Genomic DNA, 72,089 nt, shown 5'->3' on the forward strand with positions numbered 1-72,089 from the left:
GTAATCTAATCTTCAGCATTTAAACTTCTCTGAATCTTCGGATCTGAGTCATTTCTTTTGCAATCATGTAGATGTAGTGATCTACATATAAGATCTACCATTTCTGCTCTTCCTAAAACAGAAAATGTTATAAATGAAAAGATAATAAACAACAAATGTAATTGAAGCAGATTAAGAGATCTGGTAAAGTATATGCAATCCAACTAAAACAATCTTACTGAACAAACAAAAAGAAGAAAAGAATAAAAATAAAAAAAAACAAAAAGATACAAGGAGAAATAAGGAAGACACTCTTCAAATAGAAAATGCAACTTGAAAGAGAAAAAAAAACCAATCAAAAAAAACCAATCAAAAAAAACCAATCAACGGGAAGAATAATTGATGAAATTGGTAAAAAGCCTGAAAATTTGAAGAGAAGAAGAATGAAGTTTTTAAAGAGAGCATAGAACTATTCCTTTATTTATTGAAAATTAATTAATTAAGTATAAATTTATCCTTAATTATAAATAAATAATTTTTTTTTTTACTTTTCAAGTTTAATCATAATATTCATAATGAAATTTATGTAAAATATATATACACCAACATTTCTAAATATTATTCTTTTAACACTTTGATACATAGTTTCAAAACCCAACTCTAATTGACATTTTAAATTAACTTTTAACATTGTCTAAAATAAAATATTCTTTTTTTTTTATCTAACAGCTTATGCATACTTAATCTAATATTTTAATAGAAATGATAAAAAAAAATATTTATTCAGTTTAACTAAAATTTATTTATTTATTTGTCTTGTATTTTTTTTGAATGAAAACGAAACTTTATTGGCTGATATCAGCTAAAAGAATGGGAAACAAAAATGAAGGAGTAGAATACCACTCACTACGGTGAGATACAGAACTGATAGCCCTAGCTAAAGTATGAGCCGCACAGTTCGCTAACCGTTTAACAAAAGAGATCGATGCATCATCTAGCTCTTTGAACAAATCAATACAATCAGAAATCAAATCAGAAAGGTAAGAGAGAGAATTAGAACAATCTTTAATTGCGTTAACTACAGATAAGCAATCAGACCGAAACTCAACTCCACTAATGCCCTTGTCTTTAATCCAAGACAACGCCTCTTTAACAGCCATAGCTTCCGCAACAATAGGTTCGAAACAACCAAATAAGCCACCGTCTGTGTATTTGTATTTGATAATATTATCAAACTTTCAACTATCCAAAATATTATATCTTGTTAAAAAATAATTGATATTAAACTTTTTGGAGCATGGGATATTAGGATCCTAAATTTTAGATAAACTAAATAAATAATTTATAGTAAACGAGAACTTAATATATGCAATAAGAAATGGTTGAAAAATTAATGTTAGATTTAAAGGTAGGTCGGACCTCAAGGCTAAGCAGAGAATGCAATCGCCTAAAATCGAAGTTTGAAAGTAAGAATTTTCTTTTTAATATGTTAATCTATTTTATGAATTATTTAATAGTATTTTAAAACGTGTGCTAAGATTATATGAATAACTGAATATATTCAAACCGGTCATGACATTTTATAGACCTTATACAAAATAAAACATAAAGGACCTTTAATAATAATAAAAATTATACTTAAAAGTTTAAAATAGAAATCTTAAACATTTTAAGCATAAAATTTTATATTATTTGGTATCTTTTTAGGTCTAACTGAATATTATTACATTTATAATTTCGAAACAACTATTTTTTTACTAATATCTATTACCTATCAGCAACGTTAAACATACCCTAAATAAACTGAAAACTACAGATACTCTGTTAATAAAAAGATCCACTTAATTAATTAATTAATTTGGTTTAGAATTGCACCGATGGATAAACATTAAATTTAAGATATTAGCTTCCATGTAAAGCTAAATCTACTCACCCGTATACCCAATAACTATAAAGCTAAATGTATACCCCGAACAAAAATGTCTAAATTTTAAGGTTTTAACACATTTTTTTTTTGCTAACATAAAAAATCATAAATCATAAGCATCATTTTATCCCAAAAAATTCCACAATTCTTAAAGCGTTTCCAAAACCATATGATATTTTTGAACTCTTCGCATTTCGGCATTTCGAAATATGACCGAAGAACATAAGACGGGAAAAGTTGGTAACATTTGCATTTAAATCCTAGAAGGGTCATCTTTGGGTATGTATGAGCATTTATACTTTCCTAGCTCCATCCATCTACATCATATAATTCTGATTAGGTATATTGAATGTTAAAGTCAGTCACAGGGTAGGAAAAAGATCAATAAAGTCGCCTGCAGATAGTAATGCCATCCCCGAGTGAAGCATGTGAAATCTGGACACGTGAATCAGCAGCAAGCATGTTGTTGAGTTCAATTGTAAGCTTTCTACCCATTCTCATCCACTCAGGCACTGTGGCTTCCGGCATAGCAACTGATCCCCCCCACAGAGTATTATCGTAAACAGCTATTCCACCCACCTTCAGCAACTTCATCAGCCTCTCATGGTAGTTCCAGTAATTGATTTTATCAGCATCAACAAATGCAAAGTCATAACTTCCTTCATTTCCCTGCGCAACCAGATATATATTAGAAAAAGTGATTACGATCGTATATGTTTGGTTAATGATTCAATAAGATCACAAAAGTTCATCATGGCTCAAACAAATAACAAATCTTTGATATTATATGTATAAAATTACATTAAACGTTTTCCAGTTGCACTCTCACCAGAATTGCTGACACAGACACTTACTTGAGTCATTCATTCTACGTGAACGCTCCATTTATTAAAAGAAAAAACCTAGAAAATTAGATGAAACTATTTGGATGACAGCATAATGATGGGTAAATCACACTTACGGTCACAAATGTTTGACCAATGTTTCAATAAGAACACAGAAGTTCATATTGTCTCAATAAAATAGTAAATCTTTGATTTTTACCAATAAAGTCACATTGAACCAAGGACTCACTGACATGGGTAAAGGTGCGGCTATGGAAAACAACGTTTTATAAAAATATGAGACATTGGTACGGCAGGGACATGCTAAAATTATTTTATTAGGGTTTTGTTTTATTTTTTTATATATCAACTTTTATTTTTTGTAGAATCATTTAAAAACAATCATATATTCTGCCTAATTAACACAGAAGTTGTGTCCCTGAAGTGTCCATGCGTATCCGCATATTAAAAAAAGACTTATTTTGGCGTGTCAGGTGCGCATCCCTAGTGTGTCCAAGTGCTCGACACTCGTACGTAACCTCGTAGAAGTGTTGAACGTTTTTTGCTACACTCACCATAATCGCTAACATGATCCTTACTCAAGTCATCCATTCTACGTGGACGCTCCATTTGACCCTAAAAGCTAAGTCCGAGTTTAATCTATTAAAGAGAGAAAGAGAGGGATGAAACAAATTGTATGCCACATTGTTTTAAGTGAATTTACATGATGCTTACATAGAATGAATGATTTGAGTAAGCATCCACACCAGTAATTCCGGTGGAGTGTGGCCGTAAAACATACAATATGTAAAATGAATTTTTATAACATTATTGAAACATTGTCTAAACATATGAACGTATGTGTAATTAATGTTGGAATATTGTTATACTTACATTTTTTAGCAGCATATCAAGAATTGGTAAAGCCTCAGATTCAACAAAATCAATTTTGTGTTCAACACCAGCGTTTCTTATAATTGGCAACCCTATCTCGTAATTATTACGATCAATATCTATGGCTGTAATCTGCAGTAATTCCCATTGTATCAGTTTTTTACAGTTTTCAGTAAATATGTAAATAAGTAAAAAATAAGGCAAGGGAAGAGTGTTTTTAACACAAATAATACCTTGCCATCAACAGGAATAGAAAGAGCAGTGAGAAGAAGGGAGTAACCAGTGAAAACTCCAACTTCTATTGTCCTTTTTGCATTTACTAGCTGCAACAGCATAGTTATTAATTGACCAGCATCTGGAGCAGTGGCCATCCCAGCCCTGCACAGTTTCAAAATTCATTGATTATCCTTCAGAAAGTGAGACATTACAAAATAAGCTTAATACACAAAGGTCATGTACTTGGCTAAACAATCCGATCGACCCTTGAACATTGAAGATGTCTCGTTAGCTCCATGAACTTGGTTAAAGTGATCTATTGACCCGACCTCTTGAAGTTGCTTAAACTGGTCTATTGGCCTCCTAATCTTGCTTAAAATGACCCTATTACCCCCTAAATTTGCTTTAATTGGCCTACTAATTTTTGAACTTGCTTAAAGTGATATGCGCGTCAACTTATCCGATAATTCATTTGTCACAAAATGAACTTTGGAATCATAACTTGACATTTGTGATAAACATTTTGGACTAATTTGATTAAAAGAAAAAAAGAAGCCAAGTTGAAAACCAAATCAATAGCCAAATATTGATTTCCCCTAGCAAAATTGAAAGGCTAAATTGACTCATCATAAGGGTGTCAAAATGGATTATTGAGTCGTGTTCGTGTTATGTGATCTATACATTCTACATGATTATATCAAGTAACTCAAATGGGCTGTGTCAGGCAAATTGTCTCTATAATCAAGTTATTGTGTCAGAAATTGACAGCCCTGCAATATATGATTATCCAGAAAAACAAGGATTACCTTGGATGGCTGGCAGTGACCATGCGTAGCTCCCTGAGAGGCTCTGCTTCACGTGGGTACACGCTAGTCTCCAGTATATACTATGACCAAACTGAACCATATTATACAATGAACAAGAGCAACAACAAAAAAGAAAGAAAAGGCCTACTGGAGGATACCTTATACAACCCTTCACTTTGCAATAATCCTTTTGATTCCATTGATGCTAGCTCAATATGTATACTCTCTCTGTAAACAAAGTTGTACCAAATAAATATTTTGAGATGAGATAATAAAATAATACCATTTTGATTGGATTTCATTGATCATCTCAACAAGGAGCAATTATTGAAAACCTCACTACTTTTTTCTTTTCTTAAACAAGTCTTTCAACCATAATTATTAATAGAAGGGACTTATAATTTCTTTTTGGCCCATAGCCATAAGTCAAGCCAAAACGATGCCGTTTTGACTTGGACTAGAGAAAAGAAATGCACAACCCTTCATATGTCGGGGTTCAATGGTGAGTACGGACGCGGAACCACCACCAACGGTAAAGGGTGCAACGATACCCATATCCAGGTATGAGTTTTCTTGTATGAGTTTTATCAGCAGAGCCCAAAATTATCCATGTGTCGTTATTATTGATCTAAAATTGCTCCAAATTGGAAATCTTAAGGACTCAATTTTACTATTTTGGATCTATCCCTAATTTCCCCAAAACCTAAAAATCTGAGGAGCAAATTTGAACTATATCCTTTAATAAAAACTAAGGAGTGTTAACTAACACGAATTCAGTAATTAAAACTGAAAATTTTGGATGCTTTTTTATTTTAAGCTTGTTTGTTACTAAATCGAAGTTAAAATTGTCTTAAACTCATAGATCGTAAATTAGATTTATCCAGATTTCTGCATAATTTCACCTTTATACTGTTAAAATATCTTGTATCTTCAATTGATATAAACTCTAATTAAAACCTTCATAGTTCACACCAAATGATTCTAGATATTCACGATCAAATCGTCTTACAGGGTTAAACCTGAAGTATTCCCCAACACCGACGATTCTTTACCATTAGATAAACGAGAAAAGCTAATCTCGAACATCATTCAATTCAATCCAACAAACTCCAAATTAGCATATAATATAGAGTCGATTAGCGATTCTAGAAATTCACGATCAAATCGTCTTACAGGTTTAAACCTGAATTATTCCCCAACACCGACGATTCTTTACCATTAGATAAACGAGAAAAGCTAATCTCGAACATCATTCAATTCAATCCAACAAACTCCAAATTAGCATATAATATAGAGTCGATTAGCGATTCTAGATATTCACGATCAAATCGTCTTACAGGTTTAAACCTGAATTATTCCCCAACACCGACGATTCTTTACCATTAGATAAACGAGAAAAGCGATTCTCGAACATCATTCAATTCAATCCAACAAACTCCAAATTAGCATATAATATAGAGTCGATTAGCGATTAAAAAAAGGTTTTGGAAGCGATATTTTCGCCATTGATAAGCATCTAAATTCGGAACGAACAATGAAAAAACAATATATAATATACATAAGAGAAAAGGAGAGAGGGAGAAAAAGGTACCTGGTCGGTCCCAGGCTGAGTATGACCCGAAAGAAACAGCACCGTTGAATTTAGAAGATGAATGAGGAGAGAGAGAGAGGGAGCTGATTCTTATATTCGAATCCTTTTAGATTCGGATTAGTCTCAGATGGGACAAGATAACAGGGTAAATTACACCTATGGCCACTGAACTTTATACATTTTAACACTTTATTACTGAACTCTACAATTTTTTTTAATGACGGTGGCCATTAAACTTTAACAAATTTCTCAAAATAACAAGTAACGATCTCAAAATGAAAATATTCAAGAATTAAAGTTATTCAGAAAGACATTTACCATAAACCACATTGTTTTTATTTTTCAAAACCACATGTTTTGGAGATTTCTCTCTATAAATTCATTTTCTCTCCTAACCAAACAATACCTAAATGACTTCAAAACAAAAAAAAATTCAATGATTAGAGTTCCTTATAATATTATTAGCTCTTCGATTTTTTTTTATTTTGAAACCGTCAACGGTTGCTTTTTGAGGCGTTGAGTGGCCACCGATGTTAAAAAATATAAAGTTTAGTGGTTATACCGTTAAGAATTAAAATTCAGTGGCTATAATATTAAAAATGCAAAGTTCAGTGGCCATGGGTGTAATTTACTCGATGTATGCTTATTAAATCTAAGCCTATATCTAACGGTGAATGACCAAATACTACATGGTCTTTTCCAAATTAGAGGTTTGAGTCACTTTCAAAATTTTGACTAATCAAATCTCTAATAGTGGTGTTTGGTAAAGTGGAGCTTAATGGGTTCAAAAAGTTAATTTTGAAAAAACTCATTTTAGAAGCTTATGCAATTAGCTTATTGCTGTATCTCTTTTGAATGATATTTTTACCCTTAATTATTATATTTTAACCCTAAATAAATGCTTTATCATGTCTTTATTTGTCATTTACCTAAACAACTATTAACAATCAGCTAAATTTTACCAAACAAGTTTACACAATCAACTAGTCAAATCAGCTAACTAAAAAGGTAATCATCTGATAACTAATGTAATCAATTATCAACTATTTGCCAAATAGAATCTATATATTCAACATCTAACTTTCAAATAATTAATATTTGTATAAATTCTTACCAATGGAACATTTACAATTTTGTGGTGAGTTTTTTTTTAATAAGGTTGATAACCTCCGCAATTATACATAATACAATTATCCACTACTAAACAAGCAAGTAGATAGAAGGCGAGAAGGGAGAAGAGCTTATAAGGCTCTTAAGTTTTGATACGATAAAACATATGACACGTCATATTAATAATACGCCAAAAACTACTACCTCCTGAGAAGAATCTGCCATGAGGAACAGATTCCCCTCGTATAAATTCATGCCACACGATTATTCTCATAACAGCTTAGTATAAGTACATATGTACTTAATTTTTAAATTAATAAAATTGAATCATTCTATGTAAGATTTCATTTTCTAGAGAGAGTTGCCTCTTCCGAGAAATTTTACAATATATCTGTTGCGAAATATAATAAAATATTCTATAAAAATAATGACGAGTGTAAATAATCAATAAAATAACATTGATCACTCTTAATTTTATGTTACGTCCATGATCAAATTCGAAATTAATTTTTTCACTATGAGATAGTAGGCGAACAAAAACGATGTTAAGTAGACAATTTTTTAAAATTACAACAAAATAGTAACAATTTTTTTTCTAAAAATAAAATAATTATTATACTATTGTATCATTTCCCAAATGGATTGACTACTTTCTCAAAACTCAAGTCTCCTAATACAATTCTCTGTTTTCTCTATTGTAGAATACATAGTTCAATTGCTTGCGTCAAATGCCATACCTTTAATGGCATTAAAAGAGTTAGTTGGATAGCAAAGAAATTTCCGAATTTGGTATTGTCTTAATTATTATACAATTTATTTGGTTCATGTGGATTTCATGCTTAACATTATCCACTGATGTCTTTAAAAAAAAAAAAAAAAAAACAATATCCACTGATGTCAAAATGAGTTATCACATTGTAACCCTCTTATATGATTTATATATTTATAGTAAATAACAAAAAGAATAATAGCTTAAACCGTTATTTTAACTTTAACTTATTCAAAATTTTGTTATTTGGACTTTAATCAATTATTTAGTTACTTTTGATTTGAATAGAGATTGAATAGAACCGGTATCTCAATTAACATGTAATAATATTTTGACTTATAGTTGATAGGTTTTAACTTAGGAATCTTTTATTTTATTTTTAATCTAATTAACCACATAAGAAAATTTACGTGTAAAAAAAACTTTAAAACCTCTATATATCAAGTTTGAATGTCAAAATATCACTATGTGTCATAAAATACTAGTTTTGTTAAACTTCCATTCAAATAGAGTGAAATTTCACCAATCGAGATAGGGTATGAATAAGACCGACCCTATTCATGTCCTATCTCAATTGGTGAAATTTCACTCTATTTGAATGGAGGTTTAACAAAACGAGTAAACCAAGAGTGTCTTGGCCTAGGGTCCAAGACTGTAGGGGATCCAAATATTTTATTACGTGTATATATATGGACTAAAAAACAATTTATACAAGATTTAATAAGTATTTGAGTGGTTAAGCACACAATTTCCATTAGAAGGTCCTATGTTCAATTCTTAGAATTTTTTTTATACAAATATTAAAATTAGGAAAATTTACTTAGAAATTCATTTTTAAGAACTTATTTACAATTATATCAAATGATACTTTAAATTATGTCAAACTAATAAAATCATTATTTTTATTATTTTTAATATATTTTAAGGAATGAGGTTTATAAATTAAGAGTGTATGATATATTTAATAAGATTTAGAATTTATGAATTAGTGCCTAATTTTTTTTAATTAGAGTATAAAATAATACTTTATTTTTTATACATGAAAAATAAATGACATATTGAAAAGTAATTTAATTGATATGATTTAATTGTATTTTTTGTAACCAATTGTGATATTCATGTAAAAAGCCCAAAAAATTATTTAGATTTTAAAAGGTCCAAATAATTAATATATGTTCGATTTATTTTTTGAATATATATTGAGTGTTAATTTAAGAATTAAACACATATTTAACTTATGTGGCATCCAAAATTTTGTCATATAATTTGGTAATATTTCTCCCTTTAAGTATTTCCATAAGTGATATTTATTACACAACACAATTTTTGATATGTGATATATACATGTGACTATTGATTTCATTTTTTTAATATGTAGATAAATAAGGAATTATTTTTTTTTCTTATTTATCCACGTATTAAGTCTATATAGAAAAACAAATAAAAAATTTATTGGCAAAAACTTTAACAAATTGGTTATTTTTTAATCCAAACTGAGTTAAATATCACTTATAGAAATACTTTAAGGGGTAAATGTTATCAAATAATACCATATTAGTCAAATGACAAAAAATTTGATACCACATGAGCCTGATTTAAAGAAATTGTGAAACATCCTTTTGATTTTGAACCTTTATTTACCGTATTTAGTGAATGTAATAATATGCACCGTATAATTATTAATGAAATACATTTTTGTTTATCATATATTATATTGAAATATATTTTAAATATTTTTATTATTCCATCTAGGGCCCATAAATTATCAGGACCAATCCTAATAGTACGAATCAAATGTAATTAAATATAATATAATAAAATTTTGGATAGCAAAATAATGTTCGATAAATTAATAACTTCGACTAAATAATAATTTTCTGCGGTCCCGACTTGGATCAATGAAAGAAAATAATAATCTTACTAAATGCATGATATAATAATTTAAAAAAATTCCTTAAACCCACTAAAAATATAAAATAATAATTCATTAATATTTATAAAAATTACATATATAATTCGTAAAATAAAACACTTCTTAAACAATTTTTATTTCAAATGTTATATTTTTTTAAAATATTTATCTATAGTTAATTGTTTTTTATTTTTATATAAATTTAATTCAATTTCACATTTAACTTTTTGGAAAACATAAACTACATTCGGCATATTTTTCTCATTTTTAAATAAATAATTCTTCAAAATCTTTACAATAAGAAAAGTTTTTTTAAACATGTGATATATTAAAATATTTGAAAAATACAAAACAAAAATTATTTTATAAATTAATAAATATTATTTTATCAATAAATTAATAAAATATTCATTTATTGATAAATTAATAATTCATATAAGATAATAATTTTCCAAGATCGCACTGTGATAGTTTAAGCCAATATAATAATAGTGTAAAAACGGGTTTTATCTAGGGATGATAATGGGTAGGGTACCTGCGGGTATTGCCAATCTCAAATCCTTACCCATTTATTTTTTAATTACTCGTACTTTTCCCATTACCCTGTTTTTCATCCCATACCCGTCTCATTTAATTCACGGGTACCCGCATGTACCCTTACCTGTTAAGAATCAATAAATAACATAAAAAAATATTACAAATTTAACAAAGTATAAGTTTAAAAAATTATCCATCTAAAATTTGAACAAATTAAACCTTAATCAATAAAATTAAAGTAGGCTAGTGTATCTCTTAATGGTCGAAGAACAAAAGTTTGGTGTTCAAATCTCACATATTACATCTAAAACACAATAATATTTTTTAATATATAAAAAAGTTATGACGGGTACCGGATATCCTGGGGGATCATTTAATTCACAATAATGATTTTGATCTCATATCCTTTTATATAGCTACCGGTAGTGCCATTAGAACCGGGTAATGTCGGGTACCTACAGATAGGGGTGCAACGGGGCGGGGCGAGGTCGGTTTTGCATCTTCCATTCCGCCCCTAATATTTTCGGGGACGGTTTCAGAGAATCCCAAAAAAATATTCGGGGATTTTTTGACACCCACACTCGCCCGCACGGTTCTACATGGGTTTCGGAAAATCCCCAATCCCCAAATAAAATTTAAAAAATTCTCCAAATTTAAAATTCAGCACGTGTTACTGGTATAAAATATGAGTTTAGGACAACAATAAAACAAAATTATAAAATATAACTTTAGAGCAGCAATAGAATAAAATTAAAGTACCGATATAATAAAAAAACTTAACATTCAGTATCAGTACTGATATAATAAAAAAACTCAACATTCACTACTGATATATCTAAATACATGTGATATACCAAGAGTAGCAATAATCCAAAATTAAAGTAGTGATATAATAAAAAAACTCAGCATTCAGTATGGATATTTAAATACATGTGATATACCAAGAGCAACAATAAAACTAAATTAAATTGTTGTAGGTAGATAATAGTATTAGTTAACTTATCACAATACTGATTATTTTTTTAATCACATTTAAATACTAATTATGTTAGATATATATAATATTTTATTTTATTGTGCGGAGATTTTGCAGGGATTTTACGGTCGGTTTTTCGGGGACGGTTTGCGGATCCCGCGGTTCGGGGATAGTAATACCCACTCCGCCTAATTTTAATGTTCGGGACTAAAATTTCTCCCGTACTCAAAATTTTCGGTTTTTTCCTAACCCTGTCGGTCCGGATCCCCCACTGTTTTCGGTTTTTCCCCACTACATTGCGCATCCCTACCTACAGATAGAGTACTATCTCTAGTTTTATCAACTGGATTACTCCTATAAATTGGATTACCTATTAAAAAATGGGGTAAATTACACAATAGTCAAGATTAACCAGTTATTTACAAGTGTCTCAAACTATTAAATAAATTTATTTAAATATCAAATTTGGTGGTTATTTTTAAATCTGTATTTTTTTTCTATAACTGATTAACTGAAAATTTGACAAAAACAAAAATAAAATTATGATATTCTGATATTTTAAAATTTAAAATCATATAATGATAAAATACATAAAAACGATTTTCATAATTGTAAATAAGAATTAAAAACTGATTTTATATGTAATTTCTTATAGCACTAGATTAGGTATATCTAGCCCAATGCACCCAAATAAATTAAATTAATAGAGGATTCCATAACAGTTGACAAATGATCTATATGTTGCTAATGACGGACGTGTATCGCCTCCATCATTAACTGCTATTAATTTGCAAATTAACAAAATATATTAATTTGCAATTGATGTGTGAAAGTCAAAACGGCATACCTCATGCCGTTTCAGCGGGGTGCGTAGGTGAATCAGCTCAAGATCCATGACATTTCATACTTATAATCATGGATTAAATATTCCTTTGTAAGGAGGGAACTCGGAAAAAATATATTATGCGTGTGTCATCTCATATGTAATCACTAACTAATTACGTTAATGATGTTATAAAAATTTCTTGATTATATTGTTTACATTTAATTGTGAAAAAGGATGAAATTTTATGCTAACCAAAAAATTCTTAATTAAATCCCTAATTGGTTCAACAATATCTAAAATTTTATTATTTGTATCTTATAGTATTATTTGATAACGGCAGAGATTAATATAAAAACTATTATTGAACTCTAACTATCAATCTAAATTTATTCAATTGGTTCCATAATAAGGTACTAGAGCTTCTTAGATTAAGTGGTCGAGAATTCGCTTCATGGCAACCTCAATAGTTGATTAAATTTAAACACATGGTGAGATGAAAATGTGTTGTACACGGTTCAAACTAGGGTCGATCCCGATAATTTATAGACCCAAGATAAAATACGAGTTAGAGGCCCTTTAATAAAATACAAAACTGTTTATAAAAAATTAAATTACATTCAATAAATAATAAATAAAAAGTTATTTCATTGTAATAATAATACGTTGATCAAATACCTTTGTTTATAAAAACAAAAGGATATTTTACAATTTCTTTAAATTAACTCTAAATTTATATTAAAAAAATCAAGACTTAATACATCAAAAGCTTTCTGAACTTGTTCAAAAAGATGGATTGACCTCATGAACTTACATGTTAGCCCCCTCAACTTGCTTAAAATAACATATTCGCCACCTAAATTTGTTTAAAGTTGCCTATTGGCCCACTGAACTTGCTTACAATGATAACATTGCAATTTGTCTAAATCTGTAAAAAAAATTAGAACTTAAAAATTAAGGCTTGATTTGTGATTTTAAGTCTTTAAAACAAATTAATTTTCTGTTTTGTACATTTTTATCGCGTTTTTATAGATATGGGGACCTAATCATGACAATTTTAAGCAAATTTGTGGGGCTAATGCGACATCATATAAGTTTAGAGGATCAATCAAGCTTTATGACAAGTTCATGAACAACTGATGTATTAAGCAAAAAAAATCAATTGGGCTTCTTTTAAATATATAATATCAATTATTTGGATCCGTTAAAACTTAAATAGTATTAATATATGTATAAATTTTTTTTACTCCATATATGAATATACCTAATAAAAAAAATGAAATTTACAAATAAATTCACTTTTAAAAAACTATCTATAATTATGTCAAGTAATGATTTTGAATTACGGCAAACTAGTAAAATCAGTACTTTTAAGGATTAGAATTTATAAATTAGAAGTCTATAATATATTTTTTAAGGTTTATGATTTATGAATTGGGGTCTACAATTATTAAATTATGATGTAAAATCAATACTTAGTTGTAATTTTGTACATTTTTTAATGAAAGAATGCTTTATTGGCTGATATCAGCAAAAAGTATAGATGACAAAAAATGGAGGGGTACAATACCACTCGCTACGAACAGACAAAGAACTAACCGATCTAGTTAAGCTATGAGCCGCACAGTTCACTAAACGTTTAACAAAGGAGATAGAAATATTATCCAACTCACTAATCAAATCAATGCAATCTCTAATAATATCTGAAAAATAAGAATTAATCTGAGTTTTTTGATTAATTGTGTGCGCCACCGTCAAGCAATCCGTTCGGAGGTTGTCGTTTTTTTAATTGCTTCCCTTCAACCATGACAATGCCTTCTTGACCGCCATTGCTTCCGCCATTGCTGGATCATAGAAGCCATTTAATGCACAATGTCTTGCAAATAAACAAGTACCAAGATGATCACGCAGCACAAATCCGAATGAACAGTATCCTTCATCGTTGAAAATCCCTGCATCAGTGTTACACGCAAAGCTACCATCTGATGGGCAACTCCATAATCAGTCATGACGCATATTTGAGGGTTCCGCTGTCATACAATCTGTCCGAGCCTCCCACCATTCTGCATGTTTTGTAATTTTGTATTTAATTATGATATTCATGTATTTGATCCTAAAAAAAATCAGTCCTTCCAATCCTGGGCCATAGGCCAGTATACCAGGATGGACTTTTGTTCAAATGCATAGAGCATGCAAAATGCATAAATGTATTAGAGATAAATATAAAAATTATTATTAACTACCAATTTAATAACGGTTTCTCGGTCCGTTTTGTTAGGAGATTAGCTAACGGTTTAATCGATATTTTTGCTTGGTTATCTCGTTTACATGCTATTCCTTTTACTTACGATGTTATTTCGGATGTAATCTTTCCTAGTTTGTTGACTTTTTGCCTGGTTGAGGTTCATTAATCCAATTTGATTTCAAAAAAAAAAAAACAATTGGTTAGCCACTAAACCACTCATATATTCACATAGGTGTTATTAATCAATTTTTAATACAAAATTAAAAAGATTTGTTAATTTTTATCACATACCATAATTTTTAATACAATAACCGTTTTAATATTTTATATAACTCTACATTAGTTTATATGTAAATAAACTTTTATTCGTTAAATATGACATGGGAAAGGAAACATTGCCAAATGACACCGATTGATATAAACTACAAATTTCTACAAATTTTTTTGGATAGCACATACCTTTTATCGAAAAGTGATATAATAATATCTAAAAAAAGTGATATAATAATTGGATATATGAGCTGTACGGTAGGGGGTGCAAATTTCATATTCCGTCCCTAAAGACTGAGCAGGTTTTTTTACTGAGTAGGGAGTTGGGATAAAATATTAATGGGTTAAGGTGCAAAAATACCCCTAACGTTTTGGGTCAGGAGCAATTTTACCCTTAACGTTTAAAATAGTGCAATTTTACCCCAACGTTGGAAGCCAAGAGCAATTTTACCCCTAACGTTGATAAATTAAATCAATTTCAGACACTATTATAAAACACATATATTTTTGTTCATTATTCTGCACCAATTGCATAATAATTCGTTCTAAAAAAAGGATTTCATGTTTTTTATAATTTAATAATAGAATTTGAGATTAATATTTATAAATTCGTTGGATTTTTTGAACTTTTTTTTATCTTATCCGTACAAAAAGACAGTATATTTTTTATTTTTTTTCACATCGCAACGAATGTTTGTGATTTGTTACTGATAAAATGATACACATATTAAGTGTAGATAACAAGATTCATGACCGAGAAGACAGTTTGATGAATTATTTCTCAAATTGACCCAATTTATTAACGTTAGGGGTAAAATTGATCTTGGCTTCCAACGTTAGGGATAAAATTGCACCTTAGGGGTAAAATTGCTCCTGACCCAAAACATTAGGGGTATTTTTGCACCTTAACCCAATATTAATTAATATCAAAAAAATCCAATTTTAAATTTTAAATTTATAACCTAATTGATCAATTGTTCAATAAATCAAAATTATCTGAATTTAAGTAAAATAAATTATAATACTAAATTTAGAAAAATCAAATCTCCATTGAAAAAATAAAAAATTTCAATTTCAACCCTAATTCGTCAAATTTTGAATAAAATAAACAATAACAAAACATCAAATCAATCCCTCAAATATCTATTTCTTTAAAATTTAAATCCTAACAAATAATAATATAATTAGTAGATTTTTTTTATATATGGGCCAGTACAGAAAATAGAAAAACGGCATGTATAAAACAATGAAGAAAAAGGTTCGAGTAAGTCTATATATATGTTTACCAAAAAAAGCATTTCATAATATTTTCTTTCATAGCTTTGAATCAATCAGTTTAGATTATTTAGAGAAAAATGGGAAGCACAGAGCCAATAAAACCTCATGCAAGGTTGCTGCAGAGTACAGAATTATACAACGTAATTTTACTCTTTCTAAAAATTATTATTATCTTCTTCTTCAAATATATATTTTGTTAGAATTTAATTGAAAAATAGAGTTTATGTTAATTATTATATATATATATATATGCAGTATATACTCGAGAGCAGTGTTCTTCCAAGAGAATCTAGTCTTCTTAAGGAACTCAAGGCAGCAACCGCCTCCCAACCTGAGTACTATCTTTTTCTTTCTTCTTTTCAATTATTTTATTATCTCTAACATAAATATTTCACCAACAAATTTAAAAATAATAGTCCAGATAAAATTCATTGTCGGTTTTCAATCGGTAGAATTTTTGAATGAAATGATGACTTGATCATATCTTCAAAAATAACAAAATACAAGTGATTGGACTAAAAAGCCCTTCAATTTGAATATTGTTACCAATTTTTTATTTTTTGTGCTGACATAAAAAACCACGGCTACCATAAAAAAAAAGGGTTAATACACATATATTGTTATTGTATTTGTCTGTGTTGTCATGTATACTATATCAAATAAACCGTCAAATACATCCTCATATTTTTCAAATGAGACCAAAAATATCTCCACATCCCCCGCCAACGCACATATATTAAATAAACAGTCAAATATGTCATTGTAATTATTAACGACATACAAATATACTACAAGGAAAACTTATTTGACATATTTCTGTTAGTCCGGTCATCGCACTATTAAGAGTATATTTGTCTGTTGTTAACAATTACGATGATATATTTTTGTTGTTTATCTGATATACGAACATATGTGACAAAATAGACAAATATAATGGCATATTGGTATACAAGAAATTATATATAATGTAATAATGCAATTGGCAGGTATTTTTATACTACTGCACCAGATGCTGGACAGTTAATAGCATTGCTATTGAAGATGGTGAATGCAAAGAAGACAATTGAACTTGGAGTTTTCACTGGTTATTCTCTCCTTTTAACTGCCCTCACCATCCCTCCTGATGGCCAGGTTCACTATTCTTTTTTATTTCTCTGTTTACAAATCGATGAAACCACATTTTTTTTTTACTTTTCGCATAATATTTTTAATACTTATTTTATTTATTATATATATACTCGTGCACAGATCACAGCCATAGATGTGAATCGGGAAACATATGAGATCGGATTGCCAATAATAAAAAAGGCAGGGGTAGAACACAAAATCAACTTCATTGAGTCTCCTGCTCTACCAGTTCTTGACAAACTGTTGGAACATGTAAGCATTTTGGTGCATATACATCAAGTAATATCAAATTATCTTCGAAATTTCCGTCGGTAATTTAATCTAATTTAGAACGGACAGAATGCAGACGGAATAATCTAGTCGCAACCGTCGGTAATTGAATGATTTTTTTTTTTTTTTTTGGTGCAGAAGGAAAATGAAGGGAGTTATGATTTTGCATTCGTGGATGCTGACAAAGGAAACTACAAGAATTATCATGAAAAGCTAATGAAATTGATAAAAGTGGGTGGAATTATTGCTTATGATAATACTTTATGGGGAGGAACAGTTGCTAGCCCTGAAGAAGATGTTCCAGAGGACAAAAGAGAAGGGAGAATATTTGCTTTAGATTTTAATAGAAAGATAGCAGCTGATCCTCGTCTTGATCATATTTGTCTTGCTCCTTTGGGTGACGGTATCACCCTTTGCCGACGAGCTTTTTAATCATTTCCAATCCCTAACTTCGGTCTCATAAAACCGATAATAATTAAATAATAAATAATGGAGATGATTGGTGTTGAGAAATAAAATGTGTACGAGTGAGGCTTTTAAGAGAATTTCTATTGCTATCTACCGGGAACGAGACAAGAACGGTTTTGGAGTTGGACTATTGTAGAATTTTCTGTAATTCGGTTTACATAATAAATACTGGGAATGTGTTTTCAGATTCAAGCCCTCCTTTTTCTGCATGTAATAAATTGAATATGTGTATGTACTTGTACTTTCAATATTATGACTATATAATTGAAATCGTAACTGTTACAAACTTAATAAATAAAACCTTAAATAACTTTGAGTAGCTAATTAATAGAGTAACTCTAAATAACTTAACTCTCATAACTAAACTCGTAACTCATGTAACTCTAATAGTTATAAGTTAATTTAATATGCCAAGGATAACTGAAATGAATTTTATAAATGAATAGAAGTACTGTATTTACTTTTTATTTCTGAATAATCTCTTTATAAATTTAGAAAAAGTGAATATTAGCATAAATTTAAAAGATTTGTCAATGAAAGCTTATTTTCTTTATAATTAGATTGAGATATAAATATAGGAACTTGGATGTCTCTCTCTAAGGTAATTGTTGAAATTGACTGTAAAGAAGTGGTCCAGTGCAGGCTATTCGTGAAAGAGCTCTTTCTGCTTTGCTTAAGAACCTAACCAAAGGTATTCAAAGGGTTAGTCAAGCTTTATGCATAGAAAAATTACAACAAAAACCAATCTGTTTCATCGATTTGCAAGTAGAAGAATGCGTTTTTATATGTGTTTTACACAGTTAGCACAAAAAAATTGGACTAACACTATTTAACATGTCATCTACTCAACAAGTGCATCATCAAAGCATTCTATTGTATCACCTTAACAAAAGCAACAAATCAATGTGACGCGTGATCCAAGTCAACATGACATGTCATCGAAGTCTAACATTACTAATCAGATACCATTTTATTTTTATTTTTTTGGCTAACGGTGTAAATCACAATGCTCTTGTTTATGAAAAATAAAACTACTATTTACAAATCAATAAAACCACAGTAATTATATTTGTATTTTGCCTTATATATCAGGCAGCTGATATTTTGGCCAAATTGCGCATCAGCAACCTTTAAGAGTTTCTTTTTTAACTGCTTGCAGGAAAATAGCCTTGGAGTTGGAGTGTCTTTCTCTAGGCTGGTAAGTAGCTTTATAGTTTTGTTTGTTTGTTTACCATAAAATGATTTAATATTTCCTTTTTGTCGCTGAAAATCATTTGTATTAATAAAAGAATGCAGCACAACACACACAATAATACTGGTCTTTCTTCAACACCAGATTCCCCAATTATACTCACCTCCAAAGACCCAGGATTGACACGGATCAATAAAGTTTTTCGGCAATCAGTAGATGCTCAAACATCCTCTCGACCCCTAAAACCGCCCATGCCCACCCCTATTATTATCTCTTCCTTTATACACATTAAATAGCATTTAACACTAAAAACAATAAGACCAACAATTCTATGTTGTTTTTCTTGTTTCATCCTTTCTAATGGTGAAAAGAAAACTTCGACTAATTAATTAAAAAACAGATACGGATCTACATACAATGAAGTAAGATCCTTTGAACCAGGAGCGAAAAGAAGAGGGCCAGTAGGTGCTGGAGACCCCTCTCACCCGACAGTGGAGGCACCCCTCCGCCTGTCCCTGATCATAGTTTTCAAACTAAAAACCCGAAACTTCCTTCAAAAGGTTCCCTTTGAATCACATAACATCGCTTGTTGGAACCAAAACAAAAGCTCTGAATTATGTTCAAACCAGAGAAATTAGTTATGTCATATACAAAGCCTGCTAAGTAGACTACTTTCTTCTCAAATCTCAAATAGAATCATTTATTATTGTCTGATTCAGCAATCTTATATACATAACATCGGTATAAGTAAAGAATATACCACAAATATACAGCCAACTAGCACATTGTATACCCATAAATAGTTATCAAACCGATACGCTGAAAGGAAAATGTATAATCCTGAAATTATTATATTCATGTCACTCTTAAATGAATCAATCTATATGAGGATGCACTATGTAAAAGAATAATGAACCAGAATTCGAATAAAAGAATACCAATCTTCTGAAGTAGCAGTACTTATTGGCGATTCTGTCGGAGAGAAAGCAAGTGTGCAGTTAAAGTATCATAATCAGGAAGCTTCGGATGCACATGACTGGCTTTATCAATAGAATTCTCTCTGGATGGAGCTTCAGCATGTGAATTTGACATCTTTCTACTCTCTGCTGCTGTGCTAGGAGCTGGATTGGATGTCTGCTCTCTCGCTGATGCTTTTGGATTTTCCTCACGTGAGGGTCTCTTGGATTCTAAAACTGGCTTAGAAGATTCTGCAGATTTATGCTGCTCAAAACTTTTGGAGTGAGAAGACCGATTCTGCTGAGAATCGGTAGTGTGGGAACTCCTTGAGGGTCTCTTGGATTGTGAACTTGGCCTAGAATTAGTTTGTTCTGTGTGTGAACTTTGTTCGGACCTTCCCCTATAGTCTGAGCTATTACTTTCAGAAGGGGTTCTCACTGGAGTTTCAGCAGCATAAGAGCTAACTGATGAGGATGACTTTTTTTCTGCAACAGCATCTGTAGCTATTGGAGACTCGGGCAGAACACTGGACTTCATATTAGAATTTCTTCTGGAATTTGAAGAAGGGGCTTTTGTCCGTCTAGAAAATACAGGACTTGAATGAGTCTTGCTGGTTCCAGTCTGTTTAGGGATATCCTCCTCAGAATCACTATAACCTGAGTCAAAATAGCTGTTTATGCCGCCTGATTTTTCATTCATCTTACTGCTGGGTTTTTGGATGTATGATTCCTGACTACTGTAAAACGTCTGTTGTGGCTGTTCCTCATCTGAATCGTTTCTAGTATCGGAATATGGGACCCCGAAGCTTGGTTTTTCATTTAGGTTTCTATGTGCCATCTGTTGACGTTCTTCACCTTCAAAACCACTATCAACCTTAACAGCAGAAGAGGACAGATCAATCCTGGTAGATATATCCTCAGCTGGTCTGGATACAGATTGTACTTGTAATGCATTCCTACGATATGGTGGATGCTTATATCCCCTATTTCGAAGGCCACCAGTCAAATTTCCAAATCTAAACTCTGAACCACTTTCCAAACTTGGTTCTTCAACAGGCATATCATCATCTGAGGCATCCAAAGATCGGATTCCTTGCATATCATTTTTGGCGGAAGAAAACCCTGAAGTACGGACCCTTTCAGTGTCACTGGATTTTGAATGGGATTCTGGAGGTTTATGAGAAGCCTGATTGTTATAAGACATATCTACCTTTTCTGCAAGAGAAGATCGAGAAGTCTCAGCTGTCTCGGAATGACTGTCGTAAGACATATCTTTATGAGGAAAAGTGCCAGTCTGTTGTCTACCAAGAACTTCAGACTTGTTCAGCTCCTCTTCACTGTCTGAGCCTGGACCATCCGAATCATCAAAAGTCAAAGGTAACAAGTCATCTTCTTTTGCAGGAATTGTATCACTTGCTAAACCATCGGAAAATATACTTCTGGACTCCTCGGAAAATGGTGTTTTTGAACTGGAATTTCCATGCGACTCTTCATTGGTTACCCCGGGGCTCTTAGTACTTGTACTTGCTAAAAGATGAGATGATGATTTTCTACTCCCTGACAAGAAATATGAACTAGAATCTTGATCATTATCTTCATGCTTCACATCGAACTTATACATATCATCTTCTGAACCAGAATCGTCAAAAACTAAACCAGCATTATCATATGCATTTGTTTCTTCAGTACTCATTCCAACATTTTCTTTGTCAAAAATAGAATGCTCATTGAAGACTTCCTCACTGAATTTTGGTGGGCTGAAATTGGAAAAAACATTGAGATCATCACTGGGAATTTGTGAATTGGTATGAGAGGAAACATTGGAAGACTGTTTTCTGATGCTGGCTTGTTCAAAATAACCAACATTCTCAGATCTCATTCCATTGTAAGCTTCACCTGCAAAATCCTCCACAGATTCGCTACTCTCCCTTTTCATGCTTGCTTCACGTAACAGGTCACTCTTCTCCACTGTCGATGGGGTATTTCTAGAATGCCCATCTGGTATTCGGAAATCACTCACCTGTGGTGGATAATCACCTGCAGAACTACTGCTGGATTTTGAGGATGCAGTCCGAGTAGGTTTACTAGTACCCTTGAGATTGTTAAACCTTTCAGTCAATTTCGACAGGTCGTCTTGTTCATCTTCGTAAGTTTGCTCATAATGCATCCCAGCATTACTTCTAAAAGTGGTGTTATGCACTGGATCTTTGGCAATATGTTCACCTTGTGACCTTGAGCTGACATAGTTTTGAACCTCTTCATCCTTTGATCTAAAAACAGAAGCCTTATTTAGCTCTGCAGAATGCTGCCTAGAAAGTTCCGCAGCAGCCCGGGCAGCCATGCTTGCCCGTTCAGCGGATTCAGCAGCTGCCTGTGCAGCGGATGTTGCATCTTTGAATTCCATAGTCCAACTTTGTCTACCTGCTGAGGAACTATCATGTCCAGCAGCGTAGAAATGCCTAGGTTCCATTGCTTTAGATGTATTTCCTGTAGCAACAATATATCAAAAAAATTATGGATGTAGACCAGAGCAAAGAGCCTTCTTACATTTTTGTCTGAGAAAAAAATCCATAACAAGCATACCTGAAAGTCTTGGGTCAGGATGAGAAGTGCCAGGTGGCATTGCCTTGCTAGCATCAACAGCAGAAGGCTCATTTTGCGAATATGATGATCTTGAATTGGAGCCATACGAATTATCAGGTGTGTCATGCCTTTCGTAAGGTTTGGAAGAAGCTCCAAGAGGAACCCTATCATTTCTATTGGATGGTTCTTGGAAATTAGAAGGCTCCACGTGCATTTTACTGGCCTGACCAAATGTATTTGGCCCATTCTGTTCAAACAAATTTAAATTTAATGAAGAATACTGGGTAAGGTCCTCTTAAAATTTGTATAGCTATTCCATGGAAGTTACATGAAAACCAAAGCTGCACGGGAAGATCAGTATTTACAAATTTGAACTTACCAGCAAGTCCTCATGAGGCTTCATTTCTTTCTCTTCAATTGATTCAGGATCCCATTTAACATTATGTTCCTCAGCAATTGCAGTCAGAATTTTTATTTTGGTGGGACCATCAGGTGCCTTGGCTGATAATTTTTCTACCAGCTAGGAGATAGCAACAAAAATGACCATTAATCACAGTAAATTGTAGGGTTCGACCAAATTAGCTTGTGCTGCACAAACTTACCAGGCGACTAACACCACAATCTGGACGTATTTCAACAGCTGCTGCAACAAATTCTTTTCCATATTTCGACGTGAAAAGTTTACGAACATCCATCAGCTCTGGTAGATCCGCGCATCTTGGAGATGCAAAAATTACACTTGCGATTGCTTCCTTCAAGTCAATGGGACATTTCCTGAAATTATCCAAAAGAGATCAGTATGCACCAGAAATTTTCGTAAATTGACAAGACCAAAAGGATGAAACAAATAAAACTGATCAAATTATTCAAGGCTGAAAGAAGTTATGCCGATCTTTATAGGCAAGAGAAATGTTGATTACATCAGATCTTTCTATTCCTACAACCCCACAACTACGGCCACAGGGTCAGTGCTCTGAACAGCTTCCTCACAAACCTAATAAGTCCAAGAACATCTATAATCATTTCAACCAACAATATGGCTGTAAAAGACATATTTCATGCCTCTGTCAGTAAGGGATATAAAAATAATATTGGTTTTGACAGCCTAGAATGTTGAACCACAAGATCAAAAAGGATCTTTCATTGACCTTTGGATCACATAAATACAACATTAAACTACACTCAATCCCTTGGTTTATAAAATATGCATGTACAATTGTACGTTAAAACGAATTTATGACTTCTGCCTACCATTTGAAACCCCTCTAACTGGAAACAGAGAATGCGTGAATTGTTTAGAATCAAATAAAGCTTACATACTTTTGGGACTCGATGATTGGCAAACGAGCAACAATAAGTTCACAGTATATCTCAATAAGATCATAAGCTGCCATAGTCTTCTCTTCCCTAACCACATGCTCAACCTGGGAAGCAAAACAGAAACACATATTAAGCTTACAAGATATTTGTTCATATCCCTGATAACCACAGCTGAAACTCAAAAAGAGCTACATTACATACGAATTATCTCAAAGAAAAAGCATTCCATAGAATTCAGTACTAATATACATTGGACCACCAAGATTGCAAGAACAAATATCAACAGGAAGATTCATTCATAAACCAGTAAATCAACAGCAGCATTTTGTAACTTCCACATTACCACCAGAATAAAATTTGACTTTTACCTGATAAGACCTGCATAATATCATATCCTAGCTAAAAACTGCTACACCAAATAGCATGAGAGTTTTAGATTATACTATGGAATAGTTAATCAAAAAGTGAATCAGAAAGTGAATCAGAAATACTATGGAATAGTTAATCAAAAAGTGAATCAGAAATATGAGCAAGTCTAGATACAGGAAATTGAAACTTAGGGAAAAAACAATCAATTCCACTAGTAAGGATCTTTCTGCTTACCCTAATTCTGGCAGTCCGTTCCTGCCCAGACTCCAGCAATTGAGCCAATTCTCTCTTCTGCTGCTTCACCTGCGCATCTTTCTTATTCTTCAATAGCTTTATACGAGAGACCGCTAGCTTCAAAGCCGTTTTGCTGCATCAAAAGGAACATTTCAAATACATCAAATTACTATGAACAAATCTGACCAGTAGTATAGTGATTCAAGCAGTCAAATAGCATTTACTTGCTCTCTCTACATATAATAAAAGAAGATAACCAATCGTTGCTGGCCAGAATTAAATCTAATCAAATTCCGATCATACAGATTCATATGCCTCATTTCTTTCTCTAGTGATTTCCAGGAACCAAACAGACTAACTTCTCTAAATAAGATTAACATAAAATAAAAAGACAATTTACCATTTTGCTGGCTTGAAGCTCTTATGCAGCATAGCTATTCAATTGGCGCTCTATCTACCTCTGATTCTCTGTCTTCTTTTTCTGGTGAATTTGAATTGAAGATAAGAAGAACAAAAAGAAAAGACGAAGATGATTTGATATAGATTCAAAGATGTGATTTAGACGTGTGAAATAATATTATGAAATATCTTTTAGCAGAAGAAACAGAGAAATAGAAAGGGAAAATCATTGAAATTTCGCGGAATCTTGTGAATTGCTTGCCCCCATGTCCATTTTTCGTTAATTTGTTCAACCGATGCAGTCAAAATCTGGTGCCGGAAGGTTCACGGAATTTATCATAGGACATAACTACTTTATATGGACCATAATACCCTTTCCATTTCCAGTTTCCGTTTCTAATTGTGGGCAGTGGGCTCCATTCTAGAAGAGAGCAGCAGCCTATTGTTATAAATAATTACGTCAACTCTCGGCCAATCGTGCGGACTTGATTTTTCCATAGAAGGATCCTACGGCTGAAAATATCGTGTACAGTTAGAGTTTTGTGAAGTGGATGTACCTGAGTTTTCCCCCACCAGAATAGACCTCGACTTTTCGTTTGTGAAAACTTCAAAGCAGATATTTCAGACGAGGTAACTACGAGTCGACGATTAAATATTACTTTACTGAGTTAAAAAAAAACATTACTTTTACTACTATGTTATATATGTAAATAAATAAAGATTAATACAGTATATTTTTTAAATAATTAATACAATTTAATTAGAATTTAGATAAATAGAAAATATAAGAGTATATAATATGAGTACAAAGGAAAATATAAACCTATTTTTTTAATTGATAATTATAAACCTATTTATAGTACTATTTATAATGGAATGATTATACAAATAGATGGTTATAACTTATAATCACGAGGAATCCAGCATAGGGGTACAGGTTTTTTGGTCTTTACTTTTGTGCCAGTTGCCCCTACTAATATTTGTATTTTTTTTTTAAATTCAGATATTAATTTTGAAGTTTCAGAGCTTTACCTCCCTTCATTAATGGAAGTTTAGGGTTTACTGGTTCTATAGTTGAGGATAAAGAATTGTTTTAAATTTAATTTTTTATTTTTATTTTTTTAATTCTGTTTTAAAGCAAAACAACTTCGTTTTATTTAATTAGAACTATGTCGTTTTATTTACAATAAAAATAAAAAAAATAAAAAGTAAATATTTAAATGTAAAACTAAATAGGTCCTAAAACAAACCACCGGTCTCTCTTACTCTCTTTAATCTCTTTAGTTGTTCTTCATCGATTCCTCTTTCTTTTTAAGCCTAAATTGAAATCCCTAATCCTAAGTAAGATTAAGTCAAAATCGACAGCCAATCCCTCCGTAATTGGATCGTTGGTCCAGCACTCCATCTCCGATCTTTGCCTCTCTGCTTTGGTATTTTTTTGCTCCTACTTGAATTTTGATTTGATATTTCTGCTACTATTTTACTTGAACTTGAGCTTTGATCTCTGATTTTTTATAATTATTATTTTTTTGGATAAAAATTAATTTAATTGTATTGTTTACTTCCATAGAAGAGAAATCCTGGATTCGCCGCTGCTTATAACTATATTTATCTTAATCATCATATATAAATACTGATATAATAAATATGAGTATGATTATGGATAGAAGTGCATTTAATATGGTGAATATATATAAATACTGATATAATAAATATGAGTATGATTATGGATAGAAGTGCATTTAATATGGTGAATATTTATTAAATAATTATTTAAATAATTATATTTTATAACAAATAATTTATTATTTATTTATTTTATATATTATAAATTTGTGTAAGGTTTGCATTAAATGGAAAAAAGATCAACCTGACTCGAAATCAACTCGCAGCTTTCCAAGGCATAAGTACACAAATCATTTTTTTTTTTTTTTGAAATTTAGGCTCAGCGTTCAAAATAGCATTAATATAGGTTTAACGTTTATAACATAATATCAAGTTAGACTTAACGTTTACAATATAGTATCAATTTAGGCTTCACGTACAAAATAGCACAAATAAAAGTTTAACGTTTACAAAATAATACGAATTTAAGCTAAACGTTTACAAAATATATCCAATTTAAGCTAAACGTCACAATTAAATTAACCATATTATATTCTTTTTCTATTAACTTTATATGTTATCTTTTTTATTTAGTTCTATATTTTTATTTATTATAATACAATTAATTAGTATTAATTTTGCCCATTAAAATTTTATATTTGTTTTCATCAACCATTCCATAACTCCTAAATTCTATGATTCATCTAATATATGCAAACTAAAAGTAATTGAATATACATAGTATTTTAAACACTAACAAGTGTTATGTTTTATTAATAAAAAAAAATAGCCAAAATTCAGTAACTTTTTTGAATGACCAAAATTGAGTAACTTAATTATACTAAAATGTTATGTTTTATTAAAAAAAAGAATTAGGTGGAGGAGGTTGACATTTATCCGATCAAGCACACAACATACGAAATTAATAGAATCAAATAGTCTACTGCTATGCCATCGTTATTTATCAAAAACAAATTACAGTAAAACCTCTATAAATTAATATTCGATAAATTAATAAACTCTTTAAAATAATAATTTATTCTGGTCCCGACTTGGACTAGTTCAAAAAATGATTAATTTTAATAAATTAATAAGATAATAATTTTCTGGAACAACCCTTTATAAATATATTGTATTATTACCTCTATAAATTAATAATTTCTCAAATATATATGCGAAATATACAGAGATATACATACTTAGGATAATTTAGCAAAAATATGAATCTATAGTATTTTGTGTTTTCTTGAAATTTAAATCTAGTTGAATTTCATCTCTAACTATTCTCAGTGCATTCAAAAGTTCCGGTGTATTCTTGTCAAATTGTAACAAAAAATTGTAAAGTGCTGATGATGCTATAATTGCTTCATTTCTCGTGACTGGTTTTAAAGGTACCGAATCATCCACAGCTTCATCCTCAATTGAATTTTGCTTAACGCTCGACACAATTTCTTCTAAACTTGAGCATTCATTGTTTTCACTTGGATAATCCAATATTTGATTAACATCCATTGGATTGCAGCAACCAAGCTGACCAATCATTCCCTCAAGTTCATGAATATCTTCAGTGGTTGCTTTCTCTAAATTCGTTGTGACATATTCATGAGAAATCTATTTTTGGTATGATTTTAAACAATATTCTATATAAATTTATATAGTAATTCATTAACTATGATGCATTGAATATTTTTAACATAAATACAATGAACTTTCAAGTTCAATTAACTTATATAATGCACATTTAATCTTATTTGTTCATTGATTTTAGACAAAAACTTTATTTAAATTAGTAATTTAAACTTTATTTTTAAAAAAATTTAAAATCACTCTATAAATTAATAATTATTAATTTATCGATTAATTAATAACTCTCTAAATTAATAAAATTCCATGGTCCCAACATTATTAATTTACAGAGGTTTTACTGTATAGACATCATTGATTCAATATATTGATAATTTTTTATAAAAAAGAATATATTATTTTTTTAATTTGCGTTTGAAATTTCTTAATAGTTTTTTTTTTTTTTTTTTTTTTTTTAAACAAAAACTTATTTGTCATTGATCGAATAGTTTACCTATTTATACCTAAAGATATTTATGATCAATAATTGAGAAACACTAAACGCTCCTAGCCCCACTGCGCCGACGCCGGTTATACATATTGCATTGGAAAGGGCATTAATGGCACCAATTTTTGTCATTTGTATATAGTGTTAATTTCAAAAATAGTCCATGTATTTTTACGATTTTATTTATAAATTTTTGTAGTTTTATTCTTTGCAAAATAGGGTTGAGGTCCGAGCCGTTAGTAAAATCGCGAAAATAGCATTGACATTGGAAGTTTGCTAAATGGCAATGGAGACATTAAATTGTTAGAGTGCAGTAATTGAAGAGAATGTAATTATCGAACAAAAGTATTTGGAATGAGTTGCGCAAACAGCCTAGAAGTTGGTTGCCTCCAAGAGGAAATATTCCATATAGGAATTCGATTCTGAATTATGGAATACAAAATCGTTCTAAATACATTCAATAAGAAATTACTGTTCAATTTCGCATTTTGAAGAGAAAAACTTTTGAAGCAGAAGAAGATGAATGATAGCCTTAGAAAAAACTGTTGTTCTGTATCTAGTTTTGAAGAAAAATATCATTTAGTTTTTTTTCGAAAATCAAACGTGATGAACTGGTTAGTGGAGAAAAAGTAGGGAGCAAAATCAGGAAAGACTACAACGTTTTTATAAAACGTGGTGATTATGATAAGAGACCAATTCAAATTGATAAAACACTTAATTAAATAATTAAAATGTTAAATAAATAATTATTTAATTAAATGAAATTTATCTCTAAAAAAAATTTAGTGTCCACACCATACCAACTCAGTCTGACCCGGTTCGGTTCGATAACGGTGGTGTCACGTGCGTGCATGTAGTGGTCAAGCATCATGTAGGTCCTCAAATTTCCACAAAAGTGGTATGTGATACACCTCAATATAAACACTTGCAATAAGTTATAAGTTTCTATTGTGGGACTGTTGACACTTTTTATATCCCCACGGACTTAGAGAAGACTTTTTTTGTTTGTCTCAATATGAAAATTCACCTCACTTGAATTTTTAAAACGTTTTGTTGAACAACAATCTAAAAACATAAGATCGAGCATAAACAAAGGTATCGTTCGACTTAAACATTTGCATAGTGATTACGATCTAGATTATATTAGAGTGATTTGTAGTCTTGAACTCTCTTTCTAGTATTTTATCACGTTAAACCTTTTCAGAGTGTAGTTTAAAAGAAGCATGTGCTTTTATGGCTATCGACATCTATCTCGATATAGCGAACACTCTGAAATTTTGTCTGAAACCCATAGAAAATGGTCCCACTTAGTTATTGATTAACGAATTAGGAAGTTATAAATTGAAATTATAAAATGCTAATAATGATAAAATAAAAGCAATTCAAATAATGATAAACTGACAATTCATGCAAAATCTTATTTTAATCGATAATGAGCATAAAATAATATATATGTTGTGAGTCAAGAAAAATCTAGAACAAGTATAGAAATTCAATATTTGAATTAAATGTGTAATTTATGGAAAAGTATGCATACCTAATTCAAATCCACCCAACTCCATACTTGTTAGCAAAAACCATTATGTGTGTTTCAATTTGAATTGCTAAGAGACCTTTAGTGGGTTTTTTAGGTACTATTTTGAAACTTTTACTTTTGAAAAAACAGTCTTTAACTATTCGAGGGGTTAATTTGCACATTATCCAAATACGAAGACTTTTCGTAGATATAGAGAGCCTTGTTCTGCGAAAGCAATAATTAATTCAAGAATAGAATTGGGAGCGTATCTACGGATGTAAAGAGTTTTTCTTTGCAGAAGGAGCGCACAAACATGGTGTTTGGTTTTTTCGTGGGAAATTCTCGAACTATAAGATAAAATTGCGTTTAACTAACTTCTAATTATCAAACGGTTGTATGGAATAAAGAGACCGTAAAATTCTAAAAATTTGATTATCAAAACGATACCGACCTTACAGAAATGATTGAACAACAAATAAAATTAAAAATGTACTGGGAAATGAATGAACTTTGGATCTGAAAATTAAATCTAAGGGAACAATTGAGAATTGTAAAAGATGCTGAAGCCTAACGATAATTTGCTAGAGTTTTGGCTTGTGTGTGTTGAGTTGTTGAGTTGGCTGTTGTCATCGTGATTTCTTCCTTTTATAGACGTTGGAGGTAACTTCATGCTTCTTTCCACTAATCCACGTTTTCCATCACATTGACAAAACCGTTCCATTTTGACTTCCACGATGGATTGATTTTCACGCTTTCTATTTTTCCTGCTTTTCAATTGGCTCATAAAAAACACGTTAAAATATTGACTGGCTTTTGGTTCCCCTAAGTTTACTTCAAGTCTCCCTTGATGTCCACTTTAGAAAACTATATCTAGACATAGCCAATTAATATATTAAAAATAATTAAAAGCTAAAAAATTAATTATGGTACAAACAATAGCCCTCACAAGCATGAATTTGAGAGACAAAAGTTTATGTTTAGTCCCTAACAAAATCTTTTAGTCTTCGTAAACTTTCAAATTCATAAAATAACAGTAAATAAATAAAACAAAATGAAAAAAAATTTAATTGAAATAAAAGACGAAAAGGCTTGTATTTGAATTACAAGCCTCTTAGGGAAAATTACACAGAAATCCATTTTTTAAAAATTATTTATAACTATGTTAAATCATAATTTTGGATTATATCAAACTAATAAAATCGGTACTTTTAATATATTTTAAGGATTATAATTTATAAATTAGAAAGTTTAGAATATATTTTTTAGGGTTTATGATTTATGATTTGGAGTCTAGATTTTTTAAATCATGGTGTAAAATCATAAGGGGAAAGTACAAAAAAAAAAAAAACTTGTGGTTTGCCCATTTTGCAAACAGAGACATATGGTTTAAAAGTTTACAAATAAAAGTCTGTGATATATTTTATTTACAAAATAAAGTATTACAATTACACAATTAACCTCTGATTACAATGAAAGACATTTTTATCTTAAAAAAAAATATTCGTACATATCAGCATAACACAACTCTCGAAAAAACAACTTTCTAAATCGAAAAAATCAATAATATGTTGAAATTTTACGTTTTTTACTAATCTGACAGTTTATTAACTAATTGATATTTAAGTTCATTTTACAGTTGCAATTTGATATTGATATCTGTATTTTGTCAATATATATAAATATAACTGAAAAAAATTAAAAAAATGCTCTTATTATCATCTATTACTTAAGAGTTTAATTTTAAATACTTTGTTTTGTAAAAGAAAACATACCACATACCTTTATTTGCAAACTTTTAAACAACGGACCTCTATTCACAAACAAGTCTAACCACGAGCATTTTTTTCGTACTTTGCCCAAATCATAATATATAAAAAAATAACGATATATTAAAAATTAAGTTTAGTGATATAACTAGTTAATTATGATATTGATGTATTTGACCTAAAAGAAAAGCTAATCCTACCTAACCTAAACTCTTAAGAAATTCACTTTGATTAAAAAGACTACGGTTTCAGTCTTTGATTTCAACTAAATCTCTTAAAAACTAACACAAAAGTTAAAGCAAAAGTAAAAATTAAAAATAATACATCAATCCTGGCTACAAATAAACCAACAACTAGTTAATCATTAACCAAAAACAAAAGAATAAAAATAGGGAAAATTACAAAACTAAGTCAAATGGGAAGCCCATTTACATATTTAACCCATTTACTCAACCTATTACATATCTAAACTGTTTTGTATGACTTTTCCATACTACTCCCAATCTTTCATCTTCCTCTTCCTCTTCCTTACGGTTTCCTCTTCACCCAAAATGGCTCATCCTCCTTCCACAAGGATCTAACCTGCAAAATCCGTTGTTGTTGACGACGTTCTTCAAAACTCCTACTCCGGTGAGAGAAAAGGGAAGCGAACGACGGTAGAGGAAAAACGAGAGGACGATTTTAGGGCGAACGACGGTGAGAGAAGGTGGGTGATTTTAGGGCGAACGACGGTGAGAGAATGTGAACGGCGGTAGAAGAAGGTGAATAGTGAGAGCAAAGAAGAGGAAGAATGCGAACATACGGTAGAAAAATATGAACAGTGAAAGAAAAGACGAGGAAGAAGGCGAACTACAGAGAAAAGGGAAGAAAGATGGCGATTTTAGAGCGAACAGCAACCTCGTTCCGCGAGGCGGAAGATTGCGAAACACAGAGAAAATGCCTAATTCATTTATGTTATGCTTTTTTTTTTTGTTAAATAATGTTAGAATCCGTTGTTGTTTGCCATTTTTTGTTATATACCACTTATCGAATTTTGTTAAAACACATCCAGACTTCGCATATGCTAACTAAAATCATCAACTAAACCAACCATTAGCTTCGCAAGCTTCGCTTATGCTAATTAAAATCATCAACTAAACCAAACATTAGCTTCGCAGACTTCGCATATGCTAACTAAAATCATCAACTAAACCAAACATTAGCTTCGCAGACTTCGCATATGCTAACTAAAATCATCAACTAAACCAAACATTAGCTTCACAGACTTCGCAGGGTTCGCATTATGCTAACCTGGGTTCGCATTATGCTAACCTCTGCGAAGTCAGACGGGAGGAAGACATACACGCGTAAATATTGAGGGTATTATGGGAAAGTCACACAAAATCAGTCTAGATATGTAGTAGATTGAGTAAATGGGTTAAATATGTAAATGAGCCTCCCATTTGACCCATTTTTATAATTAACCCATAAAAATAATATCCTGGCTACAAATAAAAACTAGGGGAAAGTTCAAATAAAACCCCTGTGGTTTCACTGATTTTCAGATAAAGGACTGTGGTTTACTTTTTGTCAAAACGAGGACTGAGGTTTCACACTTTTAATAATGATATTAAAACTATCTTTAACGATTTGAAAATGAAAATTTTCAAGAATTAAAGTTGTTCAATGTCATATTTTCTATGGAACTACATTTTCGATTTAGAAAATCATTTTTTTTAGAACTTTCTCTCTCTAAACATTAACTTTCTCTCTCTTTACCAAATATCATCTAAATAATCTCGAAATAAAAAAGTTGAAGAATTAAAGTTGCTTAGAATATTAGTAGTTCTTAAAATATGTCATTTTTGAAGTTGTTAAGGGTGATTTTAATAGTATCAATCGAAAAAGTCCTTATTCTGCTAAAGTTGAAAACCTCAATCCTTATTTTGATAAAAAGTAAACCACAATCTTTTATCTGAAAATTAGTGAAACCAAGGAGGTTTTATTTCAACTTTACCCTAAAAACTAACATTATAAAAGATTCTAATCTGTTTACATGGAGAGATGCCGGAATTTCTCAATTTTTTTGAAAATTTTAATTGGATCAAACAATCTCTTCTTCCCCAATTATCCATCAATCATCTCAAAATCCCTAATCCTTCTTTCCTCAAAACCATTAACCCTCTCCTCAAATCCACCTGCATCACTCTCACTGCTGCAATTGCTGCGTCGATTGCTACCTGTTTACTGATACTAAAGCTTGTAGAAGCAACCGAAGTTGTAGATCGTTTGATCGAGCTGGAGTCAAATGTTGATGAATGACCATTGCTTCTTCGTGTTGGATGTTTATCATGGGCTAGTGCCGGCGTGTCTGGATCTGGGAATTCGTTGAATGATGTGGTGAAAAAGAAAGAGGTGGCAGAGAAAAAGTTTGAGTAGTTCATTCAAGATGGTCCTGAAGAATCATCTGAGAGTTTATATTTGATAAAACATAGTTCTTCTTGGAGAAGATCATCTAGCCTCATTCTAACTTTAGTGACCGGTGCATAAAATTTCAACCATCAATTTTAATTTTTTTTTTACTGCCATCCCTATTGTCCTTGAGAATAATAATTTCTTTTCCTTTGTTGAATTGCAGGTTGTTTCCTCTAAGTAGTAGCAGACTGCTGATTTTTTTTTTTGATAAAGTCGTCGATGGGACTGCTGTGTATATTATTACATGAACTGTCCTATTGTGATGGGAAAGCTTGTTAGTATCCAAGATTAGAGGACAGATCAATTGATCGGGTTCCCTTAATCACAGTGTTACTAAGTTGTACGTGCATCACCAACTCTTGTTGACAAAGTTTCCATCATTCGGCTTGCTTGTACGTTGGCCTCTGAACATAAGTGCATAACAAGTCCCCCTTCTGACAAAAGGTTTCCCGGTGAGAAGGATTAGAGGCCCGATCAATCATTGATCGGTTTCCTTTAATCAAGGTTCTAACAAGTTATCGTGATTACATCACCAACTCAAGGAATGCGCTACCAATCCCTACCAATGAGTAGAGAACTTATCAATGAAGCTGTTGCCAATCCCTATTCCGACGATGGGCTTTCCGGTGCCAAGGAGTAGAGAACTTATTAAGGAGTATGAACAAATCTGACATTGTGGACATCGGTGCACTACCAATCCCTACCTAGACAGACGTTGGAGGTAACTTCCTGCTTCTTTCCATCACATTGAGTAACAATTCCATTTTGACTTCCACGATGGGTTGATTATTAACTGCTTTTGGCTCCCCTAAGTTTACTTCAAGTCTCCCTTGATGTCCACTTTAGAAGCCAATTAATATATTAAAAATAATTAAAAGCCAAAAAATTAATTATGGTGCAAACACATGGTAAAAAATTATTAGAGAGTTAAATTCAATGTTACTTATTGGTGTGTGGAAGGTTTGATTCGTTCTCCTTTTTCTGATATCTGGTCACTAACAATCTGCATACAATACAAATGGTAAGAATATCGAATATAAGTGAGATTTATTTTTATGATAAAAAATATTTTTAATTAAAAATATTTTTTTATTTGGTGATGTGGTGGTTGGAGGATTTTTTTTTTTTTGATAAACATGGTTGGAGGATTATTAAAGATGTTCTTATAGATAAATGTTTCATTTGATCGTCCATCAACAGTACCATTTTAATAGTTGGAAATAATTTTCTTACAATTTCCCTACAAATATATAACAGATCTATTAAAAAAGCAGTTAAAAAGAATAAGATTTTTATGTTTAAATTAAAGCTAGTTTTATAGTCATTGGAAGTTTAATATAAAAAATAAAGAACTTAATATATTAAAATGAAAGATTAAGGATTCAATTTATCAAAATAAGTGCTGATTTAGTTACTACGTGTCAGTACTATTCTAAGCCGTATAGGCCCCTATGCTATGGGCGTTACCTAAGGCATTTATGAGTTTACATGTAACTAATTTAGCATCTAAGAGAGATTGTCAGTAAGCTCATCTTTACATTATTTCTTCTTTACTACTGGTTTTGTACTATATACTGTTTCTGTTTTACTATTGGTTTTGGTTGTGCTGCCTTACCAAATAGAAATGAATAGGAACCTTCTTATCCTTGGACATTTCGTTAATAGGGGGACTTCTTTCGCCTGTACTCTCTTTCTTTCATATTCTTTACTTAGTCCGAAGTATGCTTGATATCTTTACGGAGAACATTATAATTCTTATTTTAGCTGTAACAGGTTCCGGAGCTATAGTCTAAGCAGAGAAGTTAGTACCGAATAGGAGCAGAATAGGTAACCGAATAGGGTACTTCTTTTCCTTAGGCATTTAGGTTACGTACCGAATAGGAGCAGAATAGGCAAAATCGGAATGATTAGGAACTCAAAACATTTGCAATAAAGTTATGGTTACTCAACAGAAACCCAAAGTATTGCCTTTGTTGTTGCAATACCAACTACAAGGAAATGAATGAAAAAAGAAAGTTCAAAAGTCATCCTCTTGGAAAAAGTACAACAAACTATCTTCAAATTTAAAATTTTATATATCTAATTAATTCATACTATATTACTGGACAACCGTTCTAGTAAGACGAAATACAAGTACTAATGATCTCCGTTCTGTTGTATTACTATAAAAAAGGATTATTATGTCATTATCAAACGGATCATATCAGACGGATTATCTGGAACTTTATTGTCCTATAATTGTCTAGTGCAAGAGCAAAACAAAATGGCCTCATGCAAGAAAAAATTCAGTTCTATGATTTCAAGGAACACATTGAAATGGCTATGAACAAACAAATAATCATTCTGACTATTGCTATGAACAAAATGCCCCTGTCAACTTCATTCTAGTACCCTGTAATGTAACTATTTATACAAGCACAAAAGAACTTCCCTATTTACTTAAGAGGTTATGAACTCAATAATGGCATGGTGAGAACATCTTGGCAAGCTTAATAGTTCTTTAGAAACTTTCAACGGAAAAGCTGTTCCGCGACCTTTCAATTCGACCATCATCTTTTCCAACAATCTTGCATTCTTTAGTAGAAATTGAACCAAGTTTAGCAAAAGCTTACGTATATCATCTTTCTTCGGAAACCCAATGATCTTAATAGTCTTCAGATGATATACCAAACAATTGAAAACAATCGCATTCAAATTCCAATAGCTTTCCTCAAAAGTGTTCGCCTTTGGAAAATAATCATAGCGCTGGAGATAAAAAAAAAAACTGTTAGGCCAAGTAACATAACAAGTTGGAGGATTTTCTACTATCCATATCCACTGTAACATTAGCAAAGATTCCAGAAATTACCTGATCATTGAGAGGCACTTCAATAACTAATTTCTCAAGCAACGGTGAACTACGAAGTACACATGCAATTCCAGGCATGTGTTTAACCAAATTAGGAGATCTTAGAGTCAAGCATTTGATGTTTAACACTGGATAAAACAAATCTCCCGCCTCTAAAACTGTCAGACTCTACAAACAAAATATGGAAATGGAAATTCAGACAAAAATAATTATAATAATTCAATCTTCTTAAGAACAAGGATGAAGTGCTTTTGTTTTCTTTAAGAGTTACCTTAGTAAAATACCACCCTACTTTTAGCTCATTGACATGCTGAAGCTGATGCAGAATGTCTTTAGTCAAACTCTTAATTGAAGAGTCATCATCCACATAAGAATAAAAATCAAATGTAGCACAAAGTGAAGTTGGCAAATTCAGAAACTCTGCAGTACCAATATTTACAATACCCAAAAGCTTCAATTTCTCAAGCTTTAGACAGGAAATTTCAATACCAGTAATGGAGTAAAGTTCGCCTAGAACCAATGATTTCAAAGATTTGGATCTAATAACCAGCTGATCAAACACAGAACAGTTGATTAATTCGAATGACTCAAGCAACGAACAGTTAGATAGAACATTTTCAATCCCTTGAAAAAACAACTTCGGAGTCTTCCTTTTTACATTCTTCAGAGATAATTCCTCAAGATTTGAACACGAAATTTCAATACTGGAATAGTTAAGGTCAATATCTCTTAAAACCAATCTTTTCAAAGATTGGGAAGCAATAACAAACCTAAGATTACCAAACTCATAACTGTTGGTTAATTCTAAAGATTTCAGTAACGAACTGCCAGATAGAATATGCTCCATTGTTTGCTCAGCCAACTGACAACCTACTATATTCAATTCGGTCAGACATCCCCAATTAACCTTTCCATTAAGCATAAAAGTACAGTTTTCGATACTTAATTTAACCAGTGAAGAACAGTTGAAAAGGAAACTGGGCAAAACGTATTCTGGATAGATTGAAATCAAATTGAAGTCCTCCACATACTTTCTTGTTGCAAAAAGAATTCTGTCAGTTAATCGAGGATCCTTCTTCTTATCAGAATGTTTGTATTGAAGGTGGAATTTCTTGATCTTGGAACAGTCATGGAGAAATAGGGTCTTGTCAATGAATTTAAAGAAGTTTCCAGAATTCATACCAGTGGAATCGAAGATGAGAACAGGCACATGAGTCCATTGATACTTCCAGTGTTTGGATAGAATGCCAGTCTGGATAACTTGTTTGGTTGATGGCAACAAGGACAGGATGTATTGAATGATGCAATCTGGCAAATCACTGATTCGGTCTTCTTTCTTCGCCATTTTTCTTGCCATTTTCTGTAACTAAGTTGCTGTGGAAGAAGACGGACTACTGTAAATACTAAAATCTCGAGAAGGAAATGAGAGAGTAAAAGAATGGTGAAAAACCCTAACGAAGGCAGAAAGACGATAATTTGGGTAAGTACGCCAGATAGAAACTACGTCGTTTTTATATAAGGGGCTGTGGACTGTAAAACATGAGGATATAATTGGTAACAAAAGGTTTGGCGATTAAAATCTGTGGAATTGCAATCTGTTTTATTTCATTCGAGGTTTATGCCAAATTGCCTAGGTAGGTGGATAAAAAAACCGGACAAATCGGTAACCGAATTGAAAATCGATAATCCGAATCGGGAAAAGCAATTAATCAAATCGGTGGTTTTCTTAATAGTTAAAAAAATAAACAGATACCGATTTCGGTTTTGATTTTGGGTTAAGGTGTTAAAAACTGTGGTTACCGTCGAACCGTTTAAAAAATATATATTTAAAAAAATATATTATATAAGTTATATTTTTTTTGGCAGAAACAGGAAAGGAATTATATAAGTTATACGTGTACTCATAGATTAAATAAGTACATTACATATAAGTTATATTAGTAGTGATATGCTGTAAAAAAAAATAAAAAAAAATACACTAGTTTTGTTCAAAATCAACACTAATTGTTTTGTTCAAATACAATAAATTAATATAATATTTAGTTTTATTCAAAATAAAAATACCTCTATTCTTCTCATTTGTTCAATCTAGCTAATCTTTTTTGTTATATCTGAAGCTTAGATCTAATTTTTCATTTGGAACTAATTTATTTGTTTGTAAGATTGTTAATTAATATGTTGCTTATTTTTCTGATTCATGGCTACACGTTTTATCTGCTGTTTCGGTGTTCTATCTTATGGTTTTGTTTTTTGGTTAACTAGTGAGAATTGGTTAAAAACCGTTAACCGAAAAACCTAATCGAAATTAATGGTTAACCGATTGTAAGGTTGTCTTCACAAGTAAAATTAAAAAACTAACTCACACATTATCTCTAATTGCATATTTACGTGGTTGAATAATGTAAGTCTACATATCAACTTGAGACTCCAAAAGAAGCAAGGTCAAAAGGGGATGTTTGCACGACGAAATCGCTCTGATGTTTAAGCCAATTCGTAGAAAAGATTGAAGGATGATCATCATCAGTAATTTGAAGCTATATTGTAAAATGTGTTATGAATCTGTTTACACTGAGCTGAACTTATTTTATTTATACTGAGGTTGAGCTGTAGAAGTTGGTTATGGACCGCAGAGCAGGATAAGCCATATGTCTCATATTGATAGGAGAGTGTGAGCTCATGTATCGGGGCCTGATATCCTCCAAGGCCATTTGACCCGTGATTTCCGAGATCATGAGTGGTTATGACAACAATTGGATTCTTGATTGAGTCTTGCAAGGCTACCCGGGTCAAGCTTTTAATGCGCAGGCTTAGGCATTCAAGGTTTACGAGAATTGTTTATGATAAAAACTTCCATACAATAAGGAAACGAATAGGGAGAAAAAGAGGAGAACATTTATTGGTAAAAAGGAATTGGTAAGCGCTTTGAAGAAGATTTGAGAATTTGGAGAAGATAAGTGTGCAAAAAAAAAAAAAAGATGAAGATGAAATTCCTCCTTTTTTTTTATAAACTTACGAATTTCAGAAGTCGAATCGATGGATTTAATGACACGTGGCTAACCAGTGTAGTGGCGATTTTCTTTTATTAAAAAGGGCACTAGTAAAATATCACATGCTTTGTAACTGTCATCATATCGCAACACATTTAGGGGAGTATAGGCTCGATCAATTTGATCTTTAGATTTCCTATGCTCTTCCTTGCCCTTGTCGCTTCTTGGCTCCTTTGGATGATGGACTGGTGCTAACCTATCCTTCAATAAAGGATTCAGGCGGTGACTGTCCCACTTAACAAAATCACGTGCCCTTCTCATCAAATTTGAAAATGTCTTCGGTGTGCGTATATTTAACTCATTCAACAAATCCGTAGTTCAACAATTACTTGCCATGGCTTCCACTGCTCCATCAACATTTAGATGTTTAATCTGGATGGCTATTCACTGAAATCTTTCTACCCATTCTTTTAGAGACAAACTTGGCTCTTGCACCGGTTAATTCAAATCTTGCATCGTCTTGCTTTCAGAAATGGAGGTAATAAAATATTCAGCAAACTCGTTCGACATCTCTGTGAACAATCTGATGGAACCCATAAGCAATTGATCATACCAGTAGGCTACATAATACTTCAACATTGTGGAAAAAAGTCTGCATATAAAGGCATCGGTAACTGTTGTAGTATGCAATACCCTGCACATTTTTTTATATGTAAAGTAGGGTTAATGGTACCATTATAGTCTTTGAGTAGTGGATATTTGAATCCACGTGACATGGGTTGATTCATAATCTCTGCATTGAGTGGAGTATCCACGTCTGTGGTTTTTGGTAGCTTTGACTCTAAGCCTTCATCCTTTGATGAGATTATATATGTCTTCTTTTAAGGAAGTTGCCTCATCCACCTTAGGCTTTGGATATGACCGAGTATTTCTTCACTTTTAGAGATCTCCATCCGTCTGGCTTGTGATGACGAGCTTCATAGCGACATATCAAGGACTCAGTAGAATCATAATGATCGTCTCGATGTCGCTTTGGGGACCTATAACCTTCTGCTTGATGTGGTTGTTTAGGAGGTGATGGTGAATGATAACGCCTTCGGTATATTAGACTGTCAGTTTTTTCCCTCGATCGACCTCTAATTATCTGAGGGTGAGATTCCTTTGAGGCTCATCTCTTCCTTGGACAAGTTTGGACGATGTGATATCTTGTAGAACAAGCTGTGGAGCAATGTCTATCAGCATGTTTATTCACATCCATTGCTTCCTTGAGCTCTACTCTCATAACCTCCATCTGTATTTCATACGATTCCCTTAAGACATTCATCGACTCTTGAACAAAGTCCATATTATATATGAGCTGCTTTGTGATTCCATCCATGAATCGACACTGCTCATTATCAAAAAAACCCTAAGCAGGCTTTGATCTTCTGATCTAAAGTTGGCGTGATGAGTAGAGGCTCCAATATGTTGTTAATAGCATCTGCGAGGCCATGATTACGTTCAGGCAAAGTACTTGGAATATTTTGGCTGAAGAAATGGCTGAACCACAAAAGTATTTAAGCGAAGTATGATCCACGCTCACGGCACCAAATAATGTATATCAATATACATGATGTAATGATCAGGTTGAACTTGAAGCACCTGAATCGAATGAACAAACAGTTAGAGATAGATCAGAGTCATGCGTCCCTTCTCCGAAACTTAAGTCTGTGTGTTATTTAGAGAAAGGAAATAGACTTGAAAGTAGAGTTTAGTGATAAGTGGTTACGTACCTTGTGGTATCTCAGGAGTGACTATTTATAAACAACCGAAATGTATATATCATTGGGTAGCCTTTCACATGCAGATGGATGATTGACTTATACTCCGTGTACCTTTTCCTTTTCTGCTTTTTATGGTGTGACATCTGGATTAGGAGTGTATCTTTGCAATCCGACTTTGTTATTGGTCTCTTTGTATAGGTATGCTTTATGCCTGAAGCTCCCTATTGATACACGTGTCCAAACCTTAATTATATATGATATCACCTACTATGCTTCATATTCTTTTTCAAAAACTTTACTACCTTAACTTAAACATCATAGTGAGATTGCTGATTGCAGATCCCATGCCATATTTCCCCATTGATCATTAATCTGTCTTATTTTCTCAAATCACTCTCAAAAGTTGCTCCTCATATTCTCCCATCACTAACAATTCATGGAAAATCTTATATCAATTGATAATGAGGATAAAAGAACATTGCGAGTCCTGGAAAATCTAGAACAAGGATGGGAATTCAATATTTGAATTAGCAAAATCCATTATATGTGTGCTTGAATGTGAATTGCTTACAGGTAAAGGTTTCGTTTGATTGCTCATCAAAAATTCAACAGATGTGAGTAATTACTTATTAATATTTACAATAAAGCTGATTTTGGTTTTAGTAGATTGAGCCAATCATATTTTTATTTCAATATATTAGATTAATGATTATTTATTTTAGTCGCATTAAATCTTGGCTTGCTAAATTTATAATTAGTTGTGATCCTTTAATTTAGTTAACAGGAGCATTTTGCAGTTCGAAATAATTTTTTTACGGTTTCTATAGACACATCACACATTAAAAGAATGACTACCTATTTTATTATACAATATTTCAAGATAAAATGTGAAAGTCAAATAGAAGAAAAAGTCGAAGACGAATATCACAACCTGCCGAGTGTCACGGGGCCAGTTCGAAGGCCTAGCCAATACCCTGTGTGGCGCTGAGGTTTTCTCGAGGTTCTCCGAAAGGGTCTATCCCTTTTAACCGAAGGCATCCCGGACTGGCCCGTGACACCGAGCACAAGCCCCGGAGGGAAAGACTGAGGGCTCGAGGAAGTCCAATCCCTGGTGTATGTACATAAATAAAAGGCTGGTTATGGCTCCTTCTTGACCGAGAAAAAGGGCAGGCCCTTGCAGAAGCCCTTCAGTTGCTGCTTCTGATCTATTTTATTTCGAAGAAAGCTTGAGGGCACTGTTTGTAGCTGCTAGGATGACTGGGATTTACGGAACCAATTTATTGACACCTCGAGGGAAGAGTTTCGAACGGTTAAAATTGTTAATTTCAAATATAGATAAAATCAACAACATTTTGTTAACCAAATTTTATGCTAAAAACCAATTTTTCTAGAAGGGTCCTCTAAAATGCCTTCTGCTTTACCATAAAATGTGTTTGGATTTGAACTCCAATTTTTGATCCTCAAACAACAGAAACCTAAACTATTCAAACTAGTGCTTCAGTTATTGTTTCCAATACCAGCAAATTATTGTCAAATTAAAATTTTTATATTCTACTGTGGTCGAAGACCACACTGGTCCAGACTGTTAAGATTGTAACTTTCAAATTTAAGTCATAATATCACTAGACAACCAACCGTCCTACTAAAACAAGTATTAATATTTAGAGCTATCCTAGTGAGACTAAATACAAGTATTAATTATCCCATTTTGATGTATGAGTAGTATTATAACGTGATCTACATGATTATATATATAAATGTAACAAAAAGAATATGATACTCCTGTAGTGCTAGACAAATTGTCTCTATGAATCGTGTTATTGCGCCATAATTTGACAACCCCATTCAGATGAACCTTGGCAGATATCATTACTGGGTAGTTGCTGGTGATGATACCATAAAAAATGTAAAATTAGAAGTAGTTTGGAAGAGACAGACCAGAATTGCCTCAAACAAATTTTTTTTCAGTTGAGTGATTTTCAGGAACCCATTGAAAAGGCTAATATCTACACTACATTAATTACTAGTAAACTAACAAAATCAAAGAATGCTTCAAGGCTCAGAATTCCTACAAGACTTCATCTTGCGAGCAAAGAATGAGTTAAATGGGACAAGTATTGCAGTCTAAGAATCATTAAATCAGAGTTCATCTTTTGGTAGACCAAACTGGCTAAACATAATTGCCATATCCATACCCTGAATAATTGTAGGCATAGCTATCTCATAAGGGCATATTTCAGAAAATCCCACCTTCCCAGTTTTCTTCACTTTTCTTATGCAGTTTTTGAACTTCTCATGACATTTTATATTCATTAAACCTGAAAAAACAGAATTACCACTCACATAAACTGTATAATTGACAGAACATATACAATATATAAAAGAACATGTGAGAATTATTTCTATCCTTACAAGTATTGAACTGCATAATTCAAATAAGCACATATTATCTTAGTATTGAACTTCTTTGTTAGGTTGATCACAATCCCACTCTTGAAACATGATCCATAGAACACAATTTTTTACTGTCTCAAAATTAACACTCTTCTCTCTGAACTGTGATAAACAATGTAAATGCAACATTTTAGACATTCTATCTTACTAACATTTATGTCTGGTATTTATCCAAGTGAGAGACCAGATATAAATAAAGCAAGGACCTAAGTCATCCAGCGGCACAAAAGGTATCCGGATCCTATAACGGAAAGGATTTTGGCCTCTACTCTAATTATGAAGCTTATATATACTCATTCCTAAATAAGGAAATCATATCATATTCCAAATGGGATTCTTTCCTATTGGATGAATAGATATATTGATGTTATTATAATTATGCTATTGAAACCCTATATAAAAGCCTTGAGCCTCCAAGATATGGTTTGCATTATTCCGACCGTTGCTCTTTACTTATTTTTTTTCTTGATCTCTTACTAACTTCAGCGCCGGAGTGTCTTCTCTCCCCTTTGCAGGTCTCGACCACCCGTCATCCTCAAAACATCCGGCCTCCACCTAGTCTTCAACATATAAATTATTTTCTAATTTTTCAATTAGCATTTTGTTCATATATCCTTGCCTTATTTTATACATTTCCCCTTTTGAATCAATTATAGTAGCAAAAGAGAACACTGAAATTGTCATGTATTAAGCAAATTTTTTTTTTTTTTTTTATCTCATGTACTAACAGTGAAAACTTTAAAATAGAAGGGATTTAAGCATTTTAATGTCAAAGTTTGGCTGTGTTCTAGTTAATCCTTTCTCACTAAGTACCAAAAAAATCTCCATGTAAGATATCCTATATGAGGGGTCAGATTATTCTTGCTATTCATTTGTGCAATCCACAAAGATCTTTCCTCTTCTTTCCTGAGGAATTGCTAACCCTTAAATTATCAAGGTGGTCATCAGAAATTTCAAATGCCACTTCTCTTTTCTCTGTCTTTGTTTCACTAGTCCTAAAAGACATGCCTATTATGTAAATTAAGAATAGAAATGTGAGTAGATGTATAAGTGTTAGTTTGTCACATTAACCTCATGCTTGCTTAATATTGAATACGTGATTCAGTTAAAAGACCGCTGCGCATCATCTGTATCCGAAATCGTATGTTTTTCAGTTTGAAATAAAGGTTTTGCAGTATTTGTATAGCCAAGACTAAAAATACAAATTTAGAACGGAAATGAAATGAATAAGTCTCTATTTTATATATTCAAAGATTGACTTTTCTCCGGACTCAATTCACCACAAAATCAGAATAAACGCATCTAACTTTACAATGGCATACAATAGAATGGGAACTGAACTCATTTCATACCTTTTTTTTCAACGCACTCATCGTGAATCTTACAACAGGCATCCAAATCATCACATGGTTTCTCCCCAGGACATCCGCTCCACCCAACTCCACAATACTTCCCGTATTTAATCCCAATAGCTATGTTTCCATCATCATTGACAAACAAAGAAAAACAAAATCACATCAAGAAATGCATTAAAGGACGAATTTGAAGAAAATATTGTAGGAAGGAAGGAACAGGAATTTATTCGACTTACTATTACAATTCTCTGCAATACAGGTTTTACTGCATCTCACCTGAAAAAAAAATACAGATTCAGATTCTAATAGCTGTCTAAAAGCAAGATTAATAGGAAATCCGAGATGTAAAAACCACTGGATTTGATGAATTGTTAGAAGAGTGGACCTGAGATTCGTTGTTGGCGGAGTCAGAAACGGCGACGAGGAAAACGAAAACGGAGGTGAAAGCTACGGTGGCTGTGAGAGTTGTTGCAGGACGAATCGTACGATCCAGCATTCTCTCTGCTGATCGGTATTTCGTTTTTTTCAGCTTTAGTTGAGGACTTCTCTGTTTCTTGTGTTTAAGTGTAAGTTCCTCCATTGTTGCAGAACTGCCGAAGGTGACGTGGTTTCGACAAATCAGAAGACGCTTATCTGCCAACATGTTAAAGTTGAACTTTTCAAGGACTGGGCCGCTTAAGTTATCTGGATTATTTTATGAACTTTTAGCCCAGTAAATTCGATATTTATGTAGGGCTCAAACTGCACTACCTACAACTAATCTACTTTTTACGTCAAAATCATGATAATTAACTATAAAATTGAAATCATGATATTTTTGTTTTTTTTTGTCATTTAATATTTTACTTAAAATTTAAAAGAAATGACATCAAATTTAAGGGTCCATTTTATTAAAAAGACCGGGTTAGAACTGTTTGGAGTCGTCTCGGATCGTCTAGACGAGGATTGCCTGAGCGGCTAAAAATGAGTCAACCGATTTATACTGTCCGACTTGAGGAAATCGGAACGAGATTCTAAAAATCCCCGACTAGGTGCCGTTTAGGCGGCCGCCTCAACCAACTTTTAGAAAGTGATGATACACAAAACTCTTCTGTTTTCCATGAAGTAAAATATGATAACACTTATATAGGGAGATAAATGGTGGCACAAGATATATATAACCATCTATAAAGATAACAAACAAAAAAGTACAAATAAAGAAGAAATTAGCAATCTACTATAGCAGCTGATAACAATAAAACAAAAGCAAAAAAAAAAAAAAAGTAAAGAATTAACGTAGTTTTTGTCTAAAGGTCGAAAGAAAATTTCAAAACCTGAATGAAGAAGATGAAAGTTTCGTGACTGGACATGTAGGTTTAAGTAGTTTTTTTTAAGGTAGGTTTAAGTAGTTTTTTTAAAGGAGATTTAAGTAATTAATAATGTGTTTTTTATATTCGGCTTTTCATGTATTAAAACCATATATATTATATATCTTTTTTCTTTCGTGAAATCTTCAACATTTCTGAAAGGCCTAAACCTTACGCAGCTTTCTGAACTTGTTATTTTGTTCCATAAATTTACGGGACGACCTATTTTTCCCTTTAACTATTTGAAAGTGACATTAACAATCTCTTATTTTCATTATAACAGAAATAAGATGGAGTTTCAACATTAGTACAAATGTTCATGGAACTATTTTAATCAATCTGCATATATGTAGATGATTTAGAAGGAGTTAAAGTTATATGCAATTTTAACAAAAGAACTTATGTACTGTCTATACTAACATTATTTGTAGTTTGTTTTAGTAGTTCACAACCCTTTTTATTATGACTTTGGTGCTTGTAATAAGAACATGTCGTGATTGTTTCCGTTATGATGAAAACATGGAATTGCTAATACCATTTTTAAAAAGTTAAAGGGGTAAATAGATCGTTCCATAAGTTTAGGGAGTAAAATAACCAAAAGTGACAAGTTCAGGGACTGCGTATGGTTTAGGTCTTTCTGAAATAACCCCTAATCTTTATTCTCTTAATCAGAATCACCCTTACCCAGATAAAACCCCACGAATGTTAAACCGCTTCTCACATTAAGCCCATTTTTTCTCTACCTCTCACTCTAACGAGGGAAGGTAAGCGGCGACGAACGCGAAGACTATACAGTCTCTTTGCCTTCTACAACTTCTCTTTCTCCGATCTTCTATTCAGGTAAAGCATTCTGTCCATTCAGTGCTATATTTCGATTCGCAGATTAGTCGATTTTACTCTTAGCAGTCCGTTTTTTGCCCACAGATCTTACTTGATTTTCTCTGTTTACTTCTTACTGTTGTGTTCGATTTGCTTGTAAGCATGATTTAGTTGTGATGCTTATGGTTTTGATATGTGCTTTTATTCTGTGGATTGTTATCTTGATAAGGTAGCGATTGAGGTTTAAACTTTATTTGGAGGTCCATTTAATGTATAGTGTGAAAACCCTTGGATTTTTCGATCTGTTGCGATCTGTGAATTCGTTCGGTCTAACCCACTGCTTTTGTTGAGAGAATCGCATATGTTAGGATTTTACGTTTTCTAATGGGATTTTGACATTGAGAAGAATCTATGATTAGAATGTGTGATTTCTGAGTTTCTATTTCTTTAGGTTTAGTTTGTGGAATTCATGGCGTCCAAGTTGTATCAGCTGCAGTCCAAAGCTTGTCAAGCGACACAGTTTGTGACCAAGCATGGATCTGCCTACTACAAGCAGTTGTTGGAGCAAAACAAGCAATATATTCAGGATCCTCCGACTATTGAGAAGTGCAGTGAGTTGTCAAAGCAATTGTTCTACACTCGCCTTGCTAGGTTTTGCTTCTAAACACTTGTTTATTTTGCAATTTGATAATTGTCGATGATTGATTTTCTTTCTTTCATAAAGTTTCTTGTGTCACGATATCTGATATTTGTGTGGTTTTCTTTCCCCACTTTATAAAGATACAGGATGTATAGATTAGTTATTGGCTGTATGTGTTGGCTTAGGCTGACTCCTAGAGCTGAAGAATATATTAGTTATTTTTGTGTTAAAGAAATGTATTTATCTTTCAGTATTTATCTGTGAAAAGTTTTCTCTGCATTTCTTGTTAGACACTCATTCATTAAGAAAGAAAAAAGGAATTTTGGTACTGGTTTGTTTTTGGTAGGGTTTTTTATTTACATTTTTTGTGAAATATGAAATTTCTGAAAGTATAGAATTTTTTTATTTTATGTTTATATTTTTCTGATTACTTATTCATCTTTAACATGCATTTCGTACTATTGAAGTTGTGAATACTAGCTCTATGATGCTTGGTTGAAACTTGAAAGATATTACCACACAACACAAAACGGCTTTCTGTTAACTGTTAGTTGGTCTTCTGTTAAAGAATCAATGTACACATTAATCTTTCATTTAAAACTTAACCCGCTTAGCATTATGGTGATGCATTCCATGTTACTTTAAAATAATTGAAAGAGTTTATATTTATTGTTCAAACAATGCTTATGAAAAATAATTTTCATTGCCACTATATAAAAATGGGTCTTTGTGTTCATATTTCATGAATTGAGATGGAATATGTTATGGGCTCTTTGAGGAATCTATCTGTCAACATCATTTTTCTTCCAAGTTTCGTCATTATTGTACCTTCTCCATAAAGGGTATTCCTAGCAGTGATGTATAAATATCTCTGTTAATATAGATATTCACTGATCTGCAATGCACATTTGTTTTGTAATATGCCCATAATTGATATTGTTGAAGCTGAAGAACACTACATTTCGTAGGAAAAAATATTCTTCAATGGGTAGGAATATTTTCAGGGGTCTGTTTACTGGAGTGCATACTGATACAAGTTTTAGTTTTGGCTGTAGTTATACTATTGTAATTTCTTCTTTTATAAAGTTCCCCATCTGGATTGTGCTTTTGATGTTTTATTGTACATGGAGTTCTATGTTGCCCGGACACGGACACGGATACGGTATCCGACACGGACACGGATACGGGAAACGTTATATGTGGGGGACACGTGTAAATATTAAAAATATTGGGGCACATTTATAAATATTAAAAATATATTTATATATATGATTTTTTGTAATATAACTAAATAATTAGGAGCCCTATTTATATAGATGGATGGAGAAGTTTGAGAGTTTTTGTATTAATTAGGAGTTTCTTCTGGCATTAATTCCCCCCGTCCTTTGGAGTTCTGGCTCTCCAAATCTATCAACTATAACGACGATCGGTGAAGTTTTGTCCAACTTTCTGATATTACGGACACGGCCCCGACACTGTGTCCCTGGCGTTTCCGGCCGTGTCCGTATCGGATACGTATCCGACACGGGATACGCTGGGTCTATGGCGTGTCCGTGCATCAGAGATGGAGTTGTTTGCTGTTTTATTCATCTCTAATGTGTGATTTAGGTAAACATCAAATTATTTCAGTGATATTTGGTGTGATCAAGTTCTAATTTTCTGTTGGAGTTGGAAAAGGAGATAGAAATTCAGTTATAATGGAAATTTTATTATTTTCTCTATATCAAGATAGGATTTAAAAAAAATATCAAAATTAAAAACGTTAGATATTGGTTCGGGTGGGAAAAGAATAATAGTCAAGATATACTGTTGCTCTTTATAATGAACTTCTTAATATATTTGTGTTGAGATAATTTCATAACGTAATTTCATGCTTTCTCAAGAACCACACTTGAGATTGATGCAAACTTTTCTTTTTATACAATCTAAGACCATCTATGTCAACATCAACGAGTTATCATCATCAGTCCCTTTTTCAAGTTACCATGAAATAAAATGTTAATTTAATAGATAGATAGAGATGAGTTTGTTTTCAAGAGGCACTGGTTATGATGTTGGCTCAAATTTGTTTGACATTTGCTATTATTTTCTATTGCCAGTATTCCTCATCGAAATGAAGCATTCTGGAAGGAACTTGATTATGTAAAGAATATGTGGAAGAACAGGAAAGAGCTGAACGTTGAGCATGCTGGGGTTGCTGCCTTGTTCGGGATAGAGTGCTTTGCTTGGTATTGTGCTGGTGAGATTGTGGGAAGGGGATTTACTTTCACTGGTTACTATCCTTGAAAAGAATCTCACTTCATAGGATGTGTTTTGAGGGAATTGATTGTGTAAGATTCTGTTGTCAGGCACTTGCAATATTTTTTGTTTTTCTGCAAAATTTTTGAAGCTGAGTAATCAGTGGTTTACTGTGACTGATTAATAAATTCTATATTTGAGGAGGCTTAGGATGTTACTGTAATTCCATATTACTTTACTGGAAGTCATAAATGATGATAAATTGATAATGCTGCAAGTCTTTTGCTGGCTTGCCTTTTCACTTGATTGTGTGAAATGTTTGTTATCTCCATTGCTTCCAAAGAAAATCCGATTTATTTATACCACACCATGTTGTTGTGCTGTTTCACTTTCAGAGTTGGGACATTTATTGCTATTGTTGATACACAAATAGGGTTTTAAGTTACCACATAACAAACACGATTTATAGAGAATTTGCCTGACATGATCCAGAGATGACATGACAATTTATGACATGACATATTTTGATGTTTTTTTTTGATACCTTAGTAGACACGGCTTCCACTTTGGCTTTTGAGATAGTATATCATGTAAAAGAATTAATCAATATCGAGGCGAGTTTGTGTTAGAAAGAAGGCAGCTAAGTGCGAATTTAACCCAGCAGATCAATAAGGACTTAGAAACGTAGAGCTCATATAATGTTGTAATTGATAGGGATGAAGTGTAATATTGACAATTACGCAGTACTTTTAGCAAAAAGTATTGTGGTGTACTGCAAAAAGTATTGTGGTAAATTACACCAGCCCCTCGCACAAGATCAATGTGATGCTGGGTTTTTCATAAAGATGGTAGGTCCAAGGATCAATGTGATGCTGGGTTTTTCATAGAGATGGTAGGTCCAAGGATCAATGTGATGCTGGATTTTTCATAGAGGTGGTAGGCCCAAGGGTAACTCTTTGGGGAAAGAGATCATCATAGTCTTCTAACATTCGACTAACTTCATTTGGCAACTTCCTCTCTTCTCCTTCTGTGTGTGTGATTCCCCCCGCTTGCTTTGACCATTACCACATAAACTGTTTGACTTTCTTCACATTTGTTGATAAACGCCTTGTAAGTTGGACAAACAATTAACGTAGTCTTTTTCTTCTTCTTCACCTTCGGTTCTCCTACCAAAGGTGAGTACATACCGAACACCCTCCTTCACAAATCGATAAGTGTTGCTTTGTTCGGCATGTGTAACATCCTGATCAAATTTCCATAGTCTACCTAGCAGTAAGTGACATGAATCAATGTCCACCACGTTACAGTAAACCTCACCATAATTCCTCGATAGCAAGAGGTACCTTGCATCGTTGAGTCAGTTTCAGCTCTCACACACTCTTGATCCACCCCACACTGTAGGGCTTCGGGTGCACCTCCAAAACCAAGCCAAATTTCCGAGCCACAACATCACTAATGATGTTCTCTTGGCTTCCACTATCAATGATCACATTACACTTACCTCCTTGCACCAGACAACGAGTGTGAAAGAGTTAGTGTTGTTGGCTCTCTTTAATTCAGTTGGAGACTACGAGTCGTCTCACCACATGGACTGTGTGATCATCTTCATAACCTCCATCATCCTCATCGTTGATAGGCTCACAAAACACATCATCTTCGTCCTCATAATCATCTTCATATTGTTCCACAACGTTGGCACTTCGTCTTTTCAAACATTCATTGGATCAATGTCCTGATTCATTGCATCAGAAACATTTGAATTGGGTAGGTTTAGCCTAGGGGTTGCCTCCTTTAGGAGGTGGTGGTCCCCCTATAAGGTCCGGTATCCCCACTAGGTGTTTTGTTCACCGTAGGAGTCTTAGTCCTGCTAAAGCTAGCTACACTCTTCCCTTTGTCTACCCCTTTAGAAACTTCTCTTCCACCATAGGGGCTATCACCACCAGGTCTTCGGTAGCCATCACGTCCTCTCACACTTAACTGAAATTTGACATTCAAGGAGAGATTACGAGCATCTTGCACTCGTATGACAATTTGTGTTCCAATTCTGTCTTGTATGTTATATCTCAGCCGTTCAATATACATTGAAGTCTTTTGGCTTTCAGCTTTCGATAAGTTAGCCCTTGCCGAAAGCCTCAAGAACTCCAAAGTATATTCATGCACGTTTCGTGTGCCTTGTGAACAATTTTGATAGGAACTGTAGATATACTGCTCATAGTCAGGTGGTAACCTCAGCATTGACTTCATCTGTAACCAAGATCGTATCGGTTCCTTTCATCCTCTTCTTCGTTCTTCTTTCACGTGGTCCTACCAAACTGATGCACCGCCTTTTAGCCGATATGCCACTAACTGAACCTTCCATTTGTCAAGTACTCCAGCACTCAAAGAACCTTTCAACCTCCAGTAACCAATCAAGAAACCCTTCAATATCAAGCTCACTCCCAAATGAGGGTAAATCAATTTTCAACTTAAAGGTATCGTCTCTATTAAAATTACCTACATATCCATCTCTAACATTCACGTTACCCACATACGGATTTCCCCCCTACATGATTCATACGCCCATGGCCAATCATACCAACATCATTATTAATACCCATGTTTCTAGCGAAGGTTCAAAATCATCAAATGCATCTCCATCACTATTGCTATTGGCATTATGGATAATGACTGGATTAAGATGCCTTACCTTATGAACCTTAGGGCCTATTTGTGGCTGAACAAGATTCTGCCTTGGTGGTGGAGATTGTGGTGGGATGGTTGCCGTTGTGGTTGAGGCATAATAACCTCCTTATGCCTTCGGTAAGGACCTCTAACCGGCAGTGGATGGATATTTCTAATCTCGAGTTTGAGCTCCTCAAGAGAGATAACAAACTCTCTCATATTTGCATTGTGCCTTTCATTTTGCTCCATGAGAGCTTGTCTAAATCCATTCATGCAAACTTCCATGTTTTCAAACTTCTTATCATGGGGTTCCATGGCTTCTTGTAGTGGACGGGGTTGAACCATTTCCAAGAAGAAGTCTCTAAATGGAAAATGACTTGGCTCTGATACCAACTGATACAAATTGATAGTTAAAGTAGAAGGTTTTGATCTTAAACCCACAAATATTTTCTTCTCTGCTAAACTAGAAGGAGTTAATCCCAAAGCTTCACAGACTAAGTCCGTAGGAAAGATGAAATCCCTATTGTTGAAGGTGTAAAACCTTAAAAAAACTTCAAGATGGAGATAATAGTTTTTGATTGATAAAAGTTAGTTGATTACAAAGAAATTGATGAATTTATACATCTCAAGACTTAAATGGCAATTTACGAAAAGGGCAAATACATACAAGTAAAGATATAAACTTAAAGAGGTAATTTGGGATTGAGTAAGAGGGTTCATGGCAAAACAGTGAATAGTACAAGGTCGGTAGGTATGTCAGACTTGTCTCCTTACTAAGCAAGTAAACCACGTCCCCCCTGGTGAGTACGTTAATCTTGTCTCCTTGGTGAGCAAGTAATTAGGGTTCACCGAATACTAAACAAGACCGAAGTCATCTCAGATCGAAACCGAAACAGTGCCTTCTAGGAAGATTGAAACAACCATACTGAAGAGTAGTCAAAGCTAGACCTATGATGTTATCACATTTCTGTTAAGGTCTGGCTTTAACGAAGAGATATCCTCATCATAAATCTCACTTATTTACTTTTTATTAATAGGTGATCGCCAACATATATATCTCTCAAATTAAAAGTCAACTAATATAACCCTAAAACACATCATTATTTCTCCACCTCTTCCACATTATACTCAATTTTCTTAAAATTCACTAATATAAGTCCAAGTGAACTTCAATTCTTGAAGCTATGAATAGCTTATCATTAAATGCTAAAATCATTTTTTTAGACCATGAAGACGTAGAAGAATAAATATTAGTAAATTATTTAACTCTAACATCAGATTGTTTATAGAAAGGATAAATTTTCCACAATGTAACAGATACTTAATAGTAAAGAACGTAACTATCATCTCGAAGTCATTTATCTCACAATTACAGTAGAACCTGAAAAAATTACAATCCGAATAGTTTATATATATATATATATATATATAAACATGTGAAATTAATTAACAATTGAATCCTCGTGTATATATCAATCTTTCTAAAGATATGTAAAGTTGGAAAGTTCATCAAATATGATGCAAAGAAGAATTAGAAATGGATTTGACAATCTTCCATTTAATGAAAAATATTTCCCAATCTTCCATTTAATGGATTATTATGATCAAATTTGGAGTATATAATTGTTTTAATAATAACACCATATTAAGGATAATCCAATTATTATCATAAAATTATATAGTGGTCCCTATACAAAATTGGCAGCGTAGATCATGCAATTGAAAAAGGTTTATTATACAAATAATAATAATAATAATAATAATAATGTAAAAACCAATTAATTTCAAAATGAAATAGTTGTCTTTGGCTGCTACTAATATGCATGTGATGAAATCAAAGAATTATGTTGCCACTCGTGTGCCATATGGGGTCACGTGGACGGCTGTGATTGATCTGTTCTCTTCAGGTCAATGTTTGACTACAAAATTAATTAATTAAATTTTGTTTTTATTTATTTTGCAGAAACAAAACCCTAACCACTATTTTTATGGCTGCACCAATAATAAGTATACATAAAGTTATTGTATTCACACTCCAACACTGAGAATATTTAATCATTCCTTAATTAGTAATAATAATAATAATTAATGAACCATAATCAGTAATGAGAAGCTAGAAATTGAAACTCCTTTCGCCGGAAAATATAATACTAAAATCTATATATTTATGCAAAAGTAATACTAATAATTAGGAGCTATATATATTACTTACTATAAATATATGCCTACATTGACTTAATTATTAAATTTCACCATTCACATATAGACTACAAGTTTTTCAACAAAAAAACTGAAAGTTTTAACTATATATATATATTCTTTTCAACATCAAAAGATATAGGTGCCTTGATGTTGAAAAGAAAAAAAATTTAAAATTTCAATCTAGATAAAACGTGAAACTTGAACACAGAATTTCTCTTCATAAATTAGGACTCGCAAGTTTGATATAAAATAGGTTGGATTATAAAAGGAAGGAAAATAATATATTCTATTTATACTTTCCAATAGTCAAATTACAAATATACAAGACTATAAGGATAGGTTCAATACAGGTCCGGTCCTGACAATTTAGAGGTCCTAGACAAAATAAGTAATAAAAGGGCCTCTTTAATAATAAAAAATTTATACGTAACAAAATAGGTCTTTTAATTTTTTTTTATCAATGAGGTTTCGGAAAGAAATAGGCCTTTCAGTATAGTTTTATCACTATTTATATTAGAAAAAATTAAATTTTGAAGACTTAAATTCCTCCAGCCCTGGGCCCTAGGCCGGCGCACCCCGGGCCTATGCCCAGGGCCGGCCATGGCTCAGTATTAAGAAAATGATTCGTACGGCAAGACTCAACGGTAAAAAAACGATTCTTATGAAACTTCACTATCGATTCTCGATGTTTTGTTGAAGATCCCATATAGGTGAAGTAATATGTAAATCCTCTTATAAGCTCGTTTATAGCCTTAAGATTTCCCTAGAAATACTTCTCCTCCCTCTAAATTTTTCTCTACTAAAAATAATATATACTCAAGCTAAATAAAAAACGACAAGAAAAAAGGAAGAGAAACTTAGAAATATATAAGGTAAATAATTATAAGATCCATTTGTTTTTACCTAATACACTACTTAGTCTATGTGTTTTTAGAAACAATTAATTATATAGTCATCCAGTTTTTGTTTTTGTTAACTCCTTAGTCTTTATGCTTGGGTCAATGGTCTAACTATACTAAATAAAATTTAAAATACCAAAATTACCCTTTACTTTATGTTTTAATAAGAAAACATCTATTTTTTCTATTTTATATTTTTTTTTCTCTTTTTTTCCTATATAATCACAATCTTTCCAATATGAAGTTATTGATTTATTAATTTTTATATAATTATAGAACTTTAATTTAATAACGTAAAATTTATTGACTAAATAATGAATGAAAAATATTTTAAAAATTATTAAAATAGGAGTAAGACTATCATTGTAAAAAGTTTTTACAATTCCAATAAATTTTATGAATAAAGAAAAAAAATATATGATATTTAAAAAATTATAATAATATTTAATATTTAGTTTAAAGATATTATATTAAAAAATAAAAGAAAAAAATAATTACAGTTTAAGAAAATTAATAATACATTTTTTCAAGTATATTAATTTCGGTGTATATGTAGTTCAAAAACTTCATTAAAATTAATTAGATTAAATTTGAAATTAAACACAATTTTTTTTATGTATATATATTTTTTTCTTTTTTTCAAAAATTTGCGCAATGCGCTTACGTTATAAAGAAGAAAGGAAAATTCTCACCAGACCCGGATGTGATTCGAACCCATGACCTCCCAAGGCATATGTAAACTCTCAACCACTAGGCTAAGAGTTTCACCACTTTTTTATGTATATAACTAGGGGCAATTTTGGACTTTCATTTACAAAAACAAATGGAAGGACTAAGGAATTGATTAAGATAAAACTTAAGGACCTTATAATGATATGATGGACTTACTAGCGTGTTACGTAAAAACATAAGGATCTTATAATTATTTACCCAAATATTTAAAACAAAGGCATAATACATTTTACTTCTTAAACTAAAACTTTAAAGTCAATTAAAACCTTAAACTATCAAAGTCATCAATTAAGTCTCTAAATTAAGCAAAAATTATCAATTAAGTCCCTATCTTATATTAAAATCAGAAACCGTGACTATTTGATATGGATTGTAATGATTTATGTGTTGGCTTATAATGTGTTTGGGGAAGAGAGTATAGAATTATTCAACCGAATGATTTTTGATAAAGACTTAATTGATGGTGTTTACTTAGAATATAGATTCAATTGATGATTTTTGCTTAATTTACAGATTTAATTGATAATTTTGATAGTTTAAGATCTTAATTGATTTTAAAACTTTAGCTTGAGAAGCCAAATAAGTGATAGGATACAAATTTGTTTCTAATGTTTTTGGAGAAGTTTATATATATATATATATATACTTCTAGCAATGTTTGTACAATTTTTTTTGAGGTTCCCGTTGGGAGCACCCAAGATGACTGTGAAGAAAAAGCCTCCGTAGTGCAGAGGTTTAGGGTTTATGAGAATAGGGTTCCCAATTAATTTAACTGTGAAGAAAATTGATTTCGCAGTTAAATTAACTGCAAAACAAATTTCTTTCTCAACTTTTTACACTGTTTCGTAGTTGTTTGAATTGCAAAAATGATATGATACATTTTTCCATCTGCTCTTCTTTCAGCTTTGTTTGTACACCTTCAATCTTCCTCATTTTCCTGACCATATGAGAAGCCTCCTCCTTCTTCTTCTTCTTCTTCTTCTTCTTCTTCTTCTTCTTCTTCTTCTTCTTCTTCTTCTTCTTCTTCTTCTTCTTCTTCTTCTTCTTCTTCTTCCAAAGATCAAATTGTAAACAAAAGCATAAACTGGACAAAACATATATTAAAGGTGTGCATATACACAAAACATTTTATTTACTTACACTGAAAACTTTCGCTACTTATTTGAATGTCGGGTTTTTTTTTTGCCTTTATCCATCTACTCAAGCGTGAGAGGACGTCACTTGCTCTCTTAAGATAGAATTTATATAGTGCCTTCCATACACCGAGTATCCAAACATGTACAGAAGTTCAAATCAATTAAAATATGTTGATACAAATCTAAAATCAATCCAATATATATGCGAATCATACCTGGAATACTTATGCTAACCCAATTAGTTGATATGGCACGACGCTAACGATATTCCTTTTACTTGAATTCTCAAACTTCTTTTTTCTGGACGAACCAGTTATAGTCCTTTCCATGGTCCTATAAGTCTCATCCCAAGCAATTACTCCATTTGGAAGCTCATAAAAAAGTTTAGGAAAGTCAGTGAGGTCGATGATATTGTCATCGACCGATGAGATGGGTGGATAGTGAAGAAGATGTAATGTATAACATAAAACATCACCATAAATACTACATCACTGTATTCTCTGCAGTGATAATTTTTGTTATCGAAAGCTTCATATATTTGTTTGTGTATTAAGCTCCGACTTCCTCCAAGTACATATCTCTCAATATGTTCTTCTTCTTTAAATGACTCATCATTTGCAAAATTGGCTTCATATCGCCAAATCTCAACTCGGTGATAAGTCTGTACTCTCAATCTCCAAATTTGAGTTCAACTCCTTTAATGTTGAATGATATATCTCTATGTTTTGGTTTAGATGGAGTAATCTCTCTAGTTATTACTTCATAACATATGGGAGTAGATAATGTGCACAGTTTCATATCCACCAAATGCCCGAAGTAAGTCCTCTTAAGAAATTCCATTTGATTTTTTGACAATTTAGTCTTTACTTTATTCATTACCTCCAAGTTACCCCTCGCCGTGATTGATTCCTTTGTAGTCAAGCTGAAGGGATACTCGAATCTTTTGATGCCTTTCAGACTATCATCAAGAGGTACTACTCTCTTTCTCTTCTTGGAATCCTTCTTAGAACAATCCTTGGTTGAAACCTTCACATTATAAAAAAAATTGGCATTTAGTGTAAGGGAAACAAGAAAACAAGAATACTTCGTAGTAACCAATACGAAAATAAACAAGCTTAAAATATTTCGCAGTTGAAGCAACTATAAAACAGATGATAAAACTGCAAAGACAACTATCTTCGCAGTTCCAGCAATCCTTTCGCAGTGTATGAGACTGCATGTACTCCTCCACTTAATTGTTTTTGCAGTCATGAAAGACCTTCCGCAGTGGAAGCAACTGCGAAGGAAATTCAAATGACTGATATGAATTTTCTCCATAGTTGCTTCCACTGTGGAAGGTTTTTCATGACTGCAAAACTATCGAGCTGCTGAAATAAGAGGATTTCTAACATATTCAATCACACAAATACACCCCAAATTAGTTTCCAATGCATAAACATGCTATTAAACATAACTCTAACCCTAATAAGGTCTTAAATCATATGAAAAACTAAACCCTAAATTCGTAAACCCCAAACCGTAAACATGTTGTGATTTCTTGTTATTTGATGCAAGAAGATTGAAAATTATCTTCTTTATGATCTTTACCATTGAATTTGATGCAAAAATCCATCAAAAATCGCAGTCAAAAGCGCAGAAGTTGTTCGCAGGTGTTATCGCGTTGAGAGGATTTCACAGTTGCTTCGCACAATAACCTGTCCATAATATAAGATTTGAACAAAATAGGGGTATTATGGGAAAGTTAAAAATGAAAGTGTCTAATTTAGTAAAAGTGTTGTAATGAGTCTAAATATATAAACATGCCTCTCAATTGGGTCAGTTTTGTAAGTAAATTCCACAAATTTTATTCTAAATCTATTAAGCTTAGTAACAAATTTATTTAAGAAAATAAGATTTTGTTATTTAGGAAGTGATGATTGTAAATTAATACAACAACAACAACAAAGCCTTAGTCCCGAAATGATTCAGGGTCGGCTAACATGAACCATCATATGAAACTGTGCAATTAAGTCGTGTCAGCGACACAAATTCTCTCCCTCCACTATGTCCTATCCACTACCATATTCCCCTCAATCCCTAATAAACTCATATCACTCTCAATCACCCTCCTCCAAGTTTGCTTACGTCGACCCCTACCTCTCACCACTACACCCTTTTACCACTTTTCAGTCCTCCTAATCGGCGCATCAAGCGCTCTTCGTCTTACATGGCCAAACCACCTTAGTCGGTTTTCCCTCATTTTATTCTCAATAGATGTAACCCCTACTTTTGTCCTAATTATTTCATTACTCACCCTATCCTTTCTCGTATGACCACACATCCATCTCAACATACACATTTCCACCACCGACATCTTATGAATATGATAGTGCTTCACTGCCCAACACTCCATACCATATAACAATGCTAGTCTGATTGCCGAGCGGTAGAATTTTCCCTTCAATCTATTAGGCATGTCGGGGTCACAAAGGAAACCCGTAGCACTCTTCCACTTCGCCCAACCAGATTTAATCCTATGAGCAACATCTCCATCTACTTCTCCATCCATTTGGATAATAGATCCTAAATACCGAAAGCACTCTAAGGCATGAACAACTCTCCCATCTAGGGTGATTGTCCCTACCTCCCTACTCCTATCGTCGCTAAACTTACACTCCAAATATTCTGTCTTACTTCAGCTCAACTTAAAGCCTCTAGATTCTAAAGTTTGTCTCCATAGTTCCAACTTCCTATCCACATATGCTTTTGTCTCATCAACCAACATAATATCATCTGCAAACAACATGCACCATGGTATACCATCTTGAAGTGAACTCGTTAGTTCATCCATAACGATGACAAAAAGAAACGGGCTTAGTGCGGAACATTGATGCACTCCAATCGTAATAGGGAACTCTTCGGTCTTCCCAACACTGATACGTACACTCGTGCATGCTCCCTCATACATGTCTTTTATGATGTCAATATATTTGCACGAAATGCCTTTCCTTATTAAGGCCCACCAAAGTACTTCCCTTGGTACCTTATCATATGCCTTCTCCAAGTCAATGAAAACCATGTGCAAATCTTTCTTCTTATTACGATAGTGCTCCATTAATTGTCTCATTAGATGGATGGCTTCCATAGTTGATCTTTCCGGAATAAAGCCAAACTGGTTTTCCGAGATCTTCACTGTCCTCCTTTGCTTTTGTTCGATCACTCGCTCTCAAAGTTTCATAGTGTGACTCATTAATTTGATTCCTCGATAGTTGGCACAATCTTGGACATCGCATTTGTTCTTATACAAAGGGATTAGGATACTTTTCCTCCATTCTGATGGCATCTTATTGTTTCTCCAAATTTTGTTGAAGAACGTCGTCAACCATTCGATTCCTCTCTCTCCCAAACATCTCCAAATCTCAATAGGGATGCCATCAGGTCCTACTCTTTTCTTCAATCTCATTTTATTTAATGCCATTTTGACTTCACCCTTTTGAATTCTTCGCATGCCGTCACAGTTTATCATATCATGAGGGATACTTATATCTCAAACATCTTGTCCGCGATCTCCATTAAATAAGTCATCAAAATAGGACCTCCATCGTTCCTTGATATCCTTATCTCCAACTAGGACTTTTTGGTCCACATCCTTCACACATTTAACTTTTTCGAGATCCCGCGTCTTCCTATCTCTCATCCGAGCAATTCTATATATGTCTCTTTCCCCTTCCTTCGTATCCAACCTTGTATATAGATCTCGATTCACCTCTAGCCTCTCGTATGACCTTCTTTACTTCTCTTTTAGCCTCTTTGTACTTTTCGTAGTTCTCATACTACTCCAATATGCGAATGTGCATTAAGTTTGAAGCATTTGAAATTTCATGAACAAATAGTTATATCGATTACTTGATCTAAAAGATTGATAAATATTTTTTAACTTAAGAAAATTTAATATAATAAACAGAACCCCTTATTGTTATTCCTAAGAGTGACCTTGATATATTAATCCACATTTTCAAGTCAACATTTGGGAAAACCAGTTGCTAATATGGTTACCATTTGAAAATTGAAACTTAGAATGGGTCATCTTTAAAGTCAAATGTACTTCTCTAAAAAAAGTAAATGCATAAAAAATCATGACAGAGAATTAAATTTATTATAGTAATGTTTGAATTTTGTTAAAAAGTGTATTGACACAGTAGACAGAGACTATTAATTAACAAAAAAAAAAAAAATCCTTATAAATTATAGTCAATACAAAAAATGCATGTGTCCACACATATATATATATGATTACTAACTATAAATAGTTATTTTGCCAATATTCCTTCCATCATTTGTTTTTTTCCTTGTTAATGCAAAAGAGAAAACGAAAAACAACAACTCTTTCCATGTCAAGAGGACAAGTACACAAAACAATATCTATGTTTGTTTGGTAAAAGAAAAACTAATGATTTCTCACAAATAAGGTATAGCTATGTACATAAATAGTTATAGCTATTGAAGCATGTAAAACGAGGTTATAATAAAATTATTATTCAATTTTAACTATCAATTTAAATTTTGGGTAAAGTTCAAATAAAACCCTTGTGGTTTCACTAATTTTCAAATAAAGGACTGTGGTTTACTTTTTGTCAAAACAATGATTGAGGTTTCAAACTTGGATTAATGCTATTAAAACTATGTTTAACGACCTGAAAATGAAAATTTTCAAGAATTAAAGTTGTTCAATGTCATATTTTCTATGGAACTAAATTTTTGATTTTCGAAAATCATCTTTTTTGGAACTTTCTCTCTCTAAACATTAACTTTCTCTCTCTTTACCAAACATCATCTAAACAATCTCAAAATAAAAAAGTTGAAGAATTAAAGTTGCTTAGAATATTAGTAGTTCTTAAAATATGTCATTTTTGAAGTCGTCAAAGGTGATTTTAATAGTATCAATAAAAAAAAGTCCTTATTTATGTTTTGCAACAACGTTTTCTGTTGTTGCCAAAACTTGTTGCCAAAAAGCAATTTTCTTGTAGTGTTAAAAACCTCCATCCTCGTTTTGACAAAAAGTAAACCACGGTCCTTTATCTGAAAATTAGTGAAACCACATGGGTTTTATTTGAACTTTACCCTTAAATTTTTGATTTAATTATAATTGGTTTCATGATATGGTATTATCCGTTACAGAGGTATGTCAAAAATTATAACAAAGTTATTATTGAATCTTAAAACTTAAGTTTTTTATATAATAATTTTATGACGCATATCACAAATTTTGAGAGAGCTCGGGATTCCTAAAAGGTTTGCTAAAGGGCCGCGTCATCCCGGTTGTTTGGCAGCTTCCTCCGAGGGATTGGACGAAGATTAACACTGATGCCTCTGAATTGGGTTCCCCTGGACCGGCCGGATGCAGAGGAATTTTTCGCTCAAGTACTGGTTTGTGTCTGAGAGCATTTGATTTTCCAATCACCAGTTCGTTTGCCTTCCTTGCTGAGCTGTCTGCGGCTGTTCATGCTATTGATTTGGCTTACAACAAAGGTTGGCGGAAGATTTGGATTGAAAACGACTCTATGTATATAGTGCAGATGCTGAAATCCAAATCCACATCGGTTTCTTGGGTAATTAGACAGAATTGGTTAAATTGTTTGACACGGGTTGAAGCTATGAACTGTGTTGTTTCTCATATTTTTCGCGAAGGTAATCAGGTTGCGGATTCGCTTGCAAACTTTGGACTGACAACTTCTAGTTTTACATGGTGGGATGATATTCCGAACTTCTGTGAATCGGCTTTTCTTCATAATAGGAGAGGACGGTGCTCTTACCGTTTCTCTTGATCATGTTCTGTATTTTTTATTCTTTCATTTTTTTTTGTATTCGGATTTTTTACTTTCTCTTTTAATAATATTGGTTCGGGGGTCATGGGGTTGAGGTCAGGGGTGCCAGCTTTGCTGGGGTGTCCGTCTTCGGCTCCTCCTCGATAACCAGCCTTTAATTAAAAAACAATAAATAATGTTGCTATAATTTGATTTCTCAACCTCTAGAGCTAAGAGATTTTCATACTTAAGTTATAATTAATTAATATGGCAATCAAGGTAGACATTCGAAAAGGGTTTGATACATTGAAATGAGACTTTTTGTTGGTTGTGCTTTAGGGTTTTGGTTTCTGCTCAATATTTTGCAACTAGATCATGGGATTTTTTTGGTCTGCTCATATTTCTATTATGGTTAATGGTGAAGACTGTGGCTATTTTTCATGTTCGTGTGGGGTTCGTCAAGGCGACCATTGTTGCCATTTTGTTTGCATAAGTATGAATCCATTGCTGACTAACGAGTGCAACAACGGTATGGAGGAGGCTCCTAATGTTATCCAATTCACTCAAACGGATAGTTGTTTCTCCGAGAGAAGAACATTCATCTAATAAGGAGATGAGATAGGAGGAATGGATGAGGATTATGCTACTACAAGTAGATGATCAACAACGTCCTGGAGTTTTTTGGCAATTTCCTCTTGAGAGACAAGCTGAGTAGGCTGAGCAATTTTAGTTTCAATCTCAGCAGTAAGAATCTTGCTTTAATCAATAATTTTTTGAGCAGAGTCAACCAACTGACTTATATCATCCTCAATGCACTGAGTCATAGGAGGAATTGGAAGAGATTTATTCAGAGCCTTGTTAAGATTAGAGTCGGAGGGTTCTACCTGCTGGATTTTTAGAGGGGATTTGTCATGAGCCTTAACAACTTCTTTTTCAAGGTTGAGGAAGGCATTGGTCATATTGTTCTGTTTTACCCGTGCCTGCTCTCTATTTAGGGAAAGAACGGTCAGATGGTTCTGCTTGCTGGCTGGTTGCTCTCTGTTTGGAGAAAGAACTGTCAGATTGTTCTGCTTGTTGTCTGCTTACTCTCTATTTGGAGAAAGAAAAATCAAATAGAAGATAAAAGGAGTGGGAGATAAAGTCAAAATAAAGACCATCATTTTCAAGGAGTTGTCATTGGAACTACCAAATTATCTTTTCTATGTTTTTGTCTTGCCTAGAGAAATAAAACTTGTAGTAATCTATGTATTTTTGTCTTATGCTGCAAACTGTTCTATGCATCGGTTGTTTTGTCTGCTTGTGTAAACTGTTTGTCTTTTGTGCTAGACTATTCTGTCTGTTCGACAGACTGTTCTTAGCTGATGTTTTCTATAGTTTTGTCTTTGTTTTAATATTTTATTATTTTTCTTATGTATTTAAACCCACTTTGGGTTGTTGTAATGATCATAAGTAGGGAGACAGCGTAAGTTTTCATCTTATGGAAATTCAATAAAGAGGGGAGGTCTCGTGGAGATCAAACCTAAGCTTTCTTTCTATTTTTTCTTATATTGCATGGTGACAAAGAGTGAGTAGTCACTCTATAAGCTGAAGCCAGCCTTAGGCTGGTGGATGTAAGTGGGTTTTCTTCCCTATTGTATGCAAGAGTATCTTTAGATGATTGTTAGAATGGGCGCTTATCTCATTATAGGTTTAGCTAGCCTATACTTTAGTCGAATAATTGCGGAGGACATTCGGATGAAGGATGGAAGATACCATTCTAACACACATTAGTTGAGGATGGAGACACGATCAATTGATGTGCTAAGGGTTTTTAGCTTTAACGTTAATTGCTTTCTTTTTCTTAATGCCAAAGAGTTTTTATGAGCCCACGTTTTATACTAGTTTACATGCTCTTAGAAGAATCTCTGGAACATGGGAGACCTGACCTTAGTGAGATTAGTGAAAGTCACCTTGGGTCTACGTGCATGATATTGCTCAATAGGGGGAAATCTGCGTGTTCACTGGCCGTCTGGTTGTGCTTCCAGCCTATTCTCTTTATCTTGATTCACCATCAATTTATCTTGCATATTTATTATTAGCTTTAATTTATTTAATGTTTTCATTATGTTTAATTTCAGTTATTCAAACTCCAACTTTAAGTTAACCAACTCTTCGTTCTAAGAATCTGACTGTTCTATTGAAATGTCCTTGACTTCGGCTTGTTCTATCCATGTGGAGACGATAATTTACTTACACTTTATTACTTGTACCTAGTGCACTTGCTAGTGTCACACCCTTTGGGGGACAACACCACTCGAGCTAGCAACACTCTTCCTTTTATGAACTCATTTGGAAGCTTCTCTCCTACCATATGCACCATCACTTCTTTATCGTCTATACCCATCACGTGCCTTCACACTTAGTTAAGACTCATCTTTCAAAGCAAGGTTTTTAGCATCTTGAACCGAATTAACTTTTGTGTTCCGATTCTATCTTGTATGTTGTACTTTGGCCCTTCAAGATACTTTAAAGTCTTTTGGCTTTCGATTTCCGATAAATTAGCCCTTGCCAAAAGCCGCAAGAACTCTGAAGTATACTCATACACGTTCCTTGCACCTTGTGAGCAATTCAGATATGAACTATATATGTATTGCTCATAATCGGATGGCAAGAACCATTCCCTTAATATTGACTTCATCTGTAACCAAAACTTTATCGGTTCCCTCCCCCATCTTCTTTTCTCTTCCTTCATATGATCCCACCAAACCGAGGCTCTACCCTTTAATCGATATGCTACCAACCAAACCTTCCTATCCTCCGGTATTCCTGCATAATCAAAGAGCCTCTCTACTTCCAATAGTCAATCAAGGAATCCCTCTATGTTAAGCTCACCCCAAAGTGAAGGTAAGCCAATTTTCAGTTTGAAGGCATCATCTCTATTAAAATTCCCCCCCCCCCCCCATATCCACCTCTAACATTCACATTCTCCCCATATAGGTATTCCCCAACATAATTTCTCCTTCCATGACCACCTATATCAACATCATTCACAATATCCCTATTTCTAGCATTCATATACCCATGACCAACTGTTGGGGTTTAGTGTCCTATAAACAATTGTTCTAGGATACAAACTTAATGTAAATGAAGTGTTATTTATATCATTTGTTTTAATGAGATATGGTTTCATAACTATATAAAGGCAATCCCTTTTAAGAACTAAATAAAGTCTAATAAAAAGAAAATCCATAAGTTTGTTTAAAGTGATTATAAAGTGTTCATACAAGCATGAAGTGAGACGAAACTTTATAATAAACTAATAAACTTAAAACCACCCCAAGTCAAGTAATATGTTTAGGATTGACATATCACTGCTGAGACTTGCATGTAACAATGTCTTCTGTCGAGACAGAAAGCTGATCTCACAAGCTTCATATATACAGATATCTGGACAGTTACATGGATCCAGTGAAAAGAAGTTCATTATGATTGGGGACCCGACTTGAGATAACAGGATGGGTAGATTCATCCTTGTCACCTGCTCATCTCATTGGTATTAATAGGTATAAGTAATCCTCAGACTCAAAGGAATGTTAATTAGTAATTCTGGATTACGGAATGTGACGCTTTGATCCTGTTGTAACACGATCCATAACAGAGATGCCTCTGGGGTGTGAACGGCAGACGTTGGGTATCACAGGAATTAATTGCAGGATAGTTATACATTGGATTGAGCATTTATCACTGCCGATAAATGGGAGATACATCCATGGATCGCTTGTGGAAGACTTGACTCTAAATCCTTGCAAGGTGATAGCTTAAGACTTGAAATACAGATTTCACTTAACCTATCTAATTGGAGTTGACTCGGCCTGTACAAGTAAAACGAACGTCTCGCTATATGTGACTTGACATTATCCATAGTCATAAGATTCAGTTCAAGGATCTAGTTGATAAAGGATCGAATTATACTGTAACTAATACGGAAAGGTCAACGACAGAATCAACCTGTCTTCTTATAGCTCTGGGGGAATGTTTCGGATTTGCTAATCACATTTTGCGTACTCATTCCGTTATGCAAAGATTAAATATAATTCTGTGAAAATTAATTTAATAGTTGCATACGGCTAGAAGCAATAAGAACCTAATGGGTCACACATAAGACTTGGAACCCAAAAGAGAAACAGATGTTAATTAATTGATGGAAGCCCAACTGAGTCCACTAAGGCCCAGTATATAGGGGGGCGATTTTCATGTATGAAAATACATGAATAATTTAATTTGATTTTAACAATCCTAATTAGATTATGATTGTGAATTAAATTAATTAAAGGATAAATAAGTTAGGAGTTTTAATTAGATTAAATTGCTCATATTATTATCCTATAAGGTTACTATTATTATCTTTATATTTAAGATATAATTATAGATAATAAATAAGAATTATATTCCGAATTAAATTCTTATTCAGTAACCTAATTCTATCTAACTAGGGTTTATATACAAGAGAATATATATATACCCCCTATGTGCAATTTTTGAAATACACATACTAAACCGGGAGAGAGAATTTCGACCCACACCATAAGGACGAGATTATCCACCGTTTCCTTCCGTTCAATTGATTACATCTCTTTTCTCTTTCTCCTTGATCTTGTGTTGATTAATTAGAGACAATCTACTTTGGTTGTTATATACGGTTGAATTCTAACTTGATCTTCAATTGTTTGTTTTGTGCTTGGGAACTCGAAGTAAGAGTTGTGGGCACTTCGTTTGCAACGGTAGATAGAACTTCTAAAAGGTATTTCTTTCTATCCTTCTTTATATGAAATAACGATTAACGGATCTTGGGTTAATGGAAATAGGTTAAAATTTTTATATTTCCGCTGCCAAACGTTAGCCTATGTTCCTTCACCAACAACATTAGCATTATTATGAATACCCATATTTCTAGCAATCCTATTAAGCTCAAAATCATCAAAAGCATCCTCATCACTATCACTATCGATATTTCAGATAATAACGGGATTAGGACGCCTTACCTCATGAACTCGAGGGCCCATATATTTTTGCATAGGATTTTGCCTAGAGGATGGTGTCGGGTGTCATTCGGGTTGAGGCCGAATAGCCTCTTCTTGCCTCTAGTGAGGACCTTCGGTGGGTTGTGGGTGGGTATTTTGAACCTCAAGCTTGAGTTCCTCAATAGAGAAAGCTAACTCTCTCATACTTGCTTGATGCCTTTCATTTTGCTCTTAAAGAGTGTCACTCAATCTCTTTAATCCTATTATCATTAGATTCTATAACTTCTTGTTAGGGACGTTGTTGAACCACTACCAAGAAGAAGTCTCCGGGAAGGAAAATAACATGACTCTGATACCAACTGATACAGATCGATAGTCGGATGAGGATTTTAATCTTAAATCCACAAAGAATGCTCCTTCTCAAGCCTAGCTTGAAAGAGTGAATCCTAAGTTTGAACAACAAAGCTCTCAACAATGGTGGCTAATTTGATTTAATTTCATAAAAGTTTAGTTTCTTACAAAAAAGAGGATTATATACCATTTTCAAAAGACAAATAAACCCCCACTAGGGTTACACCATGAAGAGCTAAGCATAGGGGTAATAAAGGAACAAAAGGGATAAATGGAATTTGGGTGATTAAACCCAAATGGTAAAATAGTAAAAATCCGGGTGGCAAAATAGTAAATCTAGACATTCTTGCAGAAAATGGCAGCCAAAACAAATTGGTTGGATTATACTCCAAGCAACTGACATGGCGTGTCGTCTAGTAACACGACGTGTTGCTGGTAGGACGCATCATGTGGTGAAGGTGGCACACCATGTAAAATTCCAAGGTCGAGCAGATTGTTTGGGGAGCTCGACACGACATGTCCCTCAAGTGACACACCATGTTGGGCTAAAAATCAGCAGTCTTTAAGCTTGCTTCGGGCCCATGCCGGAGATGCCCTCATCATATATGTATATATATATATATAGTTAGAATCTAATTCTTAATACAAATACTAATACTATTTATATTTCCTATTAGGATTATAATTGACTTAATTAATTTATAAATAATTATAATTACAATTAAACAAATTAAACCCTAATATTAATACATGTATTTCGACCGTTTTTCTCTCTCTCCTATTGGAACAATTCCAAAATTATAATTTTACTCTTGGTTTTCAATTCATAGTGTTTGACCATTAGGTTCTTACCAAGCCATATACGTTTATTGCAATTCACTTATCGCTGAATCAGAATAGCAAATTAACTCCTTAATTTCTGTCTATTAATTTTTATCAGAGTTAATCCAACTAAATGTTTAACAGATAGAGTGCTCCAACCTGAGAAGGAAGTGTCTCATTTCCCTAGAAGCCATAAAAAGTTAAGTTGATTTTGATCTTTTACCGTTCTATGAATAGCTGCAGTATAATACGATCCTTTATCAACTATATCCAAAACAAATCGTGACTATGGAAACTATCAAGTTACATACACAAAAATGTGTGTTTACTTGTTCATGTTGAATTCACTCAGAAAAGATGGGTTAAATGAAATCTTCATTTCCACTCTTAACCTACCACCTTGCAAGGGTTTAGAGTAACTCTACCACAAGTGGTATATGATATATCTCTCATCTATTGAGTGTGATGAATGCCAATCTATCAAACAACTATCATGTGAGTACTTCATGTGATGCCCAAAAGCTGCCCAAACACACCCCAATGGATCATGCGTGATAACATAACTAAAGCATCACATTATATAATCCAGAATACTCTTGATGGTTATTTGAGTATGAGAATTAGTTATAGCTATTATTATAATGAGATAAGACATGTGATGTCTGATTATCTTATGGTGGATCTCCAATGCATATGAATGATTCATAAACATCCATACAACTGCCTGAATATCTCCAAATCTAAAACTTGTGAGATCAGCTCCCTGTTTCACAAACAAGAGACACTATTATATGCAAGTCTCTGTGGTGTTATATAAATCTTATAATATAATGCTTGACTTGGGATGTTTAAAGTTTACTACCATTTAATTAGATTCATAAAGTACAAATTCACTTCATCTTGTATAAACACTCTATGTGATGATTATAAACCATGGATTTTTTTTTCTATCTCATCAATTGTAAAATAAAAGATAAAATGCCTTTATATAACCAACTACCATATTGAATGAATCAAATAATCTCAAATTAACTATTCATTTACACAACAAAAATTTATAAAAGCATTGTCTTTCTTTAGTACACAATATTACAGTCATAGCATTGATCTTTTGCTTAAAGTAGTCAGTTCCATGTTGAATGTTATTAGGATGTTGATTGGGTTGATCGTCTAGATGATCGTGGATCTACTAATGAGTATTGCATGTTTCTAAAATCTAGTATTGCATATAGGTTTAAGGGGGTGTTAATATATCTTTATATTTTGTAATTATCATTATTAATAATATTAATAATAATAATAATAATAATATTATTATTATTATTATTATTATTCTTATTATTATTATTATTATTATTATTATTATTATTATTATTATTATCGCTTAAAGTGTTATTGAACCCTGAATTATATAAAAAAAATCATTTGGCCAAGTCTTATTATTCGGTCACATTTGGTCTCTGAACTATCCCAATTTATGAAATTTCATCTAATTTAGATAGAAACATGACAAACCCGTTATCCCCTTCATATGTAGTGATATTTTGACACATGAACTTGACACG

The 72,089-nt window shown here is 32.7% G+C and overlaps 6 protein-coding genes and 1 long non-coding RNA gene across 7 annotated transcripts; 3 read left to right on the plus strand and 4 right to left on the minus strand.

The window, feature by feature from the left end:
* Positions 1 to 2,051: 2,051 nt before the first annotated feature.
* LOC136204267 (probable caffeoyl-CoA O-methyltransferase At4g26220) lies at positions 2,052 to 6,325 on the minus strand. Its single transcript, XM_065995496.1, has 6 exons — positions 6,238 to 6,325; positions 4,805 to 4,874; positions 4,647 to 4,726; positions 3,858 to 4,002; positions 3,625 to 3,756; positions 2,052 to 2,575 (listed from the first exon to the last, which is right to left on the minus strand). Exons 2-6 carry the CDS (start codon positions 4,844 to 4,846, stop codon positions 2,288 to 2,290), a joined length of 687 nt encoding a protein of 228 aa, XP_065851568.1. The 5' UTR covers positions 4,847 to 4,874; positions 6,238 to 6,325; the 3' UTR covers positions 2,052 to 2,287.
* Positions 6,326 to 16,146: 9,821 nt separating this feature from the next.
* On the plus strand, positions 16,147 to 18,215 carry LOC136204120 (probable caffeoyl-CoA O-methyltransferase At4g26220). Its single transcript, XM_065995321.1, has 5 exons — positions 16,147 to 16,297; positions 16,413 to 16,492; positions 17,144 to 17,288; positions 17,406 to 17,537; positions 17,694 to 18,215. Exons 1-5 carry the CDS (start codon positions 16,235 to 16,237, stop codon positions 17,985 to 17,987), a joined length of 714 nt encoding a protein of 237 aa, XP_065851393.1. The 5' UTR covers positions 16,147 to 16,234; the 3' UTR covers positions 17,988 to 18,215.
* Positions 18,216 to 19,959: 1,744 nt separating this feature from the next.
* LOC136204119 (uncharacterized) lies at positions 19,960 to 25,360 on the minus strand. Its single transcript, XM_065995320.1, has 7 exons — positions 25,078 to 25,360; positions 24,678 to 24,810; positions 24,075 to 24,178; positions 23,357 to 23,528; positions 23,134 to 23,274; positions 22,755 to 23,001; positions 19,960 to 22,658 (listed from the first exon to the last, which is right to left on the minus strand). The coding sequence occupies exons 1-7, from the start codon at positions 25,107 to 25,109 to the stop codon at positions 20,176 to 20,178; spliced, it is 3,312 nt and encodes a 1,103-aa protein (XP_065851392.1). The 5' UTR covers positions 25,110 to 25,360; the 3' UTR covers positions 19,960 to 20,175.
* Positions 25,361 to 34,095: 8,735 nt separating this feature from the next.
* LOC136203299 (uncharacterized) lies at positions 34,096 to 38,576 on the plus strand. Its single transcript, XR_010674776.1, has 3 exons — positions 34,096 to 34,555; positions 34,652 to 35,209; positions 38,439 to 38,576. It is a non-coding gene; the product is annotated as an uncharacterized lncRNA (long non-coding RNA).
* LOC136203296 (putative FBD-associated F-box protein At5g56560) lies at positions 36,471 to 38,737 on the minus strand. Its single transcript, XM_065994417.1, has 4 exons — positions 38,519 to 38,737; positions 37,608 to 37,756; positions 37,337 to 37,504; positions 36,471 to 37,233 (listed from the first exon to the last, which is right to left on the minus strand). Exons 1-4 carry the CDS (start codon positions 38,691 to 38,693, stop codon positions 36,928 to 36,930), a joined length of 798 nt encoding a protein of 265 aa, XP_065850489.1. The 5' UTR covers positions 38,694 to 38,737; the 3' UTR covers positions 36,471 to 36,927.
* Positions 38,738 to 44,076: 5,339 nt separating this feature from the next.
* Positions 44,077 to 46,500, minus strand: LOC136203297 (probable phospholipase A2 homolog 1). Its single transcript, XM_065994418.1, has 4 exons — positions 46,281 to 46,500; positions 46,132 to 46,171; positions 45,893 to 46,012; positions 44,077 to 44,404 (listed from the first exon to the last, which is right to left on the minus strand). Exons 1-4 carry the CDS (start codon positions 46,473 to 46,475, stop codon positions 44,226 to 44,228), a joined length of 534 nt encoding a protein of 177 aa, XP_065850490.1. The 5' UTR covers positions 46,476 to 46,500; the 3' UTR covers positions 44,077 to 44,225.
* A 1,424-nt stretch (positions 46,501 to 47,924) lies between these two features.
* Positions 47,925 to 51,239, plus strand: LOC136203298 (uncharacterized). The gene is made up of 3 exons (XM_065994419.1): positions 47,925 to 48,081; positions 48,512 to 48,711; positions 50,800 to 51,239. Exons 2-3 carry the CDS (start codon positions 48,530 to 48,532, stop codon positions 50,984 to 50,986), a joined length of 369 nt encoding a protein of 122 aa, XP_065850491.1. The 5' UTR covers positions 47,925 to 48,081; positions 48,512 to 48,529; the 3' UTR covers positions 50,987 to 51,239.
* The last annotated feature ends 20,850 nt before the right edge of the window (positions 51,240 to 72,089 follow it).

The sequence above is a fragment of the Euphorbia lathyris genome, chromosome 8, assembly GCF_963576675.1.
Source record: "Euphorbia lathyris chromosome 8, ddEupLath1.1, whole genome shotgun sequence".
Classification (NCBI taxonomy): domain Eukaryota; kingdom Viridiplantae; phylum Streptophyta; class Magnoliopsida; order Malpighiales; family Euphorbiaceae; genus Euphorbia; species Euphorbia lathyris.

Bases quoted from the DNA above. Each gene is read 5' to 3' on its own strand.
- LOC136204267 (XM_065995496.1), bottom strand. From the start codon at position 4,846: ATGGAATCAAAAGGATTATTGCAAAGTGAAGGGTTGTATAAG. The intron at 3,757-3,857 runs GTATTATTTGTG...GAATTACTGCAG, and splicing joins CTATTCCTGTTGATGGCAAG to ATTACAGCCATAGATATTGA. The intron at 2,576-3,624 runs GTAAGTATAACA...CTGGTTGCGCAG, and splicing joins TTGATATGCTGCTAAAAAAT to GGAAATGAAGGAAGTTATGA.
- LOC136203297 (XM_065994418.1), bottom strand. From the start codon at position 46,475: ATGGAGGAACTTACACTTAAACACAAGAAACAGAGAAGTCCTCAACTA. The intron at 46,172-46,280 runs GTCCACTCTTCT...TTTTTTTTTCAG, and splicing joins CCGCCAACAACGAATCTCAG to GTGAGATGCAGTAAAACCTG. The intron at 46,013-46,131 runs GTAAGTCGAATA...ATGGAAACATAG, and splicing joins TATTGCAGAGAATTGTAATA to CTATTGGGATTAAATACGGG.
- LOC136204120 (XM_065995321.1), top strand. From the start codon at position 16,235: ATGGGAAGCACAGAGCCAATAAAACCTCATGCAAGGTTGCTGCAGAGT. The intron at 16,298-16,412 runs GTAATTTTACTC...ATATATATGCAG, and splicing joins AGAGTACAGAATTATACAAC to TATATACTCGAGAGCAGTGT. The intron at 17,289-17,405 runs GTTCACTATTCT...ACTCGTGCACAG, and splicing joins CCATCCCTCCTGATGGCCAG to ATCACAGCCATAGATGTGAA.
- LOC136203296 (XM_065994417.1), bottom strand. From the start codon at position 38,693: ATGGCAAGAAAAATGGCGAAGAAAGAAGACCGAATCAGTGATTTGCCA. The intron at 37,757-38,518 runs GTATGAATTCTG...TTGGTACTGCAG, and splicing joins TCTCATCTTCGATTCCACTG to AGTTTCTGAATTTGCCAACT. The intron at 37,505-37,607 runs GTAACTCTTAAA...TTTTGTTTGTAG, and splicing joins TAGGGTGGTATTTTACTAAG to AGTCTGACAGTTTTAGAGGC.
- LOC136204119 (XM_065995320.1), bottom strand. From the start codon at position 25,109: ATGCTGCATAAGAGCTTCAAGCCAGCAAAATG. The intron at 24,811-25,077 runs GTAAATTGTCTT...CTTTTGATGCAG, and splicing joins AGCTTCAAGCCAGCAAAATG to CAAAACGGCTTTGAAGCTAG. The intron at 23,002-23,133 runs GTAAGTTCAAAT...TTGTTTGAACAG, and splicing joins AGCCTCATGAGGACTTGCTG to AATGGGCCAAATACATTTGG.
- LOC136203298 (XM_065994419.1), top strand. From the start codon at position 48,530: ATGGCGTCCAAGTTGTATCAGCTGCAGTCCAAAGCTTGTCAAGCGACA. The intron at 48,712-50,799 runs GTTTTGCTTCTA...TTCTATTGCCAG, and splicing joins TTCTACACTCGCCTTGCTAG to TATTCCTCATCGAAATGAAG.